Raw genomic sequence first — 69,466 nt, forward strand, 5'->3', positions numbered from 1 at the left:
TTCACAAACAAGGTCCCATCAGAACAGCGACTTCGGAGGACACCTGAGGGACCAGTTACATTCCAGGCAAAGAGGTCTGTCTGCTCAGAAGGTTGTGACAACTGTTTGGGATTCCCAAAGGATAATCTACGGGTGAAAGATGAGACTTCTTACTTACATAGCAGAGAGAGAGAGAGAGGTTAATCTTGGAGGACACAGGACAATCATCGAGGGCTAACTCAGAAGTTTTAAGGCAAGTGAAAGCTGCATTGGTGAAAAAAGAGACCATGCAAATTATGGTGGGGAAAAAAGCCGGGCAAATTATGCTGAAGAATGTTTCCCGGTGGTGACAATGCACCTGCTAGTCCTCAAGGGTAACAAGGCTGTCCTCTGAGACTCACTGGGAAATCCTACCACACACCCCTCCCGCTCCTAGCTTACTCCTGCAGATTTCTTTTTGTTCCCCAAACTCAAAGAATCTTTTAAAAAAATCATTTTATTGGGGCTCGTACAGTTCTTATCACATACATACATTTTGTCAAGAACATATGTACATTTGTTGCCATCATCATTCTCAAAACATTTGCCTTCCACTTGAGCCCTTAATATTAGCTGCTCATTTCTCCCTCCCTCCCCACTCTCCCCTACCTCATTAACCCTTCATAATTAATAAATTGTTACTAACAAATTGTTATTGTGTTATACTGTCTGACGTCTCCCCCTGCCCTCCTCTCTGCTGTCCATCCCTCAGGGAGGAGGCTATACGTAGATTCTTGTCATCAGTTCCCCCTTTCTATCCCATATTCCCTCCACCCTCCAGGCATTGCCACTCTCACTAGTGGTCCTGGAGGAGTTATCTGTCCTTGATTCCCTGTGTTTCCAGTTGCTATCTGTACCAATGTACATCCTCTGGTCTAGCCAGATTTGTAGGGTAGAATTGGGATCATGATAGTAGGGGGGGAGGGGGGAGGAAGTATTTAAGAACTAGAGGAAAGTTATATGTTTCATCATTGCTACCCTGCACCCTGACTGGCTCATCTCCTCCCCACAACCCTTCAGTAAGGAGGTGTCCGGTTGGCTGCCGATGGGCTTTGAGTCTCCACTCTGCACTCACCCACATTTACAATGATATGATTTTTTGTTCCTTGATGCTTGATACCTGGTCCCTTTGACAGCTCCTGGTCACATAGGCTGGTGTGTTTCTTCCATGTGGGCTTTGTTGCTTCTGAACTAGATGACCACTTGTTTATCTTTGAGGCCCCAAGACCCCAGATGCTATATTTTTTGATAGCCGGGCACCATCAGCTTTCTTCACTACATTTGCTTATGCACACGTTTGTCTTCATTGATCGTATCAGGAAGGTGGGCACCCACTGATATGATATTTAGTTGTTTGATGTCTGATAACTGGTCCCTCCTACACCTCATGGTCAGACAGGCTGGTGTGCTTCTTCCATGTGGGCTTTGATGCTTCTCAGCTTGCTGGCTGCTTGTTTATCATCAAGCCTTTAAGACCCCAGACGCTATATCTTTTGATAGCCAGACATCATCAGCTTTCTTCACCACATTTGCTTATGCACACATTTTTCTTCAGCAATTGTGTCTGGAAGGTGTGCATCCTGGAATGCCAATTTAATTGAACAGTGTGTTCTTGCATTGAGTAAGTGCTTGAGTGGAGGCCCAATGTCCATCTGCTGCCTTAATACTAAACCTATAAATATATGCACATAGCTCTGTTTCCCTACACGCTTATATAAATATATTTACATATGTACATTCCAGTCTTTAGACCTCTATAAATACCCTTTGTCACCTAGTTCTTTCCGCTATTTCCTTTTACTTTCCTCTTGTCCCACTATCATGCTCAGCCTTCATTTGGGTTTCAGTCATTTCTCTTGGTTACCTTGCCCTTGCTGAATCCCTACCAGGCCTCTCATACCCTCCTTGCCACTGATTTTGGATCACTTGTTGCTCCCCTGTCCCTGGGTTGGTTAGCACCACCTCCTTACCCCCGCCTCCCCCTCTCCCGTGTTCCCCCAGAACCATTGGTCCCATTGTTTTCTCCTCCAGACTATTCATCCAGTCTATCTTTTTTGGATAGATCTGTAGAGATAATAATATGCACCAAAAATCAAGTCATAGCAAGATAGGCGATGAGTGAGAACACAGTGATGACAACAAAAAAGGAAACCAATTACCCATAGAAGAATAAATTAATTAAGTGTTACAGCTCTTTTAGAATTTGTCTGTAGGTTTTCTGGTTTTCCCAGAAAACCCCCACACACCAGTAAATCAGTTATTTAACCATTAAAAAAAAGAATAAATTAATTTTAAAAAATTTTTTTAAAGAAAGAAAAACCTGTAAATAGATAAAGGTCTGATTTTTGATCTCTGGGCATGTCCTTCAGTCAGGTCCCGTGGGCTGCCAAGCTCTGGCCCCCGAGTCTGTCCTTTGTGCTCCCTCGGGGGCTCCCTGCTCTGCTCCCACGGTTGCTCTGCCGCACACTTTTAGTGGTTCGCCTCGATGTCACAGGGTCAGTCTGGTCCAGTACCAACACTGAGTCTCCAGTGTTTTCCCCCTTAAAGTCCTGGGCCATCAAGGGACGGCGTGTCTTGTAGTGGGATCAGCCATATTGTCCACTCTGTCCATTGGCTGTTCAGAGCGGAGATCTCGTCCTCCAGGTCTGATGGGCCAGGATGTGCTCCTCTCTCTCTTCCTCCCCTTCATTCAAAGAACCTTTTAAAGGGACATCATCTGAGCCCCTTAAGGATGCCAAAGTTTTTATTGGACTTTTTTTTAAAGGCACTCTAACAAGACCAATCAATATTCAGATCAAATACTTGAAGGGGCTTACAAACGCTCCCGGATCCCACGGCAGGATCTGCCCCTTTCCCGGGTGTGTGAGATAAAAATAGGCAAGATCTATCACGTTGGAAAGGAGGGCTGTGAGTTCAAAACCAGGCGTCACAGGGCCAGACAGGAGAAGCCAGGATGGGGAGCCATATGAGTGCAAGAGGCTTAGCCAAAGCTTAACTCACGGGGGGGGGGGGGGTCGGGGAGGTCTCCAGCTGCCATGACGATGGCTTTCCTTAGAGGCCATATCAACCATGGAGCTCCCAGAATGAGCAGGTGATGGTCCTAAGGTGCTGGATTTTGTCCTGTTCAGAGTATCTGAGTTGCTGCTTTTTTTTTTCAATCTGGGGGAGGGAAAGTGTTGTAAATGCATAGGACTGCCATGTCTACAGTCTTAACATGTACAGGTGAGTGATGTTAATTATATTCTCCTGTTCAACTCTCACCATGATCTGTCCTTGAGTTTCTCCATCACCTTAACGAAGTAATCTTCACACCTTTTGAGGGAAATTAACCAACCAGACAACATGGAGAGGAGACAATGAAGATGGGGAAGGAGCTACCCCCCACGTCTGGAAGGACGCCTTGGATGATTTAAGTGTGTGTAGCCTGACAAAAATCAGACTGGGGGTAGTTTCCTGTCTTCGAGTCTCTGATGAATTGTCAGGATGAGGGGAAAAGACGGGGGCAGGGTGGAACTAATGCTATGTTGCATTAGGTTTCGCGTAATTAAAGGAAGACGTTTCAAATAGTCAGGGCACCCAAGTGGGGAACTGGCGACTCTGGTGGTAAGTATTACACATCCCATTTTGAAGACTGTCCGAACAGAATGGAAGAGCAGTCTGTGGGGAGATGGTAAGGAAATCTACTCACTGGTTGGGGGATTGGGTCCAAATGACTTTTGAAGATTCTCCCAGTCCTAAGTGTCTGGGATACCAGGTACCTCATCCATGTCCACATTTCTCGACTCCACACCCATTCTCTATTAGACACTCCAGCGTAGCCCTATAAAGACGAGGCAGTACAAGCCTTCCTCCATCACTGCCAATCAGGGCTTGCTGGTTGCAAGCAACACAGTGAACCTGAATGATAAAGCAGGAATAGAAATGTACTTGAAGGCTATGAATTTGAAGCTCATGCCAGAAGGTAGCTAAGATCTGGGTTCCAAGAGCTGGTAGATGAAGTTATCTAGATGTCAATGTCAGGGGGTGGGGGGGGTGTCAGTCAGAGTCACTCAGCACACAATTCAAATTCTAGGGGTGTTGTCAACTGATCTCACCAGTGTCACCAACTTCCCTTAACTAGTAAGGGGACAGAGAGGGAACCTTGGTCAACTGAGAGTGCCCAGTGAGGGAAGGTGATTTCCCCCAAGCAAAATTAAGAAGCTATTATCAGGAGAAAGGGATACTGTAGTGGTGTGACAAAGGGGTTTGGGTCTGTCTGCCAGGAAACATGAGCAGAAACATGTCAGCGGGGGATCTAAAGTCTGTTCCTCCCGTCTTTTCCAACTGCAGTGAGAGCAATGACTTTTTTAAAAATCATTTTATTGGGGCTCATACAACTCTTATCACAACCCACACATATGTCAGTTGTGTAAAGCACACTTATACATTCGTTGTCCTCATCATTCTCAAACCACTCTCTTTCTGCTTGGGCTCCTGGAATCAACTCCTCATTTTTCCTTTCTTTTTTTCCCCTTCTCCCTCCCCAGACAGCGATGACTTTCTTGACCCTCTAGAAGGCACCCAAACTGTATCAGGGTAAAGGCCCTGGGCCCCGTTAACACTGTCCAGACAGCTTCGTGGGAAGAGCATGTGTTAGTCCAGGTAGACTAGAGAAACAGACCCATGGAGACTCCTGTGTGTATAAGAAAGAGTTTTATATAAAAGAGCAATTGTATATTGAGAAAACATCCCAGCCCATTCCCAATCAAGTTCATAAGTCCAATACTAGGCTATATTTATAGATACCGATCTATGAATTCTTCTTCAAACTCACGAAACATATGCAATGATGCTGAATGCAGGAAGATCACATGTTTGTGGGGTGAAAGTCTTGTGAATCCAGTGGCAGTGGAAACATCTCAATGCTGGCAGGGGTCTTCCTGTGGCTCTTCCAACTCCAGGGCTCTAGTGTACCTCTATGTGCCTTGTCAGCAGGAATGTCTAACAGGGAGGGAGTGAATGTGTCCTGCCTCCAGTGAGCTATTTATCTCCTTAGTGCCTCCAAATGAGGTCATCAAGCTGTGACCTGATTGAAAGGCTAAACTCCACCCCTTCACTCTTAATAGTCTCGAGTTGACAGTAGATTATGTAACTATCACAGAGCACTTCAGTTTCCACCAGTTATAAAGGACCGAATGCCATTACAGACATTTCCAATGAAGATAATGAAAATGGTCTCGATAAAACATCTTTTAAAATGCATTGCTGAATGGGGGGAAAGCGTTTTAAAAATCCATAGAGGCCTAATAAAATAAAAGCAGGAACTCAGGGAGGTGAGCAAACCCAAAAGTAGCTCTTTCCTGGAGGATATTTGCTAAATTCCAGAGACTTGGAGCTGTTTAAAATGCTTCTCCAGCCCTGCTGGTGCAGTGGTCTCTTGTTGGACTGCTTAATCATAGGGTCAGCAGTTCGAAACCACCAGCCACTTCTTCATAGAAGCAGATTGGTATGTTCAAACCTCCAGACTTTAGGTTAGCAGATGAGCAGTTTAACCAACGTACCCCCAGGACTCCTTGAAGTGCCCTATATGTTTGGGAAATTAAAAATAACTACAAGAAGAAATTATAATTAAAATAATAAACTATTTCAAATCAAACTGGACCTAAAATATTGCCTTCCGAACCTGAAAGAGTTAAAATAGTAGAGAGGAAAACTAATAGCCCAAACATTTACCTTAAAAACAAAATAGAAGTGTTCTGAAAGATGATATAGAAACTTCCAACGAAAACACCCAAACTCACTGCCCTCGAGTGGATGCCAACTCTCAGCGAGCCCATGGGACAGAGTAAAACAGCCCCTCTGAGCTCCGAGACTGAGACTCCGTCTTGGAGTAGAGAACCCCTCTATCTCCTGAAGAGCGGCTGATGGTTTTGAACTGTGGTCCTTGTGGATCACAGCTCAAGGCCTAGCCTAACCACTATGCCACCGGGAGCCCACCAAAATGTCAGGAGGCTGTCGATTTATGTTAAGGGGAGAGGAACAACTCAACAGAAGAAGGTGGGAATGGTTGCATAACTCAAAGATGTAACCACTCAAAGTGACTCAATGGTCCATGCAGGAACTATGGAATTGGTGTTCCAGCTTCTTTAAAAAGACGTGTTCAAAACTAATCAGCTAAGCATTCGGCCATGAAAGATGTGAAGTTAGAACTAAAATAAGCTTAAACGAAGTAGATGGTAATGATAAAAAATAAATAAATAAAATACACTGCAGAAAATACAGTGCAGAAAGATAAAGTCTGTGCTTTGAAAAGGTGAATAAAATGGGATTTAGAAAAAAGGACAAGAGACTGGTACCTCCAGCCTCTGCTAGGGTATAGGTGCCTGTTACATATTTGTTGATATGATTGAATTTTGCTTCCAGTTCTCAGTATCAGCTCCAGGCAAAGAACTGATTGCCTGGTTATCTAGTCAATTAGTGAAACTCTAATTTGTCAAACAAAGAAACTCCAGAAATTTGACCTTTTGATGCGGTGGGATCTTCTTTCCCACTCCTGAATAGTCAGTGCGTCCAGGGTGTTTCTGGTTGCCGGTGACTTTGCCGTGTAGCGATTCAAAGTCCTCATGCTCCTGCCATCCCGCGGCTCTGCCATGCCTGAAGTCACCATCTTCCTATCCTTCCCGACAGCAGAGGGGAAAGAGGGCACGGAAAAGCCCACCTCCTCGCCCTTCTCCAGGGGCTAGGTCTAGCTCCTTCCAATGTGGTGAACCACTCCAAAGGTTATAGCTCAGGGCAAAGAAGTCTGGGAAATGGCGTTGCTGGCTGGGCAGCTGCTTCCCACTAATGGATGACTCAACACTGTGGAACCGGTGCACCCGTCTTGGTGGACAGATAGCTGGCCCGGTCTCAGATTGTGTGGCTGCCAACTCACATCTCAGATTTCCGCTTGGGCCCCTAAAATGTGCCCCCACAGTACTCTGCCATCTAGGCCAACTGAGTCACCTAAACTGTTTCCATGGGATGGAGCGGGCACGCCTCTGAGGCAGTCCAGAAGGGGTGGATTAGGCAAACTTTCGTCAACCATTGTTCTTGAATCCATATATCTAGCCCCATTTCTCTCACCCTCTCCAGACGGCGAGATTGAGAGAGGGGATAGGACTCAGGCTTACACAGCAAGTTGGGGGCTCTGCAGCGCTCTGAGCTGCGTGCACCAGGTTGGCAATGGGGGAGGGGAGTATCCCCTTTCATGGAAGCAGCCCAGAGAATTTATTCTGAGGGGATGCCTTGCCCTAGAGTTCCTGACACCTCTGCTTGGATGTAGGCCCTTTCCAAAGGAGCCTTTTAAATAGGCGCCATCAACACACCGAGAGGGTGGGTCCTAATCCATAGAGGATCATTAGCTTCACCCCAGTGACGGATGTCTCTCAGCACCTCCCATTCTTCCACCAATTATCTATCTGCTAATTATCTGGGATTAAGAATTGACACGGAGCGACATGGTCATTAACCACATATTTGCACGACTTATTCATGTCAGTGGGACTGCTGGGTCTCACCAAGTCTAATTGGACACGCCCACAATGCTGCACCACATATTGGCATCTGCCTGGCTGTCAGCAGCCAATAAAGGACTGAGGGATGTGTTGACTTTCATGGACTTCGCTCCTGGCAAAAGCTTTGCTGCAGTCTCGTCAGGTACCTGGGCTGCCCGGCAGTTGGAACTGTGGCTTAACTCAGAGCGTGCATTCGATCATCTGTCAAACGCTTGTTAACTCAGGTGCGGTCGCAGGCTTTGACACTGGCCCCGGGAGGTTCTGCAAAGATGAACTGGAGTCTGCCCTTGCCTCTGAGAGATTTCCCTCCAGGATAAGAAAACACTTGCAACCAAAGAGAGCCAGCGAGAGGGCAAAGTGCCGTGCCCCGGGCCGGCAGCTCAGGGTGGGCTGGGTTTGGTCTGAGAAATCGGGGGTGTCTTCACAGAGGTGGCGTTTGGGCACGTATGCTGGCAGAGAGAAGATAAAGCTATCACGGTGTCCAGGGTGCACAGCTGGGTGAGGTGAAGACAGTGCGACTTACGGTGGAGGGTGCACAGGGAGGGTGGACAGGGAGTGGCCTGGTGCACTGCATCGGATTGTGGAGGACTGTGAGAGTCTGTCGAGATGTAGGACTTGGCCTCTGCATTGAGAAACTATGGGAAATATTCTGCTTTGGAGTGTGTGTGTGTGTGTGTGTGTGTGTTTTATTGAATAGTGTATAACATGTAAAAAAGCAAAAGCATTTTCACAAACTGAACACTCCTGGAAAAATAGCACTGGATTAAAAACAACAATAAACCACACTTAAGCCCCAGAAGCCTCCTTCCGTGCCCCGTTTCGGGCACTTCCCACCCACAAGAGCTACCACTACCATGGCCTTAGCAATGGAAATGCTTGCTTCCTGTGTTCTTGTGTACAGCTTCTTTCACACGACGTGACGTTTGTGAGGCTCAGCCGTGAGGTTACCATGGATGTTCTTGTTCCTGCTCCTCCTGTATACTACCCTGCTGTGCGGATGCATCCAGGTGGCTGTTGAGCCTCTGCCAGTGTCCAGTCTGGCATATGCACCTTCTTGTACATGGCTTTGGCTGCCCCTGTAGATGGCTGGGTCACAGGGTCTGCCGATGCTGACTCAAGCAGACAGTGCTGGGTTCCCAAAGTTCTTCCACCAATGTACACACCCACCACACATGCACAGGAGTCCTGGGTGCGCCATATCCATTGCACCATTTGGTATCATCCGTCCTTTTCATGTCCTATGCTTGGTTTGAGGGGGCAGTGAAATTGTCCCATGTGGATTGAAGGGAAGTCATGTGGCAGCAGAATGGAGTGTGGTGGATAGAGAAGACAAATCCTGGAGCAAAGGATAAGTCATGGGGGCAGGCACTGCCACCCATATCCACCAACCCCCAATGGTGAAACCCCCCACCGTCGGCAGAGTCCAACCCATGGGACAGAGTAGAACTGCCCCATTGGGTGTCCACGACTGCAGGTCTGTATGGACGTGGGCTGCCACATCCTTCTGCTTCGGAGTGCTTGTGGGTTTAAGCCACCCATCATTCAGTTGGCAGCTGAAGGCTTTGTCCACCAGAATTCCCTTCACGACAGCCCAGAGACAGGTGACAGTAAGTGACAACCTGGAGATGTGATAAAGGTGACTTAAAATTCTCTGTATACTTTATATTAAAAAAAAAAACCAACACTGTATTTCTTCCAGTGGAATGAAATTCATGTGGTGTCCTACCTTTATTTCTTTATTTAATGATGGTATGATTTGAAAGATTAAAATCTTAGTCAATATCTGTAGGTTTTCTCTACGAAAGTAAAGAAAAAGAAATTATCTTTTTGTACAGATCATTCTGTAAAAAATAAAAATGTCGCTCCCACCCCCAGCCAGTCCTGGGGCTTTGGGGCTCAGCTCAAGGGGAGTCCCTCTGGGACATGGGGGTACAGTGAATGGTATGACCCTTTGCTGGGCATGCCTACACAGTAGGGTATGCTGGGCCCCTCTAGGGTATCCCATATGGGCTCCAAGAAATTTCTTCCCTTGTGCCAAAAAAAAGAGAAAAGAAACATCTTAATAATATATAATTGATCAAGAATACATGAGGGAGGGGGGGAAGAGGAGTTGATACCAAGGACTCAAGTAGAAAATGTTTTGGAAATGATGATGGCAACCTATGTACAAATACGCTTGATACAATTGATGTATGGGATGTTATAAGAGCTGTAAGAGCCCCAATAAAATGATTTTTTAAATGAATAAACATCTTTTGATTGCTTGGGGAGGGGGAAGAAGGCACTTAAGAGGGCGGTGTGGGAGGGTTGATTGTTGAGGGGTCCAGGTTTGCAGGCAGGGGTGAAGGGGGCGAACCTCAATCTTAGATGCAAAGTGTTTTTGATGCCTGTAGGCCCACGGAGAGGGAGACGCCCAGCAAGCCATGGGCTAGACGGGTCTGCTGCTCAGGGAGGCATGCGGTCAAGGCTGGAGAAAGGGCTGGGCGGCGTCATCCTAGAGGTGAAGGCTGAAGCCAGGGCTGTGGGTGAGATTTCCCAAGAGAGTGTGTGGCATGAAAGAGAGGAAGGCTGAAGGGCAGACACCTACCTTTAGGGGATGCGCGGAGGAAGAACAGTGCTTCCCTCTGAAATGCTGGCAGAGCCTGGGAAGCGTGAGTCAGGACCCTTCAACCCCAGCGGCAGCCTTGACAGCCTATGGTCCAGCTACCCAGCCACGGTTTCCGCCTGGGTGAACTTGCATCACCAGCCAGGGCTTCGCCGTTGCAAAATCAGCATCACATTGCGTACCTCTGGCAGCATCCTGGGCACAATGGGCACCAAAGAATCACAGTATCTTGGGGCTAGGAGTCCTCCTCCCCACCTCCACAACATTCCTGCCAACTAGTTACCCAGCCATGATCTGAATGGTTCCCACAGCAGACCATGCCACCTGGTGCAGGTGAGGATGTGGGGAGACCTGTTGAACGAATACAGTCCCACCACGTTGGAAAGCTGAGAGCCAAGAAAGAGAAGGCGATATTCCAAAAGGAACCACTCTGGGGACAGCGTCAGCGGCAAGTGCTCCGCACTCAGAATGTCGGCATCTTCTTGCTGGAGATTGGGTCCCGGCGGTGTTTCACTGCCCTTGGGAAGCTGTGGTGATTGCACCAACCAAGTCTGCAGCCCTGATGCGGATGCGCTCATGGGCTGCAGGCATTCCTTTGGCTTCATCGGGCGCTGCCAGGGCGCTGGAGCCGGGCCAGCCTCTCAGGGCTGAAGCGGTGCATGCCGCAGCACAGACCCGCTGGGCTGGACGTGGGAAGGAAGGGCAGCTGTGGGCTGAGATTGAGCCCCCCGCAAGCAAGGTGGGCATGGTGCCATTCTGTTCAACATTCCTTCTAAGCATGTACCTGCCCCCAGCCCCGAGTCTCCGAGAAGAGGAGAGATGGAGTGGATGATGCCCGGCTCCCACCCAAGGGGAGCCAGAGGAACTGTGGCTGGAATGCTACATCATTTGCTTGCTTTCTTTTTGTTGTGATTATGTAAATTCACCTTCACTTACTGGGGGCTGAGACACTGAGAAGCCAAACACCCCCTGCCCTTGAGTGGATTCGGAAATAGGGCAACCCTGAAGGACCAGTATAACTGCCCCACGGGGGCTGAGGTAGTGAGTTTATTGTGCCAACCTAGCCGATAAACACAAGTGGGGTTAATTGAAAGGTGGAGGGATAAATGGTTCGGTGAGCCCCACCTTTCTAGTTCTCGGGTGTCTTGATTTCTGATGGTTGGACCAGGGTGCAGCTGCCTTAGCCAGTTCCCTGCTTTAGTTAGCAAGGCTCACTTCCTGCAAGACATCCCTGAGGAGAAGCAGCATGGACTTACTCCGATGCAGCCCTGGGTGCTGGAGGAGCCATGTGGAGACCCCTGCCAGCGCTGAGATGCTTACATGCTGATTCTGCTTTCCTCCTGCAGTCAGCATCATTGTGTCTGTTTTGTGAGATGGAGGAGGACTTTTTGGATTGGTGTCAGACATATAGGTTAATGTTGGACTTGTGGGCTTGGGCAGCACTGGGTTGGGATGTTTTCTTGATGTGCACTTAACCTTTATATAAAACTCTCTCTTATACATGAGTTTCTGTGGATTTGTTTCTCTAAAGTACCCAGACTAACACAGGGGCTTCCAAGGCGGGAGGCATCCCGCCTTCTCTTGTGGACCTTGTGGTCAGCAGCCCAGTACTTCACCCCCGCCCCACCAGGGCTCCTGCTCGTAGGTTAGAGATGTGCTGACTGGTGGGGCTTCTACCGGCCTTTCGGTTCCTTCAGCCTTCTGGTGGCAGACCTGCCTGTGACGCACACAGCAGTGGTGATGTAGGTCCAGGCACTCCTGGCGACTGCTCGCATGCAGCAACCACAGGCCAGTTCCCCGCAGCTCTCGCTCCACCAGCGTCCTTGGCACAGCGCTGGTTCCAGTGTTCTTCACCAGGGGCGAGGCTGACTCCTTGCTGGGTTTCCTCAGGTCGCTGCAAACTCCGACGAAACTTTTGCTCTATTTTCCTAAACTACTTGTTTTTCAAGGTGATAGGTTTTGCATCATTAGAAAAAGAAAATAGTATTAAAAGGCATCTTTAACAAAAGTTCCCTGGCTCCCATTGCTCACCCAGAGGTAATTCTCGACTGTGGACAGTTGCCCCTGTGATCACCTCGTATTTGTACTTCAGATGACATAGCCAAGCCTGCTAGTGGCTTTCCAAAGTCCAGCCCCTCCTCTTTTTCCTGACACAAAACCAGGCCTCAGTTCTGAGCACACGCCTTCCCATTCCCGGTGGTTAGATGCGCATGCACTGGTGACTAAGTCTAGCCAATGATGTGGGAGCGGAAGCGCTAAACGCCACCTCCATGTCTGCTCCCTAAGAAGCAGACCCTGCTCCTGCTCTGAGACCGCCCCTCATGGGCTGCTGAGAACGGAGAGGGTCCTCCGGAAGGGCCTGGCAGCCAGGTGCTAACAAGCCAGAACGTCGGAATGAAAGCAGAGGAAGACCAACCCACACACCTGTCCCAACCACACTTGCGTTATGTTTGGACCACTGGACATGCTGACCCCTGTGTGTTACAGCTGTTAGCCTGCCTCCGTGCTTCAAGGTGCACATCTGATTACCAGACCACTCGGTGGTACAATGATGATGAGCCAAGTTCAAGTTCATCCCGAGGTGCCTCAGAAGAAAGTCCTGGAGACACCATCCTGTGCGATCACGAGGGGGTCGAAGGGAGCAGGTATCGGGCATCATCAGAACAAAAAAATCTTACCATGGTGAATGAGGCGGGGAGTGCAGAGTGCAGACCCAAAGCCCATTTGTCGTATGGATTGTGATGAGAGTTGTATGAGCCCCTAAAAAAACGTTTAAAAATTAAATTAAATTAAAATGGAAAAAAACAAATATGGTATTTGGAGACCCCATGGAACTCAGTGCTCTTCTGGATGCAATGCCGTGTCGCCAGGAGAAATGCCTAGCTCCAGAGGGAGCAACGGTTGCTCCCGAAGAGCAAGAGCTAGCCTCGGCTGCTCCGCGTGCAGACTTACTCTCAGTGCTTGCCTGCATCTCACCCACTTGATCCCTGAGCTCAAACACTCTGGAGTTCAAATTCTCCAGAGAGAGATGGGTGGATAGACATGAGTGAGGAAGGAGGCAAGCAAGTTATCTATTTTTATTTAAATTTCCTGTGATCCTTTGCTAATGTAGGGACATAAACTTAACTTTTGCTTTTTGACCTTATATTCTGTGACCCTGCCAAATTCACTTATTAAATCCAGAGGGCTTTTTGCTGATTCTTTAGGATTTTTTATGTTGATAATCATATCATCTGTAATTAAAGACCATGTGTTTCTTCCTTTTCAATCTGCAAGCCTCCCCCGCCGCCCCACCTTGCTTTGTGATTTATCATCTTGCCATACTTATTCAATCTGCATGCTGTGCAAAGAATCAGATAGGACGGACTTTATGGCCAAGAACTCGGCATCAGGCCTGGAAGAGGGCTGATCAACAACCTTTAGTAGCAGAGGACCCCACCTTGGTTTGCTGAAAGTGAGGAGCACTTGAAGCACTTGCTGATGAAGGTCAAGGACCGCAGCCTTCATTATGGATTGCAACTCATGGTAAGAACAACTGGTCCAGCAGACAACATGATGATAAAGAGAGAAAAGACCAAAATTTGTCCAGGATGTCATCTTGCTTGGATGCAAGGTCAATGCTCACGGAATCAATAGTCAAGAGAGCAAATGATGCACTGCCCTGGGCAAATCTGCCACAGAAGACCTCTGTAAAGTGCTGAGGAGCAAGGACGTCCCTTTGAGGACTACAGTTACCTGACCCAAGCCATGGTCTTTTCAGTTGCCTCATCAGCATGTGAAAGTTGGTCATTGACTAAGGAAGATGGGAGAAGAATCGGTGCTGGTGAGGAATGTGGAAAATGCCTTACGGCCTCCTGGAAGAACGGTCTGTCTTGGAAGACGTACAACCAGAATGCTCTTGAGGAGCCAGGATGGCAGGCTTTGTCTCATGTACTTTGGACATGTTGCCGGAGAGACGAGTCCTGAAGAAGGATGTTAGGCTTGGTAAAGTGGAACAGCAGCGATAAAAGAGGAAGACCCTCCATGAGACGGATGGACACAGTGGCTGCGACAATGGGCTGACAGAACAATGAAGAGAAGGGTGCGGACCAGGCAGGTTCATCCCGTAAGGAATAGAGGCTCTATGATTCGGACCCCCTTGACAGCCCCTAACAACAACAACACCCCTTTATTCCATTGGCAGACATTCCCAGTCACATATACTGAGCAGAAATGACCCGAATGATCTTAGGAGAGAAAGCATTCAGTCTTTCACCATTAGGTGTATTATAGTTGCCTTTTATTAGATTTAGTCATTTATTTTCTAGTCATAATTTTTTTAAGTTTTTAATATCAGAGTCTTCCTCTTTTTTATTGCCCTTCTACTTCACCAAACATGATGTCCTTTTCCAGAGACTGGTGTCTCCGGAGAACATGTCCAAAGTATATGAGACAAAGTATCATCATCCTAGTTTCAAAGGAGCATTCTGGCTGTACTTCTCTCAAAACAGATTCGTTTGTTCTTTTCACAGTCCATGATATTTTCAATATTCTTCATCAACACCAGAATTCTAATGCATGGATTTTTTTGGTCTTCCTTCTCCATTGTCCACCTATCACATGCAGATGAGGCAACTGAAAATACCTTGCCTTGGGTCAGGTGCACCTTAGTCTCCAAAGTAACATTTTTGTTCTTCAGTGCTTGAAAGAGATCGTGTAGAGCTGGTTTGCCCAATGCAAAGCTCATTGGATTTCTTGGCTGGTTCCATTAGCACTGATTTTGAATCCAAGCAAAATGAAAGCCTTGACAACTCCAGTCGTTTCTCTGTTACCATGACGGTGTCCAGTGGCCCAGTTGTGAGGAGTTTCATTTGCTTTACATTGAGTTGGAACCCATGCTGCGTCTATAGATACGACCGTGTGTGCTGTCTGCAAATAGAGGTAGTTTAATGTCTTTCTTTCTGGAGAGGACACCTTTCATTTCCCCTTCTTACTGCCATACTAGGACTCCCAGTCCGATGTTGAATGAGAGTTAGGATAATGGGCGTCCTTGTCTCATTCTTTTTTTAAAAAACATTTTATTAGGGGCTCATACAACTCTTATCACAATCCATACATATACATACATCAATTGTGTAAAGCACATCTGTACATTCTTTGCCCTCATCATTTTCAAAGCATTTGCTCTCCACTTAAGCCCTTTGCATCACGTCCTCTTTTTTTCCCCTCCCTCCCCGCTCCCCCTCCCTCATGAGTCTTGATAATTTATAGATTATTATTTTGTCATATCTTTCTTGGTCTCAAAGAAAGGTTTTCAGATTTTCTCCAAGAAATGTAATGTTGGCTGTGGTCTTGCTTGGATGTCTTAGTTACGTGGAGACATTTTCCTTCTCTGTCTATTTTGCTGAGTTTTTATGAGCGGGGTGTTGAATTTCATCAAATGCCTTTGCTGATTGATTTCTGAAGGTTACACCAATCCCATGTGTCTTTTGTTCTGAATTTGTTTTGTATCGGTGTTCATGACAGAAATGAGTCTGTAGTTTTCTTTTCTTGTAATGTTTTTGCCTGATTTGGGGTTGTCAGGGTAATGGTGGACTTACAGAAGGATTTTGGACGCATTCCTTTTCTGTCAGTATTTTGGAAGAGATTATATAAATTGGTAACTTTTTTCCTTAAATATATGATAGAATTCATCAGTAAAATCCTCTGGACCTGAAGTTTTTGTTGTGGGAAGCCTTTTATTTGCAATTTAAAAAAATAGACAGAGTTACACTTGTTCAAATTAAACATGTGTATTTTTTTTCTACTCAATGAACGCTGTGAAATACATGTATCACCAACAACTTTATGGCAAAAAAAATCAACAACTCAAACAACATGAACAAATTCTGTGAAAGACACATATTGCCGATTTTTCCTCTGATTAATTTTGTGCCATAAACTTGTTGTCAAAAATTCCTTTTACTTGGGTGTTAACAAATCCAGGGACAAGGGAACAAGGGATCTAAATTTGGTGGTGAGGAGGGTGTAGGAGGCCGGGTAAGGCTTGATCAAGGGCAATGTAACCGAGAGGAATTACTGAAACCTGAATGAAGACTGAGCATGATAGTGGGACAAGAGGAAGCAAAAGGAAATAGAGGAAAGAACTAGGACGCAAAGGGCATTTATATAGGTCTAAATACAGGCATGTAAATATATTTACATATGATGATGAGGAAATAAATCTATATGCATATATTTATAGGTTTAGTGTTAAGGTACCAGATGGACATTGGGTCTCTACTCAAGTACTCCCTCAATGCAAGAACACTTTGTTCTATTAAAATGGCATTCCATGATGTTCACCTTCCCGACACGATTGCCAAAGACAAAGTGGGTGCATAAGCAAATGTGGTGATGAAAGCTGATTGTGCCCAGCTATCAAAAGATATAGCATCTGGGGTCTTAAAGACTTGAAGATAAACAAGCGGCCATCTAGCTGAGAAGCAACAAAGCACACATGTAAGAAATACACCATCCTGTGTGATCCACAAGGTGTCGATAGGATCAGATATCAGGCATCAAAGAACAAGAAAATCATATCATTGTGAATGAGAGGGAGTGTGGAGTGGAGACCCAAAGCCCATCTGTAGGCAATTAGACAGCCCCTTACAGAAGAGTGACAAGGAAGAGATGGGCCAGTCAGGGTGCAGTACAGCACTGATGAAACATACAACTTTCCTCTAGTTTTTTGTTTCCTCCACCCACTATCATGATCTTAATTCTACCTTACAAATCCAGTTGGAGCAGAGGATGTACACTGGTACAGATAAGAGCTGGAAACACAGGGAATCCAGGACAGATGAAGCCCCTCAGGACCAATATTGAGAATAGCAATACCAGGAGGGGAAGAGGAAGGTAAGGGGAGAAGAGGGAAACCAATCACAATGATCTATCTATAACCCCCTCCCGAGGGGATGGACAATATCCAGTGGGTGATGGGAGACATCGGTCAGTGTAAGACATGAAAAAATAATAATAATTTCTAAATTCTTGGGGGTTCATGAGGGAGGGAGGGTGAAAATGGAGGGGAAAATGAGAAGCTGGTACTAAGGGCTCAAGTAGAAAGAAAATGTTTTGAAAATGATGATGGCAGCAAATGTACAAATGTGTTTGACACAATGAATGGATGAATGGATTGTGATAAGAGCTGTACAAACCCCCAATAACAGATGTATGTGTTGTGATAAGAGTTGGATGAGCCCCCGATAGAATGATTTTTAAATATAAAAAAAAAACTCTCAAAGGATGATACTGCAAAAAAATTCCTTTACTATCTCTAGTGATGCTACTTGTTCTTGATATTGGTACTTTGTATCTTCTCACTTTTCCTGTTGAGTTTGGCTACAAGTTTATCCAGTTTTATTTTATTGATTTTCTCTCTTTTTGTCTTCTGTTCCATTGATTGCCACTTTAGGCTGTAGTATGTCCACTACTTAAGTTAAGCTGAAGTTACTCTTGTTTGTTGACCCTTGTTGGAGCTTTGGCAGACAGCAGAACCAACTGCATGAGTTCACTCTATGCTTATCCGGAAGTCGGAGGTGGGATCTGCGAGAAAGAGGCGGTAAGCCCAGCTTCAGTTCCCTTCTCTGTTTCTTCCGTTTGTATTCAGGGGAGTGAGTTTTGTAGCTTCACTTCGTGGAGTCCTGGTGGTGTGGTGGTTACGAGTTGGGTTGTTAACCTCAAACTCAGAGGTTTGAAACCACCAGCTGCTCTTTGGGGCAGTGATACAAAGCTACAGTCTCGGAAACTCACAGGGCAGTTCTACCCTGTCCTGTAAAATCCCTATGAGTCAGCATCACCTTGATGGCAGTGAGTGTGGGGCTTTGGGTGGGGTATGTTTTTAGGCTAGAAACCCTGAAGTTAGTGGTTAAATGGTTGGTTTTGCAGTTCCACAGACTCGGCATTTCTACCCTCAGGGTCCCTTTCCAGAGTATGGGATCTTGTACAAGGGATCCGGGGTCCTCAGGTTGCTCAGCCGTATAGTGGAGTGCACGGGAATGTATTTCTGCCTGTGTTTGCTGGGAGAATATGAGATGGTATGTGTCAAATTCTTAGCTCCTTACTTGCCGCCCAAGTGCTTTTTAGCTATGATTTATTATTACTCTTTCATCACCAAACCCCACCCTCATCATTTAAGGATGTCGTCCTTATTGTTAACTCCTCCTGTTAGAGAAGGTCTACCTTTCCAATACTCCTCCTGAGAATGTAGTCTTCAGGTAGACCAGCTAGCTATTTTTAAAAATCTTCTTTTTGGGGGGCTTATACAATTCTTATCACAATCCATCCATCCATCCATTGTATCAAGCACATTTGTACATTTGTTGCCATCACCATTTTCAAAACATTTTGTTTCTTCTTGAGCCCTTTTTACCCCTCCCTCCCCACCCTTTCTTGCTCACAAACCTTTGATAATTTATAATTTTTTCATGTCTTGCACTGACCAATGTTTCCCTTCATCCACTTTTCTGTTGTCCATCCCCCTGGGAATGGATTATAGATAGATCATTGTGATCAGTTCCCCCTTCCTCCCTCCACCTTTCCCTTCCCCTCCTGGTATGGCTACTCTCAATATTGGTCCTTAGGGGGTTATCTGTCCTGGATTCCTTGTTTCCAGCTATGATCTGTACCAGTATACATCCTCTGGTCTAGCTGGATTTGTAAGGTAGAATTGGGATCATGATAGCTGGGAGGAGGAAGCATTAAAGAACTAGAGAAAAGTTGTATGTTTCATCATTGCTACACCGCACCCTGACTGGCTCGTCTCCTCCCCGCAACCCTTCTGTAAGGGGATGTCCAATTGCCTACAGATGGGCTTTGGATCTCCACTCTGAACTCCCCCTCATTCACAATGATATGATTTTTTGTCTTTAATGCCTGATACCTGATGCTATCGACACCTCATGATCACACAGGCTGGTGTGCTTCTTCCATGTGGGCTTTGTTGCTACTCAGCTGGATGGCCACTTGCTTGCCTTCAAGCCTTTAAGATCCCAGATGCTGTATCTGTTGATAGTCGGGTTCCATCTAGCCTTTCCTTTATAACAAAACATCCTCATCTTTAGTGGTCTCCGCCCCTCATGGGCCTGTGGGCTGTCCGGGTAGTTTTCCTGGTCCAGGCGTGCTCCATTAGAGCTAGTGAAGCAGGACGGCCTGACTTCTCTGTCCTGGCACTGGGTCGGTACCAGCCCAGTACCTCTCACCAGCCAGCAGGCTAACAGGCTTGTTCACATGGTGGTAGAAGAGTCTCCAATGGAAAGAGAGCACACCCTGATGGCCAGGCTCTTCTTCCCATCTGACCCTGCGGGTCGTGGGGACACAGCTTTGCAAACCACTCCATGCATGTCACGCATTACCCTCTTTCGCCTCCTCACTCCGTCTCTTACTCGGGGTTCATGCTATGTTGAAGTGTCTTTACATGTGCCTCTTTACCTTGGCAAAGATGTGAAGTCAGGCAAAAAATCGAGAGAAGATTCTCCAACTCACCAGGAGGGGGGTCCCAGTCTTGCTTGGAGCCCCTGAAGTGACAAGTTTTCAGCTTCTAATTAGAATCAAGTCTACCCAGGGGCACCTAACTCTAAAAATCCATCCATTGGAGCCCCTATGAAGGAGGAACAAAGGAATTCCACCCTGCCCCACCCTTGGAGAAATTAAGTTTCTGTTAATGGTGGTGGTGCAGTGGTTCTGAGTTGGACTGTGATCCTCACAGCCGACAGTTGGAAACCACCAGCAGCTCTTTGGGAGAAAGGCCGGGCTTTCTACTCCAGTCAATGGTTACCGTCTGGGAAGCCCACAGGGGCGCTGTGAGTCAGCACTGGCTGGATGGCAGTGTGTGGAATGGTGTTGGAAAGACTGGGAAGGATGGCTGCACATCCTGGAGCTGGAGATGAATGTCACTGCATGGCACAGGCAGGAATTGTTGAGATGGTGCATGTCTTGTTACGTAGATTTCCACAATTAATAAAAAACAAAAATTCAAGAACAGAGTTGTGCTGCGCACACCCTCGGTCAGCCAAACTGGTTCAGTCTTGTTTCCTATCCTGAGGCCCCTGTGAAACCCCTCTTCGCCCCTCTAGGCCTCAGGCCTGTCTCTCCCATCCTGATTGCTGCCCAAAGCCAAACCAAGCCTGAGCCCCCACTGTTGCCGGCCTGCCCCGCCCTGTCCCCTTCTCTTCTTCCCACCCTGCACTCCTCCCACAGCCCCAGACCCAATGGGCATGGCCTTTCTCCAGCTCCTCCCCTGCCCTGCTCCCTCAACGGGCTGGTGCTCTGGGCAATGGGCAAGGGCCAGTTGTGGGGGTGCAGGCCAAGAGAGCAATCCCACCACTCTCAGCGCCTGTAAAGCACCTGCGTGCAAGTAGACACAGAACCAGTGGGTGGAGCTGACGAGTGAGTGGATCCTGCAAGCAGAGACCCATCCTCAGTCCAGATCGGACAGACTGCACAGGTTGGGTGAGTACCCGGCTAAGGAGCTCTCTGGAAGCCCAGCCTTCTGCCGACACACTATCCCGCCTGGACGGGCGCCTGACTCCCGCCTGGGGCACAATGCCTGATCCAAAGTCCTGTCTCTGGGAGGACGGGAAATGACAGGGCAGCCTCGGAGACAAAGGTGCTCAGGCTCAGCCAGCTTATCCTCTCCAGTCCTGCCCAGCGCCATGGTGCTGGGCGACCTGCCGGGTGTTGTGATCCGCAAGTGAGCTCCCCAGAGAAAGTAAACGAACGGGTCCCTGGTCATTTTTACCAGGTGTTTTTAGGTAGTGATGGGGAATTGCAGGGACAAAGGTGAGGCTGTCTGCTTCCCTAAGGATTTACAGTCTCAGAAATGCCACCTAGGGTCCCCATGAGTCAGAATTGATTCCATGGCATGGGTTTGATTTGGGGAGGGGAGGCGGGACTAGCAGCCATACCTGTTACTGCAGTCGCTTTACTGCACTTCACAGGTTTCGCCTTTTGCATGGACCAAACGTCCGAGGCCACCCTGGGCAGAGCATGTGTGTCCGCATGTGCTCACCACGTCACAGCTCTGTGTCACATTTTGGGAATTCTCACAAGAGCTCAAACTTTTCCACACTACTACTGCACACTGCATAGACTGCCGTGTGAACATAACTTTTGTAGGCACTATGAAACAAAAGGAGCCTTGGTGGCGTAGTGGTAACACGTCAAGTTACTAAAACCGCAAGATGGGCAGTTCGAAACCACCAGCTGATCCAAGGAGAAAGATGAGGCTCGCTGCTCCTGTAGAGAGTTACAGCCTTGGAAACCCACGTGGGCAGTTCTACCCTGACCTGCAGGGTCGCTGTGAGTCAGAACAATTTGATGGCAATTTGAGTTTGAGGCTGTTTGGAGGAACAAATAAAGGTCTAATAAATAAAGGGTTCACTTGTTCCCTAGAAACCAACGAACAAACCACGCGCTGGCTTTCTTTCAATACTGGCTTCATCGCAGGGGCCGGAACCAATCACAGTCTCTCTGAGGTCTGCCAGTACGGGGTCTATTTAGCTAGATAAATGCTCCTAACTCATGTGTTGAACGGTACTACCATATCAGGCCCGTTCCCGTCTGAGTTGTGGATACTTTATCCGCCTGACAGTCTCATGCAGAGGTCACGTGCAGGGTGACGAGTGAAAAAATAAATGAACATGGCAAGATGAAAAAAATAAAGTGAGAGGCTCCCTTCCCCCCAGAGCCCCAACAGTGACTGTGGGTAATTGTTGCTGAAGCTGGTGTTAGCCTACAAACAAGATTATCTGCAATAGGTATACAGGTGGACTTTGATAACCTTGTGCGACGCGGAGGAGTGAACCACAAATTCATGCCATCAAGTCAATTCCAACTCATGCAGAGTGCAACTGCCCCTGTGAGTGTCCAAGACTGTAAGTGTTTGTGGGAGCAGAGAGCCCCGTCTTTCTCCTGCAGAGCGGCTGGTGGTTTTGAACTGCCTAGCTTGTGGATCACAGCCCAGTGCTACCAGGGCACAACACCTAAGCACAGTAGTCCTTTCTACACACGTTGATGGCTTTGGCTGATAAGCACCTGGTTGTGCTCAGGGCCCACACACTGGAATGACTGATCCCGCTGCTTAAACTCGGCTGCATGGACGGTGAAAGGCCTAGGTCAGATTGACAAGCATCAGCATTGCAGGTACAAGTTACTATTCCTGAGAGCTGGAGATGGTGGAGCTAAAGGCAAAATTACCTAAACAATTCAACTCCTGGAGGTTTCTCCAAACTCACCAAACATAAAACAAAAACCTCACTGCCCTTGAGAGGACGCCAAGGCCTAGGCGCCACGGGAGAAGAATCAGAAACCAGGGGCTCCCCCTAGAGGCACCAGAGAGTAAAGGCTCAAAAATCAAAGTACTGTTCTTCTTATTCCTGGTTCTTCTGACGTTTACAAGGTGAGGAGGAGGATGACTTGTTTGAAACTACTTATCTGCCTGCGAGATGGAAGCTCATCAACTAGAGATTCGAACATCCTCACAAGAGGCAAAGGGTCACACTGGGGCCTCCACAAGAACTGGGGTAGTGGGGCTTCAGTGTGATGGGAGAGTCTAAGAAAATGGGGGTGCTCAACCAGGGGCAGGAGCCCAGGCAGGGAGTGTCTGACACTCGGAGGTGGAGGGCGAGTCTGGCTCTGTGTGGTCCCACTGCGGAGGGGGGCTCTCGGAAGACGGCGTGTCTCCTAAGGAGCACTGTCCCTATAGAAGGAGCTCCAGAGGATACGTGTTTCCGCGACGCCTGGCCGGCCAGTCCTGGGACGACCGCACAAAACACTCTCAAACTGGCAGAAGTCTGAGATGCAGGGTCTTCATGATCCTTTTTTGCACTCAGCTCCCCAAACAAGGAATGGCCCTCACACGACGAGGTGAGTATTGTTCCCAGTTACTTCCCACTCCCTGCCCCGCCCCCCACCAACGAAAAACGGCATTTTGTGCTTCAAAGGTTGCCCGGAATCAGTTTCAAGATATTTTTTTACGAGGCAAAACCAAACAAGCATTCAGACTAAAGGGTAGCTTATGCCCATGCCAGTGCCTGGTTCTAATGATTATGCTACATTTGTCTGATCGCTTGGAGGAGACGGGGGACAATGGAGACAGGGAGGCCATGTGGGGCTACTGCCGTTCTACAACTGAAGTCTGTAATCATTTCGAAATAAAGTCTTGTTTTTCTGCCTGTTTAAGTCAAATTAAAGGAGTTTCCCCAAGAGACTACAGGTAACCTCTGGGACAACTCCAAATCCACTTCGTTCCAGAGCACCGCGTCGTGGGGCAGCAAACGACACCACAAGCACCTACAGGCAGCATCAATAAGCTCTGAAGATGTACAGCGATGATTAGGGACCCCCTGTCCCGCTGACAGGTGTCTGATTGTTATCTGGGATCGCATCATTAAAACCGCCTATATGCGATACAGTCTTACAGACGGGAACCTTGTACAGACGTGATGGGGGATGCACCCAACTATCTTACAAGCCAGACTTAGCTCGTGATTTCCTCCACCATGACTTGCAACCAGAATTGCACCTCATCCCTCTGGTTTGCCACCAGAGCCTAGTCCAGAGCAGGCGCTCAATAACAACGAATGAAGGCGACGGGAACCAGCCATTACTTTCTTGAGGGCTCTTTCCTGACACGAGGAGATTCAGAGGATTGTAGTCAGTCGTGTCTTTGGGAATCAGGATGAAACATACATGCTATGTATCTATTTTTATACATAGATTAAACATGTATGCCACAGTCTCCGAGCCTGCTAAAATCACCTGGCTCTGATTGGCGAATCTTGCAAGTCACTGTGACTCTGAGCGCAACGGGTGCCAGGGTTTTCCAGCAGAGGGCCACTGTGGGGGGTTGAGAGGGGATGCATGCTGTCATGGCCTCTCTGCCCAGTTGCATCAAGACCCAGCCTCCCCTGGAAATTCTTGATCCCAACAGGCCAAAAAGCGCACGGCAGGTGACTCCTGAAGGCGTCTTTCTCTGTTAAGTTTATTAAACACGTTTTCAACTGAGACGCTTTCACAGCTCAGATCAACCCAGTGAGACGAGCGCTGCTGTGAAGAAGACACGTGATCAGCCTGCACAGACCATCCAAACACCCTGTGGGCCCTCCGATCACCGGGACCCTGCAGTGGAGCCTCTGGAGGACCCCAGCAACCCCGGGGCCTCTGTAGGGTCAGGGTCAGGCTTGTGAACAGGCCCGGCAGCACGCTGGATCCTCAGGACTTCTGCAAAGCCATCACCAAACCAGCAGGTGACGTGCGCGGTGTCCACGGTAAAGTAGAAGAGGCGGTCCTGGCAGAGCTTCCGCCGGTACACAGACCGGGGGTCGGCCGACAGCACAGCCACCATGGCACGCCGGGCTTCCTCCGCTGACTGAAAATACTGAAATGCAGGGTGACCGGCATCTGGAACGACAAGCACACGCGCTCTCAACGCTCCAAAATCCCACAGGTTCGGACTTCAGGGCGGAATCTGGCTGGTCCCTTCGCCACCAATTAATAGGGACAGAGTTTGGAAGTCGGGTTTGTCCTTCCCAGAAGTCACCTGTGGCCCACGCTGGGCAAAGAACTCGCCAGGGGTACTGGCATCAAGTCACTCTGTGTGAGCCCCTCTCTAGGTAAACACACAGGTCCTTCTCATGGCCCAGGGGTCGGGGTGGCACAAAGGTGACATGCTGGGCATCTTGGGAAAACAGCCCTGTGGCGGGCACCGGGGAAAGGAGTTGGACTGCGATCTGCAAGGTCCGCAGTTTGAAACCACCAGAAGGAGCCACGGCCAGCTGCTCCTCAGGAAAAAGGAGCGCCTTCTGCTGCGGTGAAGGGTTTGAGTCTCATCAACTCACCAGAGCAGTTCTACCGTCCCAGGGTTGTCGACTGGATGGCAGGAGCTGGGTTTATGACAGCCTGTACGGCCCTACTTGACTTCATCCCCTTTCCCAGAGACTCTCTGCCCTCAGCTCCTTCCACTCTGCTGGTACACTCTGCTCCAGCCATATAGCCTCACATGTGCCAGGCATATGCCCGCCTTGGGGCTGGGCACTGGCTGTCCTCAAGCTGGTACGTCCTTTCCCTGGGCATGTGCTAAGCTCACCTCTGCCCCTTGCTGGCTGTTGCTCAGCGGCATCTTCTTGGTCAGGCCTCCTTGGCTGCTGGGTCTCAAATCACAGTCTGCCCTCCAACACTCAGCCTGCTCCATCTTTCACGAAGGTTCCCACAGCCCTCATCCTCTCTGAGCGTTATGCATAATTCAACTTATTGCAATGCTTCCCGTTTAACTCTCCACCCGTTAGAATGCGATTCCACGCAGGCAGGCTAGCTGCTGTATTCTGTCCGTTGATGGACCCTGAGGGCCCAAAACTGGGTCTGGTACACAGCCGAAGCTGAGCAAACTGTGGAATCAAAAATGAATGTCCACATTTACACCGCAAGCACAAAGGGGGGCTTTCTGGAATCTTCCTTCTCCTCCTCGGTCACACTGCACTCATCTCGAACCAACCCCTTCTTTCATTCAAGATCGATGCTTGGGATCTGCTGGGGACTGGGGAACTGGGTGAAGACATTTGCAAATAACCACACATCGACAGATAACCGCCCCACGAACAGTCATGAGAGTAGCGATACCATGAGGGTAGGGGAAGGTGGGGGAGGAAGGGGGAACCAATCACAATTATCGATGTATCACCGCCACACCCCCAGAGGCATGAACAACAGAAACAAATGTGGGTGAAGGGAGACAGCGGATTGTATAAGTTATGAAAGGGCGGTGTCGGGAGGTCACACTTCCAGGCATCCTCCCTGCGGGCAGTTAAGTCACCAGACTACAGGGTAGGCCTCTAGGGCAGTTAGTCACCAGACTGTATGGCAGGCCTCACTCCCTGCTACTGGGGACAATAAACTATTCCTCCCTGAGGCCTGCCACCAAGTGTTCTCCCCCTACCAATAATGCTCTCTATCAGTTGAGTCAGGGAACAGGCCAAACTGACTCTGTGACATCCAAAGTTAAGTTATCCGCCCATCTTATCACATGTATACCCCCAATCCCTCCTCTTACTGTTGCATGTATGTCGCTAGACCACCCCCTGTCATTACTGTATTACCTATAGCACAGCCCCTTCCTGTGACATTTGTCCTCACCTGTAATTAGAGGGCTTGCATGTCCCTGGAGAATATAAAAAGCCTGGGTTAGCATTAAAGATCTCTCTCCCTCCACATGGACCATCTAGTGGGTCAGAGGTCAGCATGCTACCATGAATCGTGTCTGACTCCATTATTTCAATACTTCTCTTCTATCTCTCATGCTCTCTAACTTTACTATGATCTTTACTTATTATCGCCGTACAATTGCGCCTACCGGACCCGTGAGGATGTGTTAGGGGCTGGCTTCCCCTGACATGGCGGTAGGGTGGTGGGGAGGAGAGGAAAAAAATGAGGACCTGATACCAAGGGCTCAAGTAGAAAGGAAATGTTTTGGAAATAATGATGGGAACATATGTACACATGTGCTTGACACATGGATGCATGGATTGTGTTAAGAGCTTCCAGAGCCCCAATAAAAGGAAAAGGAACACATGTGCTAAGCAGGCTCAAGGCGGGCCTTTGTGGCCTCTCTTCCACGGTAAAGTGCACACGCCTCTACCCTCGGAACAAGAGGCTTGCAGTACCTGCGGCCCAAGCATGAAATAAAGTAGGAGCTTCTCTGCATAGACAGCACAGGCAAACTTCGTAAACTGTGGGTGCTGTAACTGAATGTGGAGGTTGAAAAAAATTGGCAACTGTAAAAGGTTCTGAACTTGCAACCACAGAAGTTAATTCAAAGTCACACGTAATGAACCCAAGATGTTTCAGGCACCGCTTGTCCCTACTGTAAGTATCTTAGCCGACTGGAAAAAGTGTAAGCAGGCCTGGGTGTTCAGAACAAGCGGCATTTGGCTTCTGAAGGTTACCTGTCTGGAAACCCCAGGAGCTACTGGGCAGGTAAACAAGTTCTAGATCACGGGCCACCTCTTGAGCCCACCTTCATCCTCAGTGTAACACAGACAGTCACTCCACTGAGTGTCTGGGACTAACTGCGCCGAACAAGCAAGTAGTGAAGGAAACCCAGTGGAAGGCACAGCACTCGCTCGCTCTCTCTCTGCCGTCGAGTTAATGCTGACGCGGAGAGAGCCCAGAGGGCAGGGTGCAGCTGTCTCTGTGGGTTTCCTAGGCTGTCGCTCACTACGTAAGTGGAACACTGTCTGGTGGTTTCAAAATAGCGCCCTTGTGGCCAGCAGCCCCACATGTAGCCGTGGCTCAGCCATCAGAGGATGGGGCTGCACAAAGAGCCTTTCATTCTCCTGCTCCCTGTGCCTGTCCCCCAGAGACCCGCTGTGGCCTGTAGTAAAGCTCACCCTTTGTTCAAAAATGGAAACTGAGTCACTTGGCTCACCTGAGCTGAGGTGCCTGAGGTCCATCTCGGCATGAGGCGTGAAGCGAACTTCTAAGGTGGCCACTGGCGCCTCTCTCACCCAGGTGGGAACCACACTGTGGGGGGCTTCAGGAGCAGCCCCGGAAAGGGGGGGAGGAGCCCCCACTGGCGAGCCCACCTGGCTTCCCCGAGAGCCGGCTGCCTCTTGCCCTCTGCTTGGACCCTTGCCTGTCCCTTCCTCAGGAAAGCGCGCCTCCAGGGGGCCAGAGCCGGGGTGCGCTTCTGCCCCGCTCGACCTGGGGCAGCTTCCGGGCCCTGAACCCACAGCTGCTGCTCTCTCCCCGGGCTTGGGCGCCATTCCGCTTGGTGCTGCGTCGCCAGGCTCCGAGGCGTTTTCTCCTGAAGTTCTGTTGCCTGGACATCCCCGGCCCTCCTTAGTGGCAGGCTCGGGCTGGGGACCGAGGCTTCCTGGGCACTGGTGCTGGTCAGCAGACTCGAGTGTTGGTTCACGTTTGCTGTCTTGAGACTCCGTGTCTCCCGGAGGCACCGTCACTCTCTGGGGAGAGTCGTAGTCGGCGATGTAGGGCTTTATGTCCAGGACGGGCGTGCCATGGACCATGTCGACCCCCGAGAGGTACACGGCCCCGCCTACAACACGGGGGGAGGGGGGGAGGAAAGGGCACTTTGTGAAGATCCATGTTGTGAGTGGCACAAACAGTGAGTGTCCTCTTCCCGCCACCATCGGCTGCTGTCTCACCAGGCTCGCTCACAGTGCTCTCACCCACCGGGCTCATCCGCTGGCCACAAGCCCATCCCTCTGCCTGGTAAGCAGCCTCCCCTTTACCTGTCAAACTCCCACCAGCTCACTCTTCCAGACCTCCAAACACCACCTGTCCGCCTAGCCTTTCTGGCTGCTCCAGACGGGAGCTGCTCTCCGCAGGACTCTGACCAGCGAGCAGTCTGCATGGTCGGAGGGTCGGGGTGGGGGGGGCTCGGTGAAGAGGCTCAGAACCTACACACTGAGCAGACCCCTTGAGCACGGGGGGAGGGGGGGTGTCAGCACATTACTGCACCTTCGATTTTAAACTCTTACTGCTTTTTAGGACCATTCTGTTTGCTGATTTAATGATTAGAAAGAAAGCCGTATGGGTGTTTTAAAATCATAGCTCCTGATCCACGGATGGCATCATGTTTGAGAGGCCCAGGAGGGCACTTCTCAAATGGTTTCAATACTCGCCGCCTCTTCACCATCTTACTTCCTTCGGTGCCCAGTGGGCCTTGGGGCTAGCACTCCTGGCACTAGCCTGCCTGGGAGCCAGAGGTATGCATGACAGGACTCCTGGGCCGGGAAAGCAAGCTGGAAGGAGACACTGGCGTGGTTACCTTCCACTCTGTCCAGCTTGGCCAGGGTCAGTCCGATGGCATTGGGGCGGTGAGGGCTCCTTGTGGAGAACACACCAGTCTTCGCACCATTAAGCCGAGGAGGCTGAACTTTTGCCTTACAGCTCAAATGACCGTTTTTGTGGAAAACAAACAGAATCCTATGGAAAACCAACAACAGCAACACAGCGTGGAGGAAGAAGGGAGCCAAAGTTAGGTTACCACACCTGAGAGGCTTCAGAAAGTTCCGGGGAAATCCAGGGTCTTTATAGCCTCATTTTGCAAACAAAGACCCTGTTTGCTGACTCCCCCCGCCCTCCCTCTAGAGGACAGGAAGTGAGGCGTGGACAGAAATGAGAAGGTGACTCAACAGAAAGCACTCATCAAAAATCAGAACCAACTGCAGCCACCCCCGTGGGTCCCAAGCTTCCAGAAGGGGTGTCCAAGTATGCTGACAAGTCTGGGACGCATGCTTACAGGAACTTCATGCCACAAGACAAGGGTGTTCCACACGGCTTCCTGCAGTTATCTTCAACTGAACTTCACTCAGTGGCAGGTTCTAAGGCCACTGCTAACTGTAACTTACCAAACATGGGAGAACTGATCTAGGCCCATCAAAGAATGTTCTGGATTATTGAAGATGCTCTTTCTAATCCTCAGACAAGCCCGAGAAAGACGACAAATGGATGGCTGTCTTGGTGTACCATTCTTGGCCGTAAAACATGATTCTAAGTAGCCAATTGGCTCAGTCAACAGATTCCCTAGAAGAAAATGGGGGGGGGGGGAATTATCAGTCAAAAGATCTATTCAAAACATCAAACTAAGGCTCAAGAAGAAAGTAAACGGCTTGAGAATGATGATGGCAACAAATGTACAAATGTGCTTGACACAATGGATGGATGTATGGATTGTGATGAGAATTGTACGAGCCCCTAATGAAATGATTAAAAAATCCTCCAACTAGAATCCAGGATATGGTTACTTTGATTGCATGGATGCTACCGCTTTCTCTCTCCTGGGTTCACTGCAGCTACTAAAACCACTTCAATACACCCTCCAGTTCCCTTCCCATCGGATCAAAACACTGGTCGGGGTGGTCGTAAAAGGAAGAAAAGAAACAAGGACTCCTGGATGGCTCGCCAAAAAAAAAAAAAAAAGAAACATGGAAGCTGCCCCTCAGTGCTCTTGGAGTTTGGGCTAGTTTCAGACAGGGTAAAAAAAAACACAACACTTTAATAATATTCATGAATGTATTTAAGTACCATCATCAGTGCAGAGCTCTGATATGATATCTTGGAAAGAGTACCAATCAGAGAAAGACAATAAAGAATGAAAGAGGACCTTTTAGAAAACCTAGTGAGTAGAAAAGGGATCCTGCTGACAGAGGGTTAAGTTCTCGGCTGCTAACTCCAAGGTTGGTGATTCAAACCCGCCAGCTGCTGCGTGAGAGAAAGATGAGGCAGTCTGCTCTCTCCAAGATTTACAGTCTCCAGGGAGGGGGCTGCCACCAACCCAGCGACAAGGGAAAAACAGGAGACCCAAAATTGATGGCGAGGAGGGCATAGAATGCCTGGAGGGGTTTGATCAAGTGCAATGTATCCGAGAGGAAATACTGAGAGCCGGATGAAGGTCGAACATGACAGTGGGACAGGAGGAAGGTAGAAGGAAATAGAGGAAAGAACTAGGAGGCAAAGACATTTGTATGAGCTGATACCAAGGGCTCACGTAGAAAAAAACTGTTTTGAATATGATGATGGCAGCATATGTACAAATGTGCTTGACACAATGAGTGGATGTATGCATTGTGATGAACTGTAAGAGCTCCGAATAAGATTATTTTTAATTATAGACGTATAAGTATAGGCATGCACATATGCAATATATTAATATATAATGATAGCAATATAACTCTATGTTCATATGCTAAGTATCAGGTAAGCAGACAGACATTGGGCATCTACCCAAGTCCTCCCTCAACTCAAGAACACTTTGTTCTAATAACCTGTCATTTAGTGCTGCTCACCTTCCCAACATGCTCACTGAAGTCAAAATGGCTGCATAAGCAAATGTAGTGAAGAAAGCTAATGGTACCCCACTATTAGAAGATACAGCATCTGGAGTCTTAAAGTCTTGATGTTAAACAAGCGGCCATCTAGCAAGGAGGCAACAAAGTCCACATGGAAAAAACACACCAACCCTTGTGGTCATGAGGTGTCCATGGGATCAGGTACCAGGCATCAGAAGACCCCAAAACAACTATTTCATGTAAACAAGGGGGGTCAGAATGGAGACCCAAAGTCCATCTGTAGACAGTTGGACAGCCCCTCACAGAAGGGTCACAAGGAAGGGACAAGCCAGCCAGGATAGCACCGAGGAAACACACAACTTCCCTCTAGCTCTTTAATGCATCTTCCCCCCACTATCATGAGCCCAGTTTAATGCTTCTTCCCCCCACTATCATGACCACGGCATGTACACTGGTACAGACAAGAGCTCTCTACCCACAGGATCCAGGACAGATAAACCCCTCAGGGACAATGAAAGTAGCTATAAAGTGAGGGTAGGGGAAGGTGAGGGGAGAAAGGGGAAACCAATCACAATCGTTGATGTATAACCACCTCCTGCTCCAAGGGGGAAAAACAACAGAAATGTGGGTGAAGAGAGACAGCGGATGGTGTGAAAATAATAATAATTTATCATGGGTTCACGAGGGTGGGAGGGGGAGGAGGGAGGGCTATGAAATCCCACCGGACACTCCTGGGGTAAAGGAGAGACTAGTTGCTCCCATAAAGCTTGACAGCCCGTCAAACTTTAGGAGCCATCCCACGCTGCTGTCTGCATACACTAGATGGCAGTGGTTTGGTTTTCGGGATTTACCTGCGCACGCTGAGTTTAGATTCAACTCATCTTTCTCCATGGGCTCTCTTATTTCATAGGCCCAAACCCACTTACCTGACCTCGTGACAACTGAGACCCTGTCGGATAACATGCGCCGCCCGATGGGCTTGCTAGGGCTGTAATCATGGCTGGTGGCAGAGTGCGTTGCACATGGGGCACAGGAAGAGTCACAGCCCCAGAAACCCACAAAAGCACTTCCACCAAGTCTAAAGGGTCGTCGTGGGTCAGAACTGACTCGATGGCAGGGAGTTTGGTTTTGGAATCTTTATGAAAGCCGCTGCCTCATCTGAATTCAGCAGAGGAGCTGGTTGGTGCCCAGAGCTTTAATCACTGCACCACCAGGTCTCTTTCTATAGGAGCCAGAATTCTCGAGAGAGGAGAGCACCGCTCCCACCCAGCCAAGGCTGGGACGATCAAACCAAGGCACAGACTCACTGCCACGGAGTCAACCCCGAGACTGTAACTTCCCTACGGGAGTAGAAAGCCTCATCCTGCTCCTGCGCAGCAGCTGGTGATTTCAAACCGCTGACCTTACGGGCTAACAGCCCAACGCATTTCCACTACGCTACAGGTGCTACCAGTAAGGGGGAAAGGAGAGAAAGGAAGGAAAAAGTCCTGGAGCACGTCATCTCAGTGGCCTACAGCACGTCACGTGGCAGCAAGCCCACGTGACCTGTCTCCTCGGTAGCAGGCAGAGGCGCGCACGTAAGTTCGAGGTTGCGCTCCCGGCCCCGAAGTCGGCTATCTGAGCCAGCTCCCTTGGAGTTGGGTCCCGCCAGCCTCCGAGCCGTTACCTGTCTCCAGGGCCGGCTGGACACACCCGCACGGGGCCGCGGGGGCCCGAGGCCCCGCCTCCTCCGAGCCGCGCATGACGCCCCGGCCGTCGCCTTCCGCCTCCGCCTCCGCGCGCGCGCGCCCGGCGCATGCGCGCTAGTCGGGAGAAGGGGCGCGTGCGCGCTCCCGGGAGAAAGGGGCGTGGCCGGGGCGGCCTGCAGCGTGCGCGCGCACGGAGGTGCACCCCGGGCGGGGCGGGGGTTCTTCTTTTTTTTTTTTTTAACGATTTTATTGGGGGGAATCGTACAACTCTTCACTTGATCTTAGCCAAAAGGCCGAGAAGCGATGAATCGTACAACTCTTAACACAATCCATCCATCCATCCATTGTGTCGAGCACGTTTGAACATATGTTGCCATCATCATTCTCGAAACAGTTCTTTCTCCTGGAGCCCTTGGTATCCGCTCAATGCCCAGCCCTTCCTCCGGGCGCGGGTTCTGGGGAGCCCCTCGCTCGGGGTCTCCCCGCGCCGCCTGAGCGCCGGCACAGCGACGAGTTCCGCAGACATCAGCACGCGAGCAGGCCGCGGGTCGAGCGATCGCACGCTGTGGCTTTCCCTCCTGCAGCTGCCACGCTCCAACACCTGCCCGGGCCTGGCACCGCCCCCCGCACCCTAGGCTCTGACGGGGGCTGCGCCTGCCCAGGGCGCGGGGCTGACGCGGCCGTGCGAGCGCCGCTCTGGCTTCCCGACTGCAGTGCCTGTGTCGGAGCCCAAACAGTCCTTGTGCGCCTTTGCCCTTTGTTTGCATCAAACACCCTAAGCATGGCGCTAAAGAAAGTTCCACGAGAGAGTTAAAGAAATCACAAAATTGGAATCAGGTCGCGCATGTCTGATTTGGAGGCTGAACACTTCATGGCGTGGCGAGGTCGTCATTATCGTGTGTGTGTGTGTGTGTGTGTGTGTGTGTGTGTGTGTGTGTGTGTGTGTGTGTGTGTGTGTGTGTGTGTTGGGGGGACTGGGGATGTGATTAAAGCAAACAATGTAGCAAAAGGTATGAAATCACCACCGGAGAGGTGGAAAAGTTCGTTGATCTGGGTAAATCAGAAACTACTGGATGGGGCTAAGTGTATGCGAGGTCGGCTAGGGGGGTGCAGTCTCCGTGGTGATGCGATGAAAAATGCTGCAGGAGCGAATGCCGAGGGGCCCAAGTGTTCAAGGACAGCCTCGTGCGGTTTGATAAATTCAACAACAGGCGTACACGCCGTAGAGAGGCAGTCGCGGGGGAGGGTGAGTGCCCTTCCGCTGTCCGTTCCGTGGCTGAGTCTGCTGCCCACGCGGCGGCCCGGGCTGTGGTGCCAGCAGGTGGAGGAGTGGTACAGGGTAGGGTCTCAGAGCCAGGCTTCCCACGCAGAGGCCCCAGTTGGGGAAGTAGCCCTGGGGTAGGCGGGAGGAGGCTCCTACTTCCTTAATGAAATAAATGCTAAATGGATAGAAGTAGCCATTTTCTGGGCGAGACATCACCCTTAGAAGGCAACGATAGAATTGTGAACCTGGTCGATGAAAATGCGGCCTCTCATTTTAGGAACACTTTGTAAAGAAGGCAGGCACAAGAGTCATGAGACAAACTTTTAGTGGGAAAAGGTGCAAAAAGACCAGCATAAAAGAGACCCCAAGGTGTACTGCCAGCAGTCATGATGGAAGGAGACTGTCCTTCCAAAATACAGTGCTTCTCCTCCACCTCTAATTTCTCTCCAAGTCAAGGTTAAAGCACCTTGGTTAAAGGTATTGTGCTTTCATATTTAATGTGCTGTATTTTTGGTATGTTTTAAGGGGTCTTTCCACAACCTAGGGCTGCTAACTTTGTATCACAGTCCTGGAAGAGTGAATTCGTAAGTGTAATGTTTAGGCCTCAGACCATTTCTTGGTTTTCCGTTATTCAATATGGGAAACAATATGTTCATTTCTCAAACTTTTCAGTGTTCAAAGACGAACTTGGGACAAAGAGAGTGTGACAGCCGAGTACCGCTCATCATTTTTAATGATGTGTTTGTCTAGTACATGCTTGGTACTGAAGAGGGGCAGGGAGAACGAGCAAGGCCTTCAGCGAAATGCCCTGGCCAGTGGCTGCAATGATGGCCTCAAACTGCAACAACTGTGAGAGGCCCCTGACAGGCTGTGTGTCCTTCTGCTGTGTCCGTCGCTATCAGTCTGAACTCACTAGATGTTACTTAACGGCAATATGAAGGAGCCAGGTAGGGAAAAAAAAAACGATATTAAGAATGTTAAACAAGGGAGGGGAGCGGGGAGGGGGGAGGGAAAATAAGCTGATTCTAGAAACCCAAGTGAAAGGCGAATTTTGAGAAGGATGAGGGCAACGGATGTATAAGGGTGCTTTACTCAATTGATGTATGTATGTATTGTGATAAGAGTTGTATGAGCCCCAATAAAATGATTTATTTAAAAAACAAATAAAGGTTGAGATTTCACGGGTCACACTGCTCTGAAAGAGATCACACTAGATCAGTGGTTCTCAACCTTTTAAAAGCAACAGCCCTTTACTACAGTTCCTCATGTGCTGACCCCCCCCCCCAACAATATTATTTTCATTGCTACTTCATAACTGTAATTTTGCTACTGTTATGAATTGGGTGACCCCTGTGTTCACGACCCAAAGGTTGAGAACCGCTGCACTAGATGGCCCTGGATAGAGTGAGCGATAAAGGTGGAACAAACAAAATCATAAAAAGGCCATGCGTACGGGTTGGTTATTTGAGACTGGTGAGCCATGGCCGTGACGATGCCCCTTAGTTACCCTTAAGATCTGGAAATGAGCTCGCCTCCATGGCTAATGATGCTGATGGCCAATACAGCCTGAAAAGTAGGTTCAATCAATTTGCTGATAATGCTGATACCCAATGCAGACCATATTTACAGAAGTAAAAAATTCATAGATCATGGGTGTTAGTGTTTAGCTATAATGCAAAGATTTGGTGGAAATGCAATGTCTGACAAGTCTTGTTTGAATTACATATCTTAAACAAAATGTCAGGTTTATGATATAAATTGGCAACCCAATGTTTTTCAAAATTATTAATAATAAAGGAGAGTACGCCAAAAAAAAGAGAATGTTAAACATTCTCTTCTGCTGGCAGAAATACACAGATAATTATTTCCTTTGCACTTCCTTATATGTTCTAAGTCTTCCATAATAAAGTGTGGTTTTTTGTTTTGTTTTTGAATAAAGTGTTTTATAAAATAAAAAAGGAACCTCCAATAAACCTTATTTCAGCTGATTTTAAAAATCATTTTATTGGGGGCTCGTACAACTCTTATCACAATCCATACTCCATCCATTGTGTCAAGCACAGTTGTACATTTGTTGCCATCCTCATTTTCAAAACATTCTCTTTTTACTGGCAGCTCTGATTTTTGAACCCCAAAGACTTTGCTGTGTGAGCTCCATGCCCCGTAAAAACGAAATTATGAATCAATGTGCCTACCAGGTCAATGGAAGGGATGACTGTTGCCACTGGGCATTCCTGGAAAATTGAGGGCAATTAACCTTCTCTTCCTCAGTCCCATGGATGGCCAATACCCCTGTATTAGTAGTTCATCCTTTACCAACTGACCAATGACACGTCTAACTAACATCAATTTTCTCTACATACATAATTCTGTTTGTAGACTCTTACCCTGTTGGTACAGAAAGGGTAAAAAATTTAAGGGAATTTTTTTAATTGCCTACGGTGGCAGTTATATAATCTGGTGTCAATTTGAGAGTATTAAGAGTGAAGGGATGGACTAAAGTCTGTCAATCAGGTCACAGCTTGATGACCTCATTTGGAGGCACTACGGAGATAAAGAACTCACTGGAGGTGGGACACACAGACACTCCCTGGTAGGCATTCCTGTTGAGAAGACACATGGAGCTACACTAGAGCCCTGGAGCTCATGTGGAAACCCTGCCAGCGCTGAGATGCGTCCACTGCCACCCACTGGCCTGTGATCTCCCTGCCTTTGGTGTCATTGCATGTGTTGCATGAGTAAAGAGGAATTTATAGATTGGTATCAGACATAGGGGTTCATATTGGGCTTATGAATTCGATCTGGACTCAGCTATTTTAATATATTATTACTCTTTGATATAAAACTCACATATATATGTGTCTATGAATTTGTTTCTCTAGTCTACCCAGACTATTACACCTACAATGTGAAATATTCGTAAGTATACAAAACTACGGCTTTAAAAGCTTAGCATGAGAAGCTGTTGCTAAGCCTGCTTGTCATTTCTAGTTCAGGACGAAGTAGAAAGGAAGCTGCAATAGGGATCGAGATTGTAGAGGGGGAGGGACTTTTAAGCTTGATCAAAACTATACATAGATGGCCTCAGGTAGGTATTTCCTATTGGCGATTTGGAAAATGCTCCTAGTCTCTGTTTTCAGTAGAAGCAGCATCTGGGTAGACAACCCGTGCTGAACCCTTACACCATTACACCACCAGGGTGTGTGGTCAACACTGGTACACAAGTGCTCACCAGGCGCTCCATGGGAGAAAGCCCAGGCCATCCACTTTCATCGAGATCTACAGCCTCAGAAACCCTAAGAAATAGTTCTACTCTGTCCTCTGGGGCCACTGTAAGTCACATTAAGTAGGCAATTATGATTTTTGCTTTTTAAAAATGTTTACATATGTTGTAAAACGCATGCAGAAATGCCTGCACTCACTTGCCACTAGATGGAGGTGTGGCTGAGAGTGATCCATTTGTGGGAAGATCGGTGCTGTGGATGAGGAGCTTGTGCTGGTCTGGGTGAACTAGGGAAACAAATCCACAGAAACTCAAATGTTTTATATAAAGGGTAAGTGTACATTGAGAAAGCATCCCCACCCAGTGTTATCCAAGCCCATAAGTCTAACATTAGCCCATATGTCCGACACCGATTTACAAAGTCCTCCTTAATCTCATAAAACACACACAATGATGCTGACTACAGGAGGAAAGCTGAATCAGTGAGCGTGTAAGCATCTCAGCACCAGCAGGGGTCTCCACACAGCTTCTTCAGCACCCAGGGCTCCATCGGGGTAGGTCCATGTGGAGTCTCCTCAGGGATGTCTTGCAGGAAGTGAACCTTGCCAGCTGAAGCAGGGAAGTGGCTAAGGTAGCTGCACCCTGGTCTGACCATCATAAAGCAAGAGACCTGAGAACTAGAAAGGCAAGGCTCACTGAGCCATTTATCCCTCCTGCCATCAATTAGCCCCACGTGTGTTTATCAGCCAGGTTGGCACAATAAACCGTAACTATCTCAGAGCTAGTGTTGGCCTTCCTGGCCTTAAAAGACTGGAGAGCCAGGTAAACTTTAGATAGCAATAAGAATTACCAAATGTGATGAGTACTTAAATACATAACTTGGAAACACTGATGAATTAGATTCCCACTACTTGGAGGTAACATGTCTCTTTACTGAAAACAGAATTGAATGAAATAATATTGCACTTTACGGAGCCCTGATGGGTAGTGGTTACCGTAGGGCTTCTAACCACCAGGTCGCCAGTTTGAAACCCCCAGCCCTCCGTGGAAGATAGATGAGGTTTTCAACTCCCATAGAGTGTTACAGTCTCAGAAACCCACCGAGGCAATTCTACCCTGTTCTGTCGGGGAACTATGAGTTGGCAGTAGTTAATGGCCTACAACCATTAGCTTGGTTCCTGTAGGTCTCTGTCAGTTAAGCCAGGGAACAGGCCAAACTGACTCTGTGACATCCAAAGTTAGGCTGCCATCCTGCCTCTAGGGTCCGCCCATCTTGCCACATGTATACCCCCAATCCCTCCTCTTCCTATTACGTGGATACCCCTAGATCACCCCTCCCACTACTGTATTACCTATAGCACAGCCCCTTCCTGTGATGGGGTCCTCACCTCCAATGAGGGGGCTTGCATGTCCCCAGGGAAGACATAAAAGCCTGGGCTAGATTAAAGATTCTCTCTCTCCCTCTACGTGGACCACTAAGCGGGGCTGAGGTGAGCATACTACCATGAATTGTGTCTGACTCCATTTATTTCAATATTTCCCTTCTATCTCTCATGCTCTTTGTAACTTTACTATTATCTTTACTTATTATCACTGTACAATTGCGCCTACCGGACCCGTAATGATGTGTTAGGGGCTGGCTTCGCCTGACATCAACCCACAGGTTGGGAACTGCTGCTCCAAGGTCTGAGGTTTTTCTGATCCTGTCTAGAATGAACTTATTAAATGTAATTCATAAGCTGTAACCTCTCTGGAACTGGAACCCATGCACCTACCTTAAATAAAAACATCCGAAGCGATTTTGAAACAGGCCATCACCAGCATAGTGATGCCCAGCCACTCATTTGCTTGAAGGGCCCGTGAGGATCAGCTAGCTCTGGGCCTTCTCCCTCCTCATGCTAAGTTAAATAGCATACCCACCACCAGGTGTGTTCGAACTCACAGTGCTCCGATGGGATTTTCAAGACTGTAAATCTTTTTTTATTATTTTTAATCATATTCTTGGGGTTTCATACAATTCTTATCACTATCCATACATCCATCCATTGTGTCAAGCACATTTGTACATTTGTTGCCATCATCATTCCCAAAACATTTGCCTTCTACTTGAGCCCTTAATATCTGCTGCTCATTTCCCCCCTCTCCCCCCACTCCCCCCTACCTCATGAACCCTTCATCATTCATAAATTATTAGTCATATATTACACTGTCTGACATCTCCCCCCACCTTCTTCTCTGCTGTCCGTTCCCCAGGGAGGAGGCTATACGTAGATTCTTGTAATCAGTTCCCTCTTTCTACCCCATATTCTCTCCACCCTCCAGGCATCACCATTCTCACTATTGGTCCTGGAGGAGTCATCTATCCTGGATTCCCTGTGTTTCCAGTTGCTATCTGTACCTATGTACATCCTCTGGTCTAGCCACATTTGTAAGGTAGAATTGGAATCATGGTAGTTGGGGGGTAGGGGGAGGAAGCATTTAAGAAAGAGAGGAAAGTTATATGTTTTATCATTGCTACCCTGCACCCTGACTGGCTTATCTCCTCCCCACAACCCTTCAGTAAGGGGTTTCCGGTTGGCTACCAATGGGCTTTGAGTCTCCACTCTGCACTCACCCACATTTACAATGATATTTTTTGTTCTTTGATGCTTGATACCTGATCCCTTCAACAGCTCATGGTCACACAGGCTGGTGTGTTTCTTCCATGTGGGCTTTGTTGCTTCTGAACTAGATGGCCACTTGTTTATCTTCGAGCCCCCAAGGCCCCAGATGCTATATCTTTTGATAGCTGGGCATCATCAGCTTTCTTCACCACCTTTGTTTATGCACACATTTTTCTTCAGCGATTGTGTCGGGAAGGTGTGCATTCTGGAATGCCAATTTAATAGAACCAAGTATTCTTGCATTAAGTGCTTCAGGGGAGGCCCAATGTCCATCTGCTGCCTTAGTACTAAATCTATAAATATATGCAGATAGATGTTTCCCTACACTCATATACATATAATTACATATGTACATTCCAGTCTTTAGACCTCTATAAATACCCTTTGTCACCTAGTTCTTTCCTCTATTTCCTTTTACTTTCCTCTTGTCCCACTATCATGCTCAGCTTTCATTTGGATTTCAGTAATGTCTCTCGGTTACCTTGCCCTTGCTGAATCCCTACCTTGCTACTGATTTTGGTTCACTTACTGCTCCCCTGTCCCTGGGTTGATCAGCACCACCTCCTTGACCCCTCACCCCTTCTCGTGTCCCCCCGAACCATTGGTCCCATTATTTTCTCCTCCAGTCTATCTTATCTGGATAGATCTTTAGAGATAATAACATGCACCAAAAATCAAGTCATAGCAAGACAGACAATGGGTGAGAGCACATCGATGACAACAAAAAAGGAAACCAATTACCCATAGAAGAATAAATTAAAGGAATAAAATTTTTAAAGAAAAACCTGTAAATAGATCAAAGTCTGGTTTTTGATCTCTAGGCATGTCCTTCAGTCAGGCCCAATGGGGTACCATGCTTTGGCCCCAGAGTCTGTCCTTCGTATTCCCTCGGGGGCTCCCTGCTCTGCTCCCACGGTTGCACTGCTGCACGATTTTAGTGGTTTGCCTCAGTGTCACAGGGTCAGTCTGCACCAGTCCCGGCCCTGAGTCTCCAATATTGTCCCCCTTAGGGCCCTGGGCCATCAAGGGATGGCGTGTCTTGTAGTGGGATCAGCCATATTGTCCACTCTGTCCATTCGCTGTTCAGAGCAGCGATATCGTCCTCCAGGCCTGATGGGCCAGGATGTGCTGCACTCTCTCTTCCTCCCCCTTCATCTGCTCTGATGGAACATGCCCCTCTCCCCTGGCTGCAGCTTCAGTGCTGTCCTCTCACGTAAATTCTTCTGGGGTGAGGGGCAGTTGTCCACGTAGCTGATACGGGGGCAGACTGTAAATCTTTGTGAGAGCAGACAGCCTCCTCTTTCTTCCATGGGGTGGCAGGTGAATTTGAACCACTGACCTCACCATTAGCAGCCCAAAGTTGAACCCACAGCACCACCCCCATTGCATCCATCTGGGAAGGACAACACAAAGCAGGGCCAGATGGATTGCTAAAAAAAAATTAATCATCTGACCTCAAGGTTTCAAGTCAGGGAGAAAACTGGGCCTTTTTACCCTCTGTGTACAGTGGTTTTCAAATGAGCATCAGGAGAAAGCAGAGATTGTGTCTAAAAGGGTGGTGGAAAGGGCTCTGAAAGGTAGACAGAGGTGGTCTCCTCTAGTCTCCAGTGTTTCTAAAGCTCGTCTGGACCCCCGGAGTGCTGTGGGGTCCAGGATTGCGCGTGCTCTTCACTGGCACAGCGCCTGCGTGGAGAGCTCAAATGCACCTTCACTTGTAAGAGTCTCTTTTACTTTGAATCCTCAGTCTTAACAAAGGGAAAAGGAAGCATCACCTCCAACCCAAAGAGTTCCTTTCATTGACCGTCATCTTGACCATTAACAAATATTCCTAAATACTCAACCTACCACTCTGATGTTCAACCACCTTACCTAGTTCCCCGTTGTCAGGGGAGCGAGCCCCTAACCAATCATCACAGACCCAGTAGGCGCAATTGTACAGCGATAATAAGTAAAGATTATAGTAAAGTCATAGAGAGCACGAGAGATAGAAGAGAGATGGAAATAATGCAGTCAGACACATTTCATGGTAGCATGCTCACCTCAGCTCCTCTTGGTGGTCCAGGGCAGGAGAGAGATTTATTGCTCACCAAGACGTATATATCTTTGGGGGCACAGGTAAAGACATATGTCCCAGGAAAGGGTTGTACTATAGGGACTACAGTAATGGGAGGGGAATGATCTAGGGGTCTACATGCAATAGGACAAGATGGGCGGATCCTAGATTCAGGATGGCACCCTAGCCTTGGAGCTGGAGACTTTATTTGGCCTAAGCCTTCAGGGGAGCAATCCAGTGTCCCTAACAGCAGGGTGTGAACCCTGCCTATTGTGGGAGAAACAATGGTGTCTGCTTGCTTTGGATGGCTGGAGTCTTCACGGAGATAACTTGACAATCATTTACCATTACTTGCAAGCATATATATTTGGGGGAGTCGAGCTGGGTAACAGTCTTTTTGTATCCCACACACCTGTTATCTAGCCCGTATGTGAGAAACTCTTTAGCGAGGGATAAAAAAATCCTCCACCACTTGTCTCATAATAACAAATTGTTTGCATGTTCACCTATCATCACCTTTGTACAAGGAGGACTGGCAAGCAGTTCTCTAGGAACCTATCTGGAACTTTCCCTTCTGTGTGCCGTGGGCAGGAAGGCAGCTTATCCTCACATGCATTAATCTCCTTAATCTGAGACTCCCCCTTTCAGGCCCCTCCATGCAAAAATAAACATTGCCTTTCTTGTTTCTGGTGGAACAGCATGTTATGTGTTGGGATGCCAACAGCAAAGTCAGCAGTTCAAATCCACCAAACTGTTCCTTGGGAGCGAGATGAGGCCATTGGCCCCCATAAAGATTTACAGCCCCAGAAACCCTGTACAGGGTCACGATGAGTCGAATCATCTCAACGGCATGGGGTTGTTTGGGTGCTGGTATTTCCTGTGTGCTTTTGTCATGATTTCTTTTCCATTTGATTCCCCAGGGGCCTGGACTAACTTCCTAGTGGGCAGGAATCCTCCATCTTACAGGTCTTCTGACCCGACAGTGCTTGACACCATGCCGTCCATGCAGTTTAACACATAATCATGTTTAGTGTACACTTTACACAGTAGGATACTTAAAAAGTTAAAAATATATTAAAATTTAAATATAAAAATAGAGGAAACTCATCACGAAGAAATCTTTGAAGCTGTCGTGACTAGAATCGTAAGAACTGTCAACGTTAACTGGAAGAGACGACTACAACTGAATAAAATTTAGATGCTATTAGCATATTAATCATGGAACAAAATCTACATGGAAACTATTAACTTCTATTTCCCAAAACATTCTAAATGTTCGGAATTAGTCACTTATCTACTATTAATATTTAATCAAAGAAAGATTTGGCTTTGGGTGAGGGGTGTCAATTATTCAGCTCTTCCGTCACCTTTTCCTTCTCACCAATGTCACACCACACACACACACACACACACACACACACAGAGGATTTTTATCAATAAGGCCCTAAAAGACATGTACTCTCCTTCAGCTATGTCCCTTTTCTATGTCTGTAAGCAAAGACGAGCACAGGACATTGCAGGGCTATGTATCCCGCCGCACAGAGTGCGCAGGGTCGTGGTTATTAAAATAGTGCGTAGCCGAACATGCCCCTTTTGCGACGCTCCTCTGGAGAAGTGCTGAGGCTCCCGGGTCGGTCCGGTTCTTCCACTTTGGGTTTCACTTTCACTTCTGAAATTCCAAACAAAATGTTAAAAATAGATTCAATCATTAGCACGTGTGACAGTTGATCATTTGCAGGAAAAAAAATCTCACACATGCACAGAATATATTTTAGATCGATTACAGATCCCTATATTAGAGTATCATCAATCTCCTGGAGGGAGGGAGGAGATAAAGGGGAGCTAACACCCAAGAGTCCAAGAAGAAAGAAAACGTTTTGAAACTGATTGTTGTACCAGTTGTACAATTAGCTTGAGCTATTTGAATGATGGAATGTTATGACATCTGTAAGAGCTCCCAATAAAATGATGGATTAAAAAAAAGTACAAATCTTTAAAATATAGACTATTTTATATTTTTTAAATTACCATGTTAAAACATTATTACAATGATATGAAATTATATATTATTACAATGATAATTTTCATGTCACGGAGCCCAGAAACCATAAAGGATACAACTGTGACACGTCTGACTAGTTCGAAGTTAAAATTATATGGCCACCACCATTATTGATTAGCATGGTTGAAACGAACCATTGGAAAAAATATTTACATCTATAGCGTAAATGTAGGTAAAGGTTTAATAACTATACCATTGAAAGGGGGTTTTAATCAATTAAAGGAGACAAACCTCCTAAAATAAAAATGAGACACAACTTCTAGCAGGCAATTCACACAAACCCTAAAGTGACAATAATCCAAACACGCTGCCTTGTAGCAAGAACAGTCGGACGGAATTAAAACAATCAGGTTTTCTCAAAAACAAAACTCTAGCAAATAGGCAAGATTCAAAAAAAAATCATTTCAATGTAATCACGGTATTGATAACGTTCCGGGGGCATACTTTTTATCAACTCTAGGTTTGTGCAAATTGGGTACGTTTCTGAGGCTAGTTGGCTAAATGTGTCTCCAGGGATTTAGCCAAAGGGCAATGTTCACCTTCTATGTAAAATGAGGATGATATGATTTATCCAGTGGTGTTGTTAATCTTGGATAATGTTTAATACATGTTAACTAAATAAGTAGTCCCCTTCCATTGTGATCTTCATTACACATCGCTATCATAGTACACAAAAACAATAGAGGAATCGGTAAGGAAGTAAGCGAACACCAGGATTCCTTTAGAAAACACCTCCCTGGCCATGACTATGCTCGGAAGGATTCCGTATCCCTCGGCAATGCTGCACAAACATTCTCAGTGTGGCCTCTGAGGCAAGTCAAGCTCCCGACCATCAGAGAGGCCAGGTGTTGTCAGAAGTCTAGGACTGATAAAGGGGGTCGGAGAAGGCTATTCAGCAACAGCTATTGAAAGGTTTTTTGTTTGCTTGTTTTTTTTTTTTATTAAACCCCCCTAGAAATACACTCATAGTTTATTCTTTTGTATCTCCCTCGGTGCCTTGTAGCTTGAATTTATTTGCCTTTATCAGGAAACTGAAAACCTCATGCATCGAGCTGCTTTTAAACCTAGACGTCATTGTACATAGCTACACATATTTTGCGTGGAATTCATCCTCCTCAGGCTCACTGTCATTGAGTCGACGCTGACTCATAGTGACTCTATTGGACAGAGTAGAACTGCCACCGTGTATGTCTGAGACTGTAACTGGTACCGAGAGTAGAAATCCCCATCTCGCTCCCACCAAGCAGCCGGTGGTCTGGAACTGCTGACCTCTTGGGTCACAGCTGAATGTGTAACCAGTATGTCACCACTATGTCCTACCTGTTGAGTTGATTTCCCTCATTGGCAAAGCTGCTCAAACTGACTGGTAGGTACAAGTACCTACCTGATGCACATGTGTTCATTTTCAAGTATTTGCTTTTTGAGTCTTTGAAAATCTGCCAAGACAGATTTTGGTTGAGTATAAACATGCTTTACTTGAAACTAACCAATGACATTCATGGTACCTGTTGAGATTAGTTGGGGATAAAAACGTTGGAAATCACTCTGATGGGGATGTACCCATGTCAGTGCTGAAGATTATAAATAGAGGACATCAGGAAGTGGTACTGTCACTGTCTGAGCTCTAATAAACAGCCCCTACCTGGAGAAAAAGTATAAACATCCTTAGCATCTTCCTGGTATGTTATCGGATCCTGGCCTTGAGAGCCACCTGTTTCTTGGTACGGGACTGGAGAGCATTCTTCAGGCACATATTTGTTTGTATATGCCTTTGTAGAGAGGTCTTCGGGCCCAGGTGTGTCTTGGTAGATGTCAGATGAATAATCTGCGTATCTAGGTATTTCCTGGTATACATCAGCTGAGTATTCTGATTCAGGCCCAGACTGCTCATGGTGGATTGCAGGGGAATGTTCTTCAGGCCCAGGTGTTTCTTGGACTGTTAGAGGAGAGGGGACTTTGGGCTCAGCCAGTTCTTTATCTGCCTCATGTGAGAAGTCAGGTTCAGTTGTTTCTCTGCATGGTTTTGTAAAAAGATCTTTAGGCTCAGCAATCTCTTGTATTGGAGGCGTGCTACATTTAGCCTCAGCTGTTTCTTGGTCTGGTTCAGAATTCCATTCTTCGGGTTCAGCGGTTTGTGGGTCTGTTTCAAGAGGGTAGTTTTTAGGCACACCTAGTGTGGGGTGTACTCCAAGAGCGCGTCCATCCAGGCCAGCTGCAGCTTCTGTCTGAGAAGGAAGGGCTGTGTGGACAGCTGTTTCTTGGTGTGGTTTAGGAGAGAGGTCTTCTGGCTCAGACATCTCTTGGTACATCTTAGAAGGGTGGTCTCCAAGTACAGCTATTTCCTGGCACATTTTAGGAGTGAACGCCTCAGATCCCACCGGATCTTGGTACATCCTGGAAGGATGATCTTCAAGTAGAGCTTTTTCTTGGCAGGTTTTAGGAGAGAGGTCCTCAGGTTCAGCCATATCTTGGGACACCTGGGAAGGATGGTCTTGAAACACAGCTGTTTCTTGGCACCTTTCAGGGGAAGCATCTTCTGCCTTGGCCACATCTTGGCACATTTTTGGTGTGAGAGCCTCAGGTTCAGTCATAGCTTGGCACGTTTCAGAAGGATGCTCTTGTGCTCCTGTCTCTTGGTACTCGGAGCAATTTTCCGGATGTCCAATGCCTTCTTGACATATTGCATTTTCCTGGGAGGTTCCAGGAGGGCCGGCTTTGATCTCATCCCCGGGAGGCTCCATTTCTTGCTCTGGAGGTGCCAGCGCCTCCACCGTCGCTGTTTTTTCTATTTGTGGCAGAGGCTTCACCTTGAGCTCTGCGGATTGTTGGCTCTTTCTGCGTCTTTCATTTCCTTTTCCTGTTCTCTGCCGCTTGCCTTTTTTCTGTTCTCTGCGGAGAGGACAGAATTTGAGTCAGCAACAGGCCTAGAGAATTCAAATAAATGTTTGTCATAACAGACCCAAGTTCCCAGCTGCCTTGTGGCATGACCTTGCACAAGTTACTGAGTCTCTTGGGTTCAGTCTTCTTGTTTGGAAAAATTTGAGACATTCTTAATGGTCAGGAGAGAAAATGTCCCTCTGGGACTTTTTGCCTTAGAAGCTTTGCTCACCAGGAAGTTTGTGTGTGTGTGTGTGTGTGTGTGTGTGTGAGAGAGAGAGAGAGAGAGAGAGAGAGAGAGAGAGAGAGAGAGAGAGAGAGAAGATTTTTACTTAAGTTTAGTTATGGAAAATTATAATCCTTATTACAAATAGGTTAGCATTCTACTGTAAGTTTCGGGGGAGGAACAACCTGAGAACAGCAGGATGAGGGTGATTACATCACTTGAAGATGTCACTGACTTGTGTTTGTAGAAATTGTTGGTGCCTGTTGTGCTGTATTCACACTAATGAGAATAAATCAAACAAATGACTTCTAACATAGATGGACTTTCTGGTTTGCACACGAGTGTCTTTGGGTTTAGTCTGTGTGAGTTAGCTCATTGAGTAAACTGATAAGATCAAGTTTGACTTTCTGAATCTCACACCTGCAGACCCGCCCAGGCATGACTTCTGTTTGTGCCGCCAGCAGATGCATGAAGCGTCTGGCATGCTTATCTTTTGAAGTGTCTCATGTAAAGAATACCAGTTGGCTATCAAAAAAAAAAAAAAGCCACCACTGTCAAGTTGATTTTGACCCGTAGCACCCTAGGGTGGAGAGTTTCTGAGACTGTAAGTCTCGATGGGAGCAGACAGTCTCATCTTCCTCCACCAGGTAGATTGGAACCACCAATCTTTTAATGAGTAGCTCAATGCCTCCAAGGGACGCTCTAAGTAGGGGAAGCAGCCTGTGCCACCGGCTGAGCAGCCACGTCAGGCCTGCGCCTGATTGACAGCTGAAGACCCCAGGGTTTGAGCGTGATTGCTAGCGCTTGTACAACCCTGAACTGTCAGATGGCATGAGGTCTGGGTTATGTGCTAATCAAATGCTTTAAAAGTAAAAATCAAGGATTGAGATAATGGGGGCGGGAGGGGAAAAAAAGAGAAGCTGATACCAAGGGCTCGGGTAGATAGAAAATGCTTTGGAAATGTTGATGGCAACATATGTACACGTGTGCTTAATACAGTTGAATGATGGATTGTCATAAGATTTGTAAGAGCCCTCAATAAAATGATTAATAAAAAAAATTTTAAGATCCAAGAAAGAAAACGATATGCATTGACACTTCAGCCAGTGAGAATGGTTAGCCACTACAAACAGAACCAGATACGGACGGCTTATACAGACAGGCTCAAGGGGGCGAGGATGCTGTAAGCAAGCACTGTGCAATGTGTGAGCCTCTTGAGAGAGGTTCTGCTCCCTGCTCCCTGGGGCTTCTCTGATAGGCCACTGGGCTTCTGTGCCCACCCCACCCAGCAGCCGAGGCTTTATGCAGAAGGCCCTGCTTAAGCCAAGGGGTATTTATTAAATCCTCTTAGTATTCATATATTTGCACACATTAAAAAACAAAAGTACCCTGGCTCGACTTTTATGGATGATTTTAAATAGCCATACTAGATAGAGAGAAAAATTAAAGTTAACCACGCCTAAGCCAGTTTGGAGTCGATATTTAAAAAACAAACAAAAAGGCTTTTATCGATGTATGCATATATATTCAACCCAGCAGAGCCGACCTCTGCATCCCCGGGGGGGCCAAGCATTTCCGGAGGCCCAGACAGTCCGTGGTGTACACTCAACGCCCGTGTTTCACTAGACAGTGGGAAGCAAGGGCCAGCGAGGGAAAGCCCCCGCCCCTGGAGGCAGGATGGGGAGCCACTCTCGGGTGACTGGGTGGGGCTATGGAGTTAGGGGAGTTCATTCAATCATCTTCCACAGAGTTGGGAGAGAAACGCGCTTTCTGCAGGAGCACGCCCTTAGAGAGTGGCTGTGCCGGGGAACGGGGTTGGTGCGCCTTCGCGATGGCCCAGCAGCCACGCGGCGCGGCGCCCACAGGCAGGTGGGCAGGGGGCACCCAGGGCAGGAAGCAGGTGCGGACGCGGGGCCCGGACAGAGACACGCAGCGCCCCGCGCCGGCCAGAGCGGGAAGCGCAGGCCGCGGGCGGGCCGCTTGGGAGGGAGCGCGGGAGGCGGGTGTTCCTTCGCTTGCAGAGGACAGGCCGGCGGGGGGATCTTGCTTATTGCTCCGTGTCGCACGCCCAGCTAGCGGCCTGTCTCTGTGCTCCCCGGTGGCTGTGAGTGGCCGCCCAGCGAGCGGATGTTGCTACCTGGCGCTGGAGACGTGTGCGCAGCAATCAAGCCATAGGGTGCGGGTGGGGGGCGGGGCAGGGCGGGGGGGGGCAAGCCCTCTCTGGAGAAGGCTGCATCGCTCTGCGATTCTCATCTAGGGGTGTTTCTGACCCATAGGGGACATCTGGCAACATATGGACGGGTTTCAAGAGTCACAGCAAGAGTGCGCCATGCTGCTGGCTTCTAGAAGGTAGAGGCCGGGGACGTTGCTAAGCAGCAATACACAGGACACCCCACCCAGGACAGAACTTCAGGCTTGGGGGCCTCTCTTTGGCGTCTTCAAGCAAATCATTGTGCCCAAAGCCATATTCTCAATGGAAGTCATCAGAAACTGCCGGATTCACACCCCTCTTCTGTACTCCCTCCGTCCAGAGATTGTTTACAGGGGACGATGACTTGGGCACATGCTGGGCAGCTAACCACAAGGTCAGCAGTGGGAATCCACCAGCCCTTCTTTGAGAGAAAGATGTGGATTTCTACTCCCTTACAGAGTTACCGTCTTGGAAACCTACAAGGACAGTTTCACTCTGTCCTACAGGGTCACCATGAGTCGGAATGACTGGACGCCAGGGAGTTTGGCTTGGTTTTGACTTTGGAGGTTCCAGACTCCCTAAATTCCTGTCACTCATTTACAGACACAGTTGTGGCTTTCTCCAGGGGCAGTACATCCCATCCACACAACAGGGATGCATCCCAGAGAAAGCTGTGAGAACCCTGGGGAAGCTTCCTGTCACCCCCCACGTTTCTGCGACCAGAGCAGCAGAACACCAGCCTCTCCCTAGTGTAATGCCATCGCCTGCAGCTTGACAGGAAAGAGACCAGGGAGACGATACCATTGTGCCCCCCCCCCCCATTTTACCAGCAATGCCACTTGGGGCAAGAGATTCCACCCCCTGGGGACAGTGCCTGGTGAACAAGCTTGTGGGAAACAAAATGCAGTCTGTAAAATGCTCAGCACGCCTTGGCGGGTGACCGAGACGCGCCCAACATTGGTTCTTTCCCCTTGCACTGATACCGTACCCAAAGAGCCATTGCGACGTTTGCTTTTCTTGCGTCTCAGCTTTTCTTTTCCTGAGCTGCTCCCGATTCCTCAAACTCCGCGTGCCAATCACGTCTGTGGACCCAAAGGAGAGTGACAGGGGACAGGGGTGAGTGACGATGGCATCGATCAGGGGCAGTGTCAAACCTCTATGTCCAGTGTCTCGCATGTTTCTCTGCTGGCCTTGGGAAGAAAGCTGATTGGAGTCTACGTGGGCTATCAACCAAGAGCTCAGGTGCTGTAGTGGTTACGAGTTGGGCTGCTGACTGCAAGGTCAGCAGTTCAAAACCACCAGCAGCTCCACGGGAGAAAGGTGGGGTTTTCTACTCCCATCAAGAGTCTTTCTTGCATTTATTTTCATCCAGGCCTGTATTATACACATTCCAAACTTTTAATGATAGCATATGAGCCCTGGTGACACTGTGGGTAAGGCATTAGGCTCTAACCACAAGACTGACAGTTCAAGCCTATGGGGGGCTCCTGCTCCCCTATAGATCTAGAGTCTCGGAAACCGAGCATGGGTCACTGGGTTGGAATAAACTCAAGTTCAGTGAGGTGTTCGTTCGTTTTGGGGGTAATGATAGCATATTACTATTTTGTATCTTTTAAGCCTAACATTATATCAAATAATCTTCATAATTATAATTTTAATGGTGACATCAGTTAATCAAGTTGATATATTGTCATTTACCTGCTTGTATTTTACTTGTATTAGACATTTAACTATTAAAAATAAAATGTCAGTTACTGTAAAATCTTACAAAAATCGTAACATTTTGTAGCCCCATTTCCTCCTTTTAAAACATGTCACTAATGTGCTTTACACAATTGATGTGTGTATGGACTGTGATAAGAGTTGTATGAGTCCCTAATAAAATGTTTAAAAAAACAAAAACATGTCACTACAGAGAAGAACGAAGGACTAAGTAATAGCATTCGCTGGACACAGACTACACTCACCCAGCAGGATAAGTTGCAAGTTCATCAACCCATTACTCTAAGTAAGGAGTCAACAGGTTTTCCAATAAATCAATTATAGCAAGATTTTTACAGGTGATCCACTCCCAATAGTTTTGGGAATTTTAATATAACGTTGTCAATAAACTGATCATATATCACTAGGGAAAAAAGTCATATGCCACTCATGTTTTGCCAGTGTCGCTCCAACTATACTGCGTACACGCATGCATATAGCATTTTCTTTCTTTTGGATTGTTCCCATAGGTTTCTGGTATTCCAGTTTCCATAAAAAGGTTCTGTTGCCCTACGAGTTTGAGGAGTGGCTTGGTATTTGATGGAGAATTTCCTTGAGGCTTCACTATGCCCGTCTGCCCTGTATGTGTGACCCCTGAGTAGAGGACAGAGCATGCAGTATGACCACGGTGCCCTTTATAGCGTTAGGACAACCTCCAGTTGTCAGGGACACGCTGACTCATGGTCATAGGGTTTTCAAGGGCTGGGTTGTTGGAAGTAGGTCACCAGGCCTTTCTTCCTAGGTGCCTCTGAGCAAACAGCTGAGCACATTAACCATTTGCACCACGCTGGGGAATTACTATTCTCGGGACAAGGATTCTTTTTTATTTTATTTTAATAAATCATTTTATTGGGGGCTCTTATAACAATCCATACATCAATTGCATCAAGCATATCTGTTGCCATCATCATTTCCAAAACGTCTTTTATCTACTTGAACCCTTGGTATCAGCAACTCTTTTTTCCCTCCTCCCCCCACCCTTATGAACCCTTGATAATTTAGAAATTATTTTTATTTTCATATTTTACACCGTCCGCTGTCTCCCTTCACCCACGTGTCAGTTGTTCATCTCTCTGGGGGTGGGGGTTGTACGTCGATCATTTTTCCCTTTCTCCCCCTGGGACAAAGATTCTCAAAGGTGATGAACTCAGACTGGAAAACTTTTACCCTTACTTTTTCTATCCTCGAATTAAAATGACTGGTCCCTTCCATGGTGGATGTCAACAAGAGAGCCTGCTGCCTTGAGCAGCACCTGTGACTTTGTCATCTAAAGAATCAGAGACTTGCTTTTCCTGTCACATTACCATCGTCTCAGGTACCTCAATGTGTCGTTGATACACGTCCCTCCTAAGGTTCTTAGACCCATCACTGACCGCCCTTGTCTCCTGCATCCACAAACACACGTAACACTATAGCGCGAGTTTTTTATTTTGATCATTGCATTGTAATATACTCATTTTCTTTGTAATCCCATAGATTTAATTTCTTCTCTCCCCCTCCCACCATGGGTCCTCTTTAATAGTCATAAACCTCCCCTACAGGAACTCTGCAGGGCTGAGACAGTTTTAAAAGAACACATTTTGAATCACTTACTGAGAAGTGTTATTTCAAGGTTGTATTCTCATCAGGAAAAAATATAGAGCACGAGGGTGTCATTCTTGAACAGGGCCGTGTTAATCTTCTCTACCATCCCAATGGAAATACATGTGCCCCTGACGTGAGCACACCTATGTATTGAATTTCACATATTTCTATTTTCTCTCCTGAGATCTATAGGTTTTATCAGCAGGGTATAAAAATATTTTTTTAAACCAGCTCTTATTATACCTCAAAGCGTAGTAGTCTGCAAACCATCTTGAGAAATGCTGATTTAGGACAGATCCTAGGCATCGCCTTCATGAGTCAGAAGAATAAGCACTATTATAATTCTTGCTACTCATTGCCACGTCTGTTTCCAAAAGTTAAATTAATGCTACACTGGGAGCAAATGAGTATATTTGATGATCGACACCATCCAGTCCAGGTATTTTCATTCGCTTTTGTCTGAGTACAGTTCTTATCAATAATTTATCGCTACCTTGTCTTTCTGACACTTGCTGGAATCTTAGCGCTAAAGAACACCTCCGTTCTTCCCACCTAAAGTTAATGAGCGACTACTCCTTGATCTTTTTGCCAGATCCGCCAAGAACAGGCAACAGTAATCATAGCCCCAGTTCTTTCCAAAAGCCACCTCTGCAGGTCTCTCTCATTACCTGGAGCGTGGTTCTCCTGATGGGAGTCAGGTGCCTGGTGAAGCTGCACATGGCCTTTGCTCTTTCTTAAGTCCATCTTGCTGCAGTACCTCCCTGTCAGTCTGACGCCACACGCAGCGTGGGAGCTTTTAAAAAACAAATAAAAAGTAACTAACACTTAGACACACACCCACACACCCATGTTCACTTGTCACTTGACTTCCCGCCTAAATGTTTTATCTGGTTGAGCCACAGCTGCGTGGGCTAATTCTACTTTCCTTATCACCCTGCACAGGTGTGAGCAGGGGCAAATTGGCTGGTGACAGTCCTCGTCCCCTGAGAGCAGGTGACGTGTTTGAAAGGGCAGCCCCTCTGGCCACAGCCTGGTGTGGCATGGTCTATTGCTGGTAGTCACTTGGTTCCACCTGCCACAACATATGAGGCCCTGCTGTCCTTGTTTACCTAGGGAAGGCATGGTGTGGAAAGGGCCCTGGGGCCCGGCTCTCAGCAGCTCCGGGTGCAGGGCAAGGAGCCTCGCCTTTCGGTGCATCTGCACAAAGTGGGGATATCCTTCCTGCCCCGGCTGCTTCAACCATTTCTTGTGAAAATGAAAATAAGGGATGTGAACGTTTGGGGGGTGTGCTCTACAGATGTGACCTTCGCAGCTACTGTGGCATCTTTCCACCCGAGTCTGTTGCAAAATAATGTTGTCCTGCCAGGTGCACAGTTAGACTTAAATAGATGGAACAGGAAGAGAAGAACCAAACTAAGAGTGTGGAGGAAATTTGAACTCTTTTCTGCTCACCCCGTCACTTACAAGAGACCTGAGGCAAACCAGAAATACCAGTTACTCTTCGAAGGGAAGGCCCGAGCTGCCCAGTGAAAACACTGCTGCACGACATCATGCCATGAAGCTGAAATCAAAGGAACCACCTCACCTTCAGATGGGTTTGTGAAGGTCAAGAGGCACACGGGCCAAGGTTCTTCCGAGGAAGGAACCACTCCTGAACGGACAGCCGGTCGGAGATACCGAGCTAACAGTGTGCCCTGGGGTCAGGCTGCTGTCCAGGGAAGTGACCCTCTGTGGGGCTCATGGTGACCCCTGTGGGCTTCTGAGACTGTAACTGTTTACAAGAGAAGTAAGCCCAGGCTGTGTCCTCGGAACTGCCAGCCATGCGGGTCACAGCCCACCTCGAAACCACTCTACTACCAGGGCTCCGTGGCTGAAATAAAGAGAGTTTAAATCCCAGGGTTTCCACTGTTTAATTCTGTAACCTTGGACAAGTTAGATAAGCCTCAGGAGTTACTGAGATGCTTAATTCAAGTCATCTATAGAAGGCATTTTATATGTGCCTGAGATATTGAATTTTACAGTAGCTGGCATATTGAATTGACTTAAAAACTGTTAGTTGCTTTTATTAATGACAGAAGTATAATAACTGTTGTTGATATAACAACTGTTCTGGAAAAAATGTTTGGAAAGATATCTTGGTAAACTAAATCATATTTTAAATGCAATAAAGATGCTCCAAAAAGCTGAAGGGAATTCTTTATAAAGAGAAGGCCTGTCTTTTTAAGATACTACAACTGGAAGGGCCCCTAACTATGTCTCTCTCTCTCTCTCTGTATAAAGCCTGCCCGGATGTTACATACTGAGGAAATGGGAACCAATGCTCTCTAGTTAGTGCTGGTAGCACCTCTTACTAATTATGAAATGGGTCGTCTTGCTATAATTGATCTTGCCTGGGTATGGAAATGTATGTGTGGTATGAATCTATGCCAAGACATAAGTTCTTCAAACACACCAAAAAGCATTGTTTATGTGGTGTACATCTTGTGAATTTTTAATAACCAAATGCCAATGCTTTAGCTTTACATCTCAGTTATCTAGTGTTTTTTTGTTGTTGTTGTCAATCATTTTATTAGGGTTTTATACAACTCTTATCACAATCCATGCATCCATCCATGTGTCAAGCACATTTGTGCATTTGTTGCCATCATCATTCCCAAAACATTTTGTTTCCACATGAGCTCTTGGCATCGGCTCTGATATCAGATGTTTTAGAACTGATGTTCATGTGTCAGTTAGTAGGAGCTTCAGAGCAGGAGGAATGACTCGGTCCCTCAGGACAATTCTCCATGCTCAATGTTTCTTCTGTGAACGGATGCCTTCAAGATGAAAGAACAGGTCGCCGAGTGCCTATGATAGGGAGAAGCAAGGTCTTTTCAATCACTACATAAGTGAATGACAGCTGGGCAATGAATAAAGATTACTGGAGAAGAATGGATGCCTCTGAATGATACGTTGGCAAAGCCTATCAACTGCCAGGAAATGCACAACTATGTCTTCAGGAAGAAGTACGGCCAGAATGCTCCTTAGAAGTGAGGGCAGCAAGACATGGACTCACACACTTTGGGCGGCATGTTGTCAGCAGAGCGTAGTCCCTGGAGAAGAATGTCACCCCTGGCTGGCAGTTAGACAAGAGGAGGAAGACCCTCGATGAGGTCGGCTGACACAACGGCAGCACCAACGGTCTCAAGTCTAACAGATTTTGTGACCATGGTGCCGGACTGGGCGGTGTTTTCTTTCTTTGTAGCCACTGTGGCCATGATGACTGGCCCAGTGACATCAAACAAGAGGACGTTTGAAGACACCAACTACTGATTAAAATACTTGTGAAAAAATTTTAAAATTAACTGGCATTTCAGATATTGGTCCCTTTATTTGAGATGTTTCCTTCTTACTAATAAGATTGCTCCGTTATGAAACTCAATTGTGGTCTCTCTTGGGCTCACACACAAGGGGGATCTTGGGATCACACAGGACCGGAAGGGTCTCCTCCTGTGGGACACCAGGTTGCTGTGAGTCGGACTGACAGGGAACCACCTAACCACAATAGCCTCTCCCGGAAGCACACAGGTGTTTCTTCAGCAATGCCATTCTGATTCTAAGCTCACAACACCCAGTTCACTCATACAGCTAACTTAACTGGGTCCGTTCTCCCGAATCCTGAGCAAGGTTACAGGGACGGTAGACACGGCCCCATGCTCTGTGCCCTGTAGGCTCAGAAGGGAGAGAGAGATCTTTACGTTAAGGAATCTATATTTACATTCTTTACACCGCGGTACAACCTTTCTAAATCGATTCCAGCCCCACTGCCTAGCCCCTTGTATCTAGAAACTGAACATGGAGGGATTCTAAGAGGGTGGCGTCTACAGTTAACAGTAAGTAAAGGCCAAGGTTGGGTGGAGGGCGCCAGTAAAGGGACCTTGGAGCCAGTTAGATTGCAAGGTGTCCTGGGTGTGATAAGCAGACCAGCGTAGGACCCTGTCTGGGACAGAAATAACCCTGAAGTACGGTTACAAGCCACGGTCTACAGGATTCTAGAGTCATGATCAGAATGTGCACCATTAAGACACTGAAGGGTGGATATATATTTTTTAACATTTTATTAGGGACTCATACAACTCTTATCACAATCCATACATATACATACATCAATTGTATAAAGCACATCTGTACATTCTTTGCCCTCATCATTTTCAAAGCATTTGCTCTCCACTTAAGCCCTTTGCATCAGGTCCTCTTTTTACCCCTCCATCCCCGCTCCCCCCTCCCTCATGAGCCCTTGATAATTTATCAATTATTATTTTGTCATATCTTGCCCTGTCCGGCATCTCGCAGGGTGGATATTTTAACAAACGCTGTCTTGTTCTAGGGTTGTTTACACATATACACGAAGCCTCCTTCTGGTACACCAGCTCTTAGGGATCACTTCCCCTTCTATCTTTGCTGCGTCTTCTGGGGAAGGCGGGGCACACGGATAGCCCAACAGTGCCCCATTACCTGGATGCAGAACTGGCTTCCTGTGAACTATGAGACTACCTTGTAAACAGAGCGGTCAGTGTGACCGTGGCTCAGTAACACCACCATCTGCTCCAGAGCGCTTTCGACTGCCGTCCACGCCGGACACTAGGACAAAGGTCCCTGCCCTTATCCTGTGTATAACAGTGGACAAATGTAGTACGACCACGTCAGAGAAAAATAAGCAGGAAGTGGCAGCATGGGTGAGTGGGGGCCTCAGTGGTGGTTGCTGTTTGAATTAAGGGTGACCCAGGTGGGGTGATGGTCAGTTAAAACTGCAGGGAAAGAGAAGTCGGCCATGCTGACCTCTGTGGGGCATTACAGGCCTAGAGGTCCAGCTAAGGTCCTGAGGAGAGGGAGTAACAAGAGGAGGGGTTGACCGGTTGCTGGTTGAGCTGATAGAGATTTCTACTCTGTTTTGAACAGAGGGGTGATGTAATCTGACTTGGGTTTTTAAAGGACTTTTCTGGCTGAGTGTGACGCGCTCAATCCAGACAGCCGGGGAGGTGGGAGCAGGAAGTCCAGTGTGAAGAGCCCTCCTGCCCTCCACGAGGGAGGTGATTGGTGGTGACGTAAGTGAAGGAGAGATGGAATTGGGATTGACTGACAAATTGGATATGGGGACAGAGATAAGGGGGAATCAAAGATGATGACATAGATTCGGGTCTGAGAACGTGGAAGGCCAGACTTACTATTAACAGATGAGGAAGACTGAGGGGCGTGGAGACCTGGAGTTCAGCGTTATAAATGAGTTCATACAAGGGACTTCAGAAAGTTCATTGAAAAATGGAATGGAAAGATTGTGGAAATTTTCCACAAACTTTTTGAAGCTCCTTTGTAGATCACTGACCTAGGAGAAAAGAGCGAAGGATCAGGGAGTGAGGCAAAAGAAAACCAGGGAAGGGTTGTATCTCAGAAGTCTAATGGGGAAAATTGTTCGAGAAAGGGGGAGTGATTATGTAAATTTTCCTAAATGGTAAAGTAGAGGAAGGCTTGAAACCCGTTCTTGCTGTTTATTTTCTAACAATTCAATTAAGCAATTATAGGCAGTGGAGCCTAGAAAAGCCACAGGCCTGGACCAAGGGCAGACGTACAGGATTGGCTCCGTGATTGTCAGGGCTCAATGTAAACCTTGAAAGTGGGAAACAGGCTGTGTCTGTTGCAGGACAGTCTGGATAGCCTTTAGAGGAACCAAAGCTAGAGACGGCATGACAGGACTTTGTGAAACCAGCTACTTACTTATTGCAAATTCTTCAACCAACCTAATTGTCTCCGCACATAGGCCTCACAATCAGACTGCATGAGGATGAGGATGACGATGAGGACGTCAGAACAAGGCCAAGTGCAGGACAGACCATCATTTGCTCATATGAAAGCTCAGGTTGCATCAGGACCAGAGGTCACAATAGTGATACCAGGAGGGTGTAAGGAAGGTGGGGTAGAAAGGGGGAACTGATTACAAGCATCTACATATAGCCCCCTTCCCAGGGGGATGGACAAGAGAAAAGTGGGTGTAAAGAGACGTCAGACAGTCTAAGATATGACAAAATAACAATAACTCATAAATTATCAAGAGTTTATGAGGGAAAGGGGAGCAGGGAGGGAGCAGAAAAATGAGGAGCTGATAGCAAGGGCTCCAGTAGAAAGCAAATGTTTTGAGAATGATGAGGGCAACAAATATACAAATGTGCTTGACACAATGGATGCATGTATAGATTGTGATAAGAGTTTTACAAGCCCACAATAAAATGATTAAAAAAAAACAAAACAAAAAACAAACAGCCCAAGTTGAAGCTGAAAAAAAGTAAGTCCAACATTTTCAAAAGTACCTCCTTGAGTGTACATCCCACCTAAATTGAGAGACCATCTCAAGAGCAGATTTGATGCATTGAACCCTATCACTGACCAGAGGCATGTGGGATGATATCAAGGACATCACATATGAAGGAAGTAAAAGGTCATTAAAAAGACAGACCAAGATGGGTGCCAGAAGAGACTCAGAAACTTGCTCTTCTATGTGGAGCGTAGAACTCTCCAAACTCACAGCCATCTACATACTCTGACTCATTGGACTTTATAGGACAGAGTAGAACTCTTTGTGGGTTTCTGTGACTATACGTCTTTATAACGGTAGGAAGACTCGTCTTTCTCCTATGGAGTGTTTGGTGGATTTGAACTGCTGACCTTGAAGTTAGCAGCCCAACTCTTAGCCCACCATACCATCAGGGCTCCTTCCAGTGGAGGAAATCATGATGTAAAAGAGCTCAACAATTGCTGAAGACAAAATGGGTGCATAAGCAAATGTGTAAAGAAAGTTAATGGTGCCTGACTATCAAAAGATATCGTGTCTGGGGTCTTAAACACTTGAAGTTAAACAAGTGGCCATCTAGCAGAGAAGCAACAAGCCCACATGAAAGAAGCGCACCAGCCTGTGGGATCATGAGGTGTTGATGGGATCAGGTAACAGGCATCAGAAGACCCACAACAAACAAACAAAACTTATTGTTGAGAACAAGGTAGGTCAGAGCAGAGACCCAAAACCCATCTGTAGACAATGGGACATCCTCTCACAGAAGGGTCACAAGGAAGGGATGAGTCAACTGGGGCACAGTACAGCTAGCACTGATGAAATACACAATATTCTTCTGGTTCCTTGAGGCTTCCTCACCCCCTACTATCATGACCCCAGTCCTGCCTTTCACTTTGGCCTAGACCAGAGCACGTACACCAGTACATCTAAGAGTTCAGGACACACAGAATCCAGGTCAGTAAACCCCTCAGAAATAGAATTGAGTAGTGATACCAGGAGGGTAAGGGGGAAGGTGGGGGAGGAGGGGAGGAAGGAGGAACCGATCACAATGATCTACACATCACCCTACCCACCCCTCAGGAGGAGGGACAACAGAAACTGTGGGGGAAGGGAGACAGTGGTTGGTGTAAGGTGTGAAAATAATAATAATTTATCATTTATCAGGGGGTCATGAGGGTGTGAGGGTGGTGGGGGGAGGGAGGGGGAAAAGTTGCTGATACCAAGGGCTCAAATAGAAAGTACATGTTTAGAAAATAATGGCAACATAATGTACAAATATGCTTGGTTCAATTAATTGTTATAATAGCTATGAGTTCCCAATAAAATGATCTTTTTTAAGAAAGATCAATATTAAGAGCAGCCATACCAGGAGGGTAAGGGTAAGGTGAGGGGAGACGGGGAACAGATCACAATGATCTACCTATAACCCTCTCCCAGGTGGATGGACAACAGAAAAGTGGGTAAAGGAAGACATCAATCCATGTAAGACATGAAAAATAATAATAATTTATAAATTATCAAGGGTTCATGAGGGAGGGAGGGTGGAGAAAAATGAGAAGCTGATACCAAGGGCTCAAGTAGAAAGAAAATATTTTGAGAATGATGATGGCAGCAAATGTACAAATGTGCTCGACACCATGGGTGTACGTATGGATTGTGACAAGAGTTGTACGAGCCCCCAGTAAAATGATTTTTTAAGGGTGCAGCAAGCAATGCATTAACAGAGAACTGACTGAAGTTCAGGCCTGAGTCAGAAGAGAATATGGAACGAGGGATATCACTAACGAAGTCAGATGGATCTGACTGGAAAGCAGAGAAGACCAGAGAGATGTTTACGAGTGTTTTACTGACTTTATTTTTAATGTACTGATCGCTTTGCTCATGACAAATCATGAACAACATTGAGAAAAATGGAAATTCCAGAATGCTTAAGTATGAAGATGGTGCCGGGTGCCCTTCTACTGTCCATCCGTCTTCTTTAAAAATGAGTTGCAAGATGCAGCCAGCAGAGCGTTAAGCCCAGCACAGGGCCCTCCTTTAGCAGGATGTCATTGGATCCTGACAGCAGGCTTATGAAGTGACTATTTTTAACCTCATTCTTCCTATCAAGTGACTGGTGTTCAGCACAGGAGCCCTGGTGGCGTCGTGGTTGCAAGTTGGGCTGTGATCCGCACGGTCGGCAGTGCCAAGCCAGCAGCTGCTCTGTGTGCGGAAGACGGGGCTTTCTACTCCCGACAGCAGTTACAGTCTCGGAACCCCACAGGGGGTCGCTAGGAGTCAGCACTGACCCGATGGCAGCGAGTTTGGTTTTGGGGTGCAGCATAAGGTTATAGAGCATGACTGAAAGTTTGACCCTGGCCCCCGATGAGCCCTCTTTCTGCTTGACCTAACTGGATATTGAGGGAGAGGGTCGGTTTCCTGCTTCCTGGCACATCTGGGACTAGGTATTGGGGTCTAGACCTCCCTGGTTAAAATACTTCTTCAAGGCTTTCGAATTCTAAGACTGGATCCAGCTTTGTTTTCTTAAGCAGGGGAGGAGGAGAGATTCTTCTCTCCTTGTCTCTCAGCCTGTTAACATGTGATAAATGAGTCGGCTCTGTTAAAAACATTTGCTGCTGATAACGTGTTCTCTAACTTTAGAATGCCAGTCGCCTGGCTTTTAATCTAGTTTGTTCCAAAGCACCACCCCTGGTCTCCTCCAGCCAGCATTGCCTTCTCTTGCTTAAAGCATAGCTTTCTGACAGCATGCCTGGGCAAACACGAATGAGTGGGCCTTTATCCGGGAGAACAATTCGACTGCCATCTTCAACCACCATCCTGTCTCTGCCCTGTCATGCTGCAGTTTCTTGATCTAGTAACGTAGCCTCGGTATCTCCTGTTTTCCCATGCTGCTTCCTCGTTCCTTTGCATCTGCAATCTCTTCTCTTCTTCCACAGGCTGTTTTCTGAGTCATCGACGGCTCCTCAACAGCCAGACCCAGCGGTCCCGTCTCCTTTCTTTCTCTTTGCTCTGTCTGCAGCTCAGGACTCCTCTGGCCGCTTCGTCCTCCTGGGAACTCACTCGCTCCACTCCTGACTGCCATGGTGATGGAGGTGCCCTTTGCCATTCTCTCCCCCCGCCCCCACATTACTTCCCACTTCTGTCTCACTCTCTTCCTTGTGGGAGGCGTCTTCCAAAGATGCGTCCCTGAGGCTTCTCTGTGCACGCTCTCAGCCTTCCTCAACAACTGGTCAAGCAGTATGTCTTTTTTTTTTCTTTAACCTATTACCGCTCTGCAGATCTCTTGGACAGACATCTGTCGCTGGCCTTCATCCCTCTTAGGAGTTCTTTGAGCACCTTTCCCAGTGTCTGCTGGGTATCACCAACCCCCTGGATGTCTCCCTGCCCCTCAAACTCAGCTTAACTGAAAACAAACTAATTCCCCCTACAATCCTTCTTCCCTGTCCTTTATTTCTGATAGCGCAGCAGTGCCGGGCTCCCAGCTATCCACAGTACCTTCAGCACTGTCCCTCTGCTCCCACGTCCCGCAGTGGATATTCTGAGACCTATCAGTTACTCTAGTCTTCCCATATCCTCCATCCCCGTTGTCTCTTTGCCTCTTCTACCCACTTCCCTGTTACGCATTGGGCTGCTGACTGCAAGGCTGGCAGTTCAGATGTACCAGTACATAAGAGGCTGCTTGCTTCCATAAAGATGTACAAGCTCAGAAACCCAAAGGAGCAGCTCTGTTCTGTCCTCTTGGGTCACTATGAATCAGAGTTGACGATGGCAGAGGACAGTAGGTATACAATTACTCCAGCAACAAACTGGAAAAGCCACGTACGTGGTTTGTCTGATTCCATCTCTCACACTCCCCAGTCCACCCCACACCAACAGTGAACATTCCTCCAGCAGCCAGCTCTGAACAAGTCTCCACCCTGCTGAGAAGCCTGTGACGTCGCAGTATTGCCTACAGACTAGACTACCTTTTACAGCCTGGCATGAAAGACCAACTTCACAACCTTCTCTCTCATTCCTTACCTGAAAGTTCTCTCGGTTCCAGTCAATAGTGCCGCTTGCCTTCTTGCTTTGGGTAAATCTTCCTCACACCCACAGTACCAGCCTTTTGACTGCTGGAGGTGCTTCCCTTATATCTCCTCCTGCAGAGAGTAAGGGCGCCATCACAAAGCCTTTGATGATGGTGACTGTGATGGAGACTGTGATGGCGATGGTGGCCGTGGTGCTGGTGCTGTAGTGAAATGTTAGTCATCTTACAAGCACATAGGGTGTCCTGACATCGTCTCATTGAGTTCTCCCACCCACGATCATCCCCGTTTCACCAAATAGGAAACTCAGGCTGGAAGAGATTAAGTCACATAGCAAGTAAGTGGCAGAGCCAGGACTCCAAACCAAGGGTATTTAAAGTTCAAAGACTTAACCACAGTGTTTCTTTTCCTACTTAGAAGAGACTTCACCTTGCTGAACTGTAATCATATTATCTGAACCATTTTTATCGGAAGAGTGGTAGTTACACGATCTCCTGTCAGCTTGAGTGAAGGACTGGAGTCTAGTCTGTCAATCAGGTCATAGCCAATGAGGCCTCTGTGTGGGCATGGCCTTCTCCTGAGGATTCTGGGAACTCCTGTCTTCTTCCTGGGAGGTGGGACACACATTCTCCCTGTGAGACATTCCTGATGACAAGCCACATGGAACTACTGTGAAGAGCCCTGGAGCTGGAGGAGCCACATGGAGATCCCTGCCGGCACTGAGATGCTTCCACCGCCACTGGATCCTCAAGACTTCCCATCCCCTGGCCTGTGAGCTTCTTGCATTCGGCGTCATTGCATGTGTTTCGTGAGTCTGAAGAGGGATTTCTGGACTGATCTCAGACATTTGGGCTAACGGTACACCTATGGACTTCACCTGGACTGGACAGAGCTGTTTTCTTAATGCAGTTACTCTTTATATAAAGCTCTTTCTTTTTTCTTTCAATTTGAGTTTTGTAGGTTTTTTTGTGGGTTTCTTTTTAACTGTTTTATGAGGGGCTCATACAACTCTTATCACAATCCATACACACATCACTTGTGTAAAGCACATCTGTACATTCATTGCCCTCATCATTCTCAAAAACATTTGCTCTCCACCTAAGCCCCTGGCATCAGCTCCTCATTTTTCCCCTCCCTCCCCACTCCCCCCTCCCTCATGAACCCTTGATAATTTATAAATCATTATTTTGTCATATCTTGCCCTGTCTGACATCTTCCTTCACCCACTTTTCTGTTGTGTATCCCCCAGGGAGGAAGTCACATGTAGATCCTTGTAATCAGTTCCCCCTTTCCAACCCACCCTCCCTTTACCCTCCCAGTATCGCCACTCACACCCCTGGTCCTGAAGGGGTCATTCACCCTGGATTCCCTGTGTTTCCAGTTCCTATCTGTACCAGTGTATATCCTCTGGTCTAGCCAGACTTGCAAGGGAGAATTGGGATCATGTTAGTGGGGGTAGGGCAGGAAGCATGTAGGAACCAGAGGAAAGTTGTATGTTTCATCGTTGCCACATCACATCCTGACTGGCTCCTCTCCTCCCTGAGACCCTTCTGTAAGGGGATGTCCAGTGGCCTACAAATGGGCTTTGGGTCTCCACTCCGCACTCCCCCACTCATTCACTTTGATAAGATTTTTTGTTCTGATAATACCCGATACCTGATCCCGTGGACACCTCGTGATCGCACAGGCTGGTGTGCTTCTTCCATGTGGGCTTTGTTGCTTCTGAGCTAGATGACCACTTGTTTACTTTAAAGCCTTTAAGACCCCAGACGCTATCTCTTTTGATAGCCGGGCACCATCAGCTTTCTTCATCACATTTGCTTATTCACCCGCTTTGTCTTCAGCGGTTGTGTCGGGAAGGTGAGCATCATAGAATGCCAATTTAATAGAAGAAAGTATTCTTGCATTGAGGGAGTACTTGAGTGGAGGCCCAATGTCCTTTTGCTACCTTAATACTAAACCTATAAATATATGCACAAAAAATCTATTTCCTCATCCTTATATATAAATATATTTGCATATGTACATGCCTTTATTTAGACCTCTATAAATGCCCTTTGCCTCCTAGCTCTTTCCTCTAATTCCTTTGACTTTCCTCCTGTCCCACTATCATGCTCAGTCCCCACCTGGGTTTCAGCAATTCCTCTTGGTTACATTTCCCTTGATCAAGCCCTACCAGACCTCCTACACCCTCCTCACCACCGATTTGGATCACTTGTTGTTCCCTTGTTCCTGGGCTTGTTAACACCACTACCTTTCCCCTCACCTCCCCCTCTTCCATGTCCCCTGAGAACTGTCGGTCCTGTTGTTTTCTCCTCCAGATTGTTCATCCAGCCTCTTATTTAGACAGACCTGCAGAAATAATAACATGCACAAAAATAAGACAGAGCAAAACCAAGCAACAATATACAACAACACAGCAACAACAACAAACCAATGACAAAACAAAACACATCAAGAAAGAAAAGCTTATAGTTAGTTCAAGGACTGTTTGTTGGCCTTTAGGAATGTTTTCCAGTCCAGTCTATTGGGACACCACGCCCTGACCCCAAAGTCTACCTTCAGCAATTTCTGGGAACCTTGCTATTCTGTTGCACCCCCTTAGTGTTTTGCCTCAGTGTGGCGGGATCAGATCGGGCACAATTCCCACACTGTGTCTCCGGTGTTGTCCCCTGTAGGACTATGGGTCAGTGAGGGATGTTGTGTCTTATAGTGGGGCCAGCCATGTGGTCCTCTCTGTGGACTGGCTACTTTAATCAGGACATCGTCCTCACGGTCTGGTGGGCCAGCATGTGCTCCACTCTCTCCTCCTTCCCCTTCATCTGTTCCCGTGTGCTCGGATCAGATATGTCCCTCTCCCGGAGCTGCAGATTCAAAGCTGTCCTTTGAAATAAATTCTTCTGTGGGGAGGGGCAGGTGTCCACATAGTAGTTGGGGTTGGGGCTGGCCCCCTAAAGCTCTTTCTTATACACACATGGGTCTCCCTGGATTTGTTTCTCTAGTTTACCTGTACTAATACAGTAAGTCTCACAAAAGTTCTAAAATGTTATTGCTCATGCATACATGTTTTCTGCTATATTCATTCAGCAAACACTTATGGAATACCATGTGTACTTGGGTTAAGCTTACCGGGTATCAGCCAAGGCACCTAATTTTACCACAAAAACTACATTAAAAATGTGCTGAAAAACCTGACTTAAACACGAGTATATACGGTATCTATTTCTGCCAAGCCCTTTGCTAAAGATTGGAGATAGAGGAATCAAGCAGAAAGGTTTGGCATCAAGGGGCTTATAATTTAATGGAAGGTAATAGACAACAAGTAGTTGGAATATAGTCTGCAGTTAGACCATAGTGCAGTGTGATCATTTTTATAATAATATTTCTAGAGTAGAAGTGGTGTGCTTCATTCTGCTGGCATAGGAATAGAAAGATGGGTTATTAGTTCTCATTTCTATAATTCTTTCTTGGGAAAATGAAGATGCTCTGAGTCTTTTTTATCAATTTATTGGAGGCTCATACAATTCTTATCACAATCCATACATCCATCCATTGTGTCAAGAACATATGTACATTTGTTGCCATCATCATTCTCAAAACATTTGCCTTCTACTTGAGCCCGTAATATCTGCTGCTCATTTTCCCCTCCCTCCCCACTCCCCCCCACCTCATGAACCCTTCATCATTCATATATTATTATTATTTTGTCATATGTTACACTGTCTGCTGTCTCCCCCCACCCTCTTCTCTGCTGTCCATCCGCCAGGGAGGAGACGACACGTAGATTCCTGTAATCAGTTCCCCCTTTCTATCCCATATTCTCTCCACGCTCCAGACATCGCTACTCTGACCACTGGTTCTGGTGCTCTGAGTCTTTCTACTCCCTTAAAAGCTAAAGCCTCAGAAACCCACCTACCTTATAAGCAGTTCTGCCCTGTCTTAAAAATCAATTTGGGTCACAATCAACTCAGTGACAGTAGGTCTATGTGTATCCTAGTGTTACAAATTTTTTCACTTTTTAGTTTTTAGTTTACAGTCATGTGAATTTTTTTCATGGACACCATTTCATGGTCCGTACGCTTGTGCACCATCCGCACAACAACCGTGCGTTCTCTACCACATCCTTTAAGGTCATCCCACTGACAGACACCGAGAGGGCCATGACCTCGCGCTTCACAGAAAGTGTCGATCCAACTCAGTGAAGGCCTTCCTCCTGTGACTGCGCCGAACACAGCATCCTTCTCAAGGATTACCCCTCTTGATAAATGGCTGAGCCTTACCCGAGCCTCCGCGGTCTGACAAAGGGACAGAACATGGGTGGACCTCTACTTTTAGACACCTAAAACCCTCCCAGCCTCCACCCATTGTTGTTTCATTCCCAAAGCGCTTCTACCCGGCAGGAATTGTTGGAGCGGTACCCAACTCTATTTTAGTGACCTCGTGCTGCTGGGACAGAGTTTCACTTTCTCCCAGTTAAAGAGGCTACAGGTGTGAACTCCAGGGATGCTGGGGGGGGGGGGGCGGGGGGTTTCTCTCAGTCAGCCCAGCCCCGGGGGAGGGTCCTTGTCTCTGGGTTGGCACCCCCGCCCTCACCTCTGCTTCTTTGCTAGCTTGCTCAATATCTTGCATATCTCAAGAGACTGGTTTCGGACACACTGTCCTGATACAAGTGGTTCTCATCCTAATCCTGTTCGTTAGCATAACAAAGACAGTCCAAGTGGGATGGTTTCCACAGGCATAGAGTTTAGGATTGACAACATCAGTTTTGGACAGACACAGCTCCATCCAGAACCTCACCTCTAACTTTAGATGAAGAAATTTAAGCACAGACATTGAGCCTGTGCCCTGAGTCGCGCCCTGAGTAAGTAGCGGAGCTGAATGGTTGGCATCTAGAAGCCTATGCTTCTTCACCGTGAACTCCTCTCTGCATTCCACATTAGCAGGAATGGACTGGAGGTAAGTAGAAACAATAGTATTTAATCAAATCGACGCCCAGAGGAGAAAAACAAAGAATATTGCCAAATGAGAATGCCAATCAAGAAGCAATATGGAAATATCTTTAAATAACATGTTATTGGTTTTGAGGGGGAAAATGAGGAGCTGATACCAAGGGCTCAAGTGGAAAGCAAATGTTTGAGAATGATGATGGCAACAAATGTACACATGTGCTTAACATGATGTGTGTATGTATAGATTGTGATAAGAGTTGTACAAGCTCCCAATATAATTATTTTTAATAATAAAAAATAAAATTCAAAAGAAAAAATATATCAACTCAAAACACAAACCAAAAAAACCTGTTTTTACACAAAACAACAACAGTGTATTGGTTTTTCTTTTTTTCTTAAGGATTATTTACTATTTTTTCTTTTTATGGCGGTGGTGTTTTTTGGGGTTTTGGGTTTTTTTAAATCATTTTATTGGGAGCTCTTACAACTTATCACCATTCATACATCAATTGAATCAGGCATACATCAATTGAATCAGGCATGTTTGTACATAGGTTGCCCTCACTCTTTTCTAGACATTTACTTTCTATTGAGCCCTTGGTATTAGCTCTTTCCCCCCCTCCTCCCACAATATTTTTTCATTACGGTTTTAAAACTTGCTTTTTAAAAAAAAAAATCATTTTATTGGGGACGCTTACAGCAAAACTTTCTTATAACACATTCTAGTTTTGTGTGCCTTTTATTGCTCCTCTTTAAGTCTTAACTGTAGGAAATAATAAATGATCTTTCCGGTTTTTAAATTATTTGAACACACCCGTGTGTGCACACGGTCTGCTGTGTGGTGGCCGTGTCTGTTGTGAGCTGCTGGCTCCATTCTCACGGACAGAAGCGCCAAGACAGAGCAGAATTGCATCATAGAGGCACCTAGTCTGCCATCCTCAGCGGGACAGATCCTAGGTCTTTTCTCCCACGGACACACTCAGGAAATGACTTACCTAAAGGACTGTGGCAGAGATGCCTCTGGCTAAGACTGCTGCCACACGGTGGACTTCAACGACCATTGCACCATCCTGCCCGGTCGAGTAGGTTGTGCGTCCTGGCTCCAGCCGTCCCTGCTTCTCTGAAGCTCTGTTCATCTTCCTCCACATAAGAGAGCATCGGGGATGTTTACATACTCAGCACTTAGCTAATTGATATTCTGCTACAATCTGTTCAGCAAATGGTAGGTTTTTCCCCCCTCCACAGTGATACTTGGGTTGGTTGTATTTTTATCCAGTTTGTGGGGGGAAGGGGGGGGAAGAGAAGTCACTTCAGCAGGCAGAGGTGCCCGACCAAGTCCTTCTTGCCTAGCATTCTCCTCAGCAGCTGTGAGCACCTGTAACAGATGGATCCTGGGGCTGAATCTGGTCTGCTTTTATCCACGGTTTAATCCTGGGCAGGTGGAGGATCAAAAAGCCCTTGGGGGCATCTGTATGTGCCACCTGGTCCTCTCCATTGCTAGTATGCTCCCCTTGGCTTTCGGAAGTTGGCCTTGGGCAGCAACGACAGACTGTGGGAGGGTGAAGTCTGATGCTCCATTGGAAGAGAAGCAGGTGGCC

General features: G+C 47.3%; 2 protein-coding genes and 1 non-coding gene across 5 annotated transcripts; 1 reads left to right on the forward strand and 2 right to left on the reverse strand.

Moving 5' to 3' along the window:
• Window positions 1-2,198: 2,198 nt before the first annotated feature.
• LOC142460468 (U7 small nuclear RNA) lies at window positions 2,199-2,258 on the forward strand. The gene has a single exon (XR_012786668.1). It is a non-coding gene; the product is annotated as a U7 small nuclear RNA (small nuclear RNA).
• Window positions 2,259-24,140: 21,882 nt separating this feature from the next.
• Window positions 24,141-32,749, reverse strand: TRMO (tRNA methyltransferase O). Of its 3 annotated transcripts, none has more exons than XM_075560201.1 (5): window positions 32,647-32,749; window positions 29,541-29,715; window positions 28,958-29,115; window positions 27,596-28,222; window positions 24,141-24,576 (listed from the first exon to the last, which is right to left on the reverse strand). In XM_075560201.1, exons 1-5 carry the CDS (start codon window positions 32,720-32,722, stop codon window positions 24,284-24,286), a joined length of 1,329 nt encoding a protein of 442 aa, XP_075416316.1. In that variant the 5' UTR covers window positions 32,723-32,749; the 3' UTR covers window positions 24,141-24,283. The 3 variants fall into 3 exon arrangements, with proteins under 3 accessions (XP_075416316.1, XP_075416317.1, XP_075416318.1); XM_075560202.1 differs by lacking the exon at window positions 32,647-32,749 and adding an exon at window positions 31,907-32,435; XM_075560203.1 differs by lacking the exon at window positions 32,647-32,749 and having other exon boundaries at window positions 29,432-29,564.
• A 13,354-nt stretch (window positions 32,750-46,103) lies between these two features.
• On the reverse strand, window positions 46,104-53,316 carry HEMGN (hemogen). The gene is made up of 5 exons (XM_075559508.1): window positions 53,241-53,316; window positions 50,216-50,309; window positions 46,493-46,822; window positions 46,312-46,450; window positions 46,104-46,190 (listed from the first exon to the last, which is right to left on the reverse strand). Exons 1-5 carry the CDS (start codon window positions 53,314-53,316, stop codon window positions 46,104-46,106), a joined length of 726 nt encoding a protein of 241 aa, XP_075415623.1.
• Window positions 53,317-69,466: the final 16,150 nt, after the last annotated feature.

Source organism: Tenrec ecaudatus, chromosome 10 (assembly GCF_050624435.1).
Source record: "Tenrec ecaudatus isolate mTenEca1 chromosome 10, mTenEca1.hap1, whole genome shotgun sequence".
Classification (NCBI taxonomy): domain Eukaryota; kingdom Metazoa; phylum Chordata; class Mammalia; order Afrosoricida; family Tenrecidae; genus Tenrec; species Tenrec ecaudatus.

Coding starts and splice junctions, on each gene's coding strand:
- TRMO (XM_075560201.1), bottom strand. CDS start 32,722: ATGCGCGGCTCGGAGGAGGCGGGGCCTCGGGCCCCCGCGGCCCCGTGC. Junction 29,716..32,646: donor CCAGCCGGCCCTGGAGACAG/GTAACGGCTCGG, acceptor ATTTTCTTCTAG/GGAATCTGTTGACTGAGCCA. Junction 24,577..27,595: donor CCTCAGGCACCTCAGCTCAG/GTGAGCCAAGTG, acceptor TTGTCGTTCCAG/ATGCCGGTCACCCTGCATTT.
- HEMGN (XM_075559508.1), bottom strand. CDS start 53,316: ATGGACTTAAGAAAGAGCAAAGGCCATGTGCAGCTTCACCAGGCACCT. Junction 46,823..50,215: donor ACGTCGCAATGGCTCTTTGG/GTACGGTATCAG, acceptor TCCTCTCCGCAG/AGAACAGAAAAAAGGCAAGC. Junction 46,191..46,311: donor CCAGGATGTACCAAGATCCG/GTGGGATCTGAG, acceptor AACCACACCAAG/AAACAGCTGTCCACACAGCC.